Source organism: Montipora capricornis, chromosome 14 (assembly GCF_036669925.1).
Source record: "Montipora capricornis isolate CH-2021 chromosome 14, ASM3666992v2, whole genome shotgun sequence".
Classification (NCBI taxonomy): Eukaryota; Metazoa; Cnidaria; class Anthozoa; order Scleractinia; family Acroporidae; genus Montipora; species Montipora capricornis.
This window is the reverse complement of record NC_090896.1, coordinates 10,327,805-10,390,304: the sequence shown is the minus strand read 5'-3', so window position 1 is coordinate 10,390,304 and position 62,500 is coordinate 10,327,805. Positions and strand designations below refer to the sequence as shown.

Sequence of the window (62,500 nt, the reverse complement as noted above, 5' to 3'; positions counted from 1 at the left end):
CATAAATCCAGACGACACCTCTTAAGATGACTAACGGCAAGAAGCATATCACTAGCACGGAAAGAATAGTAACTGTCAGTTTAAATGCTTTTTTCTCCCGTGCAAATCGTCGTCTTTGTTCTTGCGTAACTTGCATCGCTCCAATCTGTCGTTCATGTCGGCGAGTTTCAACGTATACTGTAACTTGCAAGAAGACAATAATCACCACATTTACTGCGATAAAGGAATTATTTATCACTAGAGACAACGATAAGAGAATGGGAGTAAGGAGATGAATAACTAAGGACAACAGCCACGCCAAAGAAGAAGCAATCATTAGACGGGAAGTGGTAACGAGACTTCGATACTTGAAAGGGTGTTTTATGGCAATGAAGCGTTCACTGCTTAAGAGGGTGATATGGTAGAGCGAAACGTTGAAGAGAAAGCTTATTGTAAGCTTGCTGATGACTTGCAGCGAACACAGCCAATATTGTTTATCAATGAAGCTTGTTATCATTACCAGGATTAAAAGTGGCTGAGCTAGCATCCCTACGACAAAATCAGTGGATGCCAATAAAACGAGGAGAATGTTAGACTTGTGTTCTCTCAGTCGCGATTTCAATTTCACAGTGATTATCACCATTGCGTTTAGGAGGACTGTGGCAGGAAATGACAGGATATTGAAAATTATGGCAGAGATGACACCAGCTTTGAAGACGGAATGAGAGTGTTGATCTCTCCAAGGGAACGCGAAGCACTCAAAATGAGTTAGTGCCTGGCTCTCAGAACTTGAGTTCATATTTCCACTTGTCTTGGCCGTTCTGTATTCCCTTCTGCTGTTTGCTGGAAACTAATTTCGTGTACTTAACAGACGTTTTTTGAAACGAAGTTTTCACCTGGCAGGGTTAATCTTAGGCGCGGCGTTGATTAAAGTTTTCATTTATTTGTTAATTTTGTACCGAAATTGCTATTGTTTAAACATACCTTTCACATGAATGAAATAAATAAAGGATATTACATGGCCGCGCGGGGATACGAATTTTATCTTCGAGTACTGAAACTATCTTTAAACTTTAATACAGATATTGCTGAAATGTCCAGATTTAAAAAAAAACTTGTTTTACTCATTTTCGAAATGACGAAAAAGTGGTAAACAACCGCTAAAACACGCGTGTTGTGTAACATGATATGAAATTTATGAAAAGCAAAATCATGGTAATGTAAAATTTGGCTCAAAAAATGTTATTGTATTAGACAAGAATTATATTGAAGCAGAAAAGTATCTTACAATGAAGAGGAAGCTTGCGTTTTATTGGCTAACCGTGTTCGTTACCATGACGACACCTATATTCTCACATGTGAAAGATAAAAATGATATGTTCACCGCGCGCGGTGAAGATATGATTTTTAGTAAAAGGAGAAATCCTGGTATTTCATCAGTATCTATGTAATAAATGTATTTATTATATGGGAAAACTGGTCCTAGATGAAAAGGAGAATCTTGATTGGTTCTTTGAGCGGTCCGAATTTTGCAATACGGACCGCTAAGATGAACCGGTAGCGACGCAGCGTATTTAGGTTGCCAAAATGTTCTCATTTTCTTTTTCTACTTTTTTCGGAAATAAAAAGAAAAATGCGAGAAATGTTTTTATACAGTCATGTCGCAGTTCCAGTAAGCATTGTATTGTCCAGAACCGTTAACAGAAGCAGGCGAAGAGGCAAGTACCGAAATCAAATCTGAAGAAGGTAAAGGAAACACTAACAAAGCCGGCGGCCGCGTATCAACAATACGTTAAAAGCCTTATTGAACTACATGTAGCTTGTTCGGTCGGTACTGGGAAAAAAATTTATTGGTATCGTTCCTTTTTTACAAGTTTATGGACCTAGCCTAAAAACTTGCAAAACAAAGGATCTCGACCAATATTTTTGTACTACGGACCTCATGTTAGTTCAGTATCGTCTATCTGTATTTTTTCTGTATGTATTTTTCGTCTATCTTTCTTTCATACTTTTCACTTGTCGACATACAATACTCATGCTCCGACTACATTAAGTGTTTTAATTAGCGCATTTATTTATTCTTAATTGATGTTGTTTTTCTAGTTTTCATTTCAGTAATTCTGCTAGATTATTTGGTTGTCCTCACTGGCCGGGGAGCGATTTAATTACTGTAGAATCTACGGTTAATCGCTTAGCGCAGAGTGACAGAGATCGGAAATGGAAAATCATATTAGTTTCTATTACAATACATGAACGAAGCTCTATAGACGCATGGACATGCGTCTCCAAGATAACGTGTGCAAGTGCTTACTTTCTTATACAGCGGCGGCCTATCTTTCTCGTATTTTTGTAATCCGTTTTTCAGGGTCTTAGACAATGGATATACACAGAAAATACAAGGAACAAAATCTATTAAAAAACCAACAAAAAGAAAAAATGATTAAATGGAAGAAAATAACCCATGAAGCGGTGATTTCCAGCTACTCCACGGTGCACATTGATCGATCAATCGCCTTATACATAAAAAGTTTACGTTAGTTACTTGTAATCTCGCAATGTGATTGGCCAATTTGCCGTTCTCTAGACAACGCTACTTGCGTCATGCTCGCGTCAACGTTTCACGTAATTGTGATAGGCAATCAGAAACTCTCATTTTGCTACATGATGAAACCAATCAGATTGCAAGAAAGTTGTAGACAGCGCTTGCTCTATCTTTTGTTGTCACGATCTTGGGCACGCTCTGAAATAAACATTTTCTTGGAAGTTAAATATCAAAAAGTAAGGTGAATTCTACTTTCAACACCATTAAGGAAGCCACAACGGCCGTTAGGGAAACTGCTGCCATTACTAAGAAATGGCTACGTCTCAAAATGTTCAAACATAGAGTCTATCAGATGTGTCCAAGTAATTAGAAGTACACGGTAGATTTCAAGAAACCGTTACGAAGTGTACCCAGTTACTCCTTTCGCCACCTTCAACATCACTCGTGTCTCGGAATACAGACAATTTACGTTACAATATGTCCCCCAAATACTGCTCGTCAAGTAAGGATAAACTGCTGCATTTAGCCTGACCTAAAACTGAATAATGCTATCCTTTACCCTTTGCCATATTGTTAAAAATAGGAAATTGAAACGGACACTATACGAGTTGGATATCAACATTAGGCTTGCATCTAATTGCTCGCATTTCTAGACATAAGTGACTTCTCTAAAGGTTCATTCCACGAGGTCGACGCGAAATTCCCTATATATTCTGACCGAGAACTGAAAATGACAGGAGAGCAAAATATTTCGTGCAGACCACTGACAACTTTTTTTCCCTTTTTTTTATACCTCGTATAATTTGTTGCCATGCATAGGTGAGGAAAACAATTTTATAGATGAGTAAATGCAAGCAACACAGCGTTTGGTAGAAAAAATTGTAATTGTCAATTTAATGTTTTTTTTTTATTTCGTACGACGTGTCCTTTGGTTTCTTGTGTAACTTAATTGCAGTGCTTTTTAAACGTCAAACAAATTAAAATTTGTTTGACGTTTAGTGCAACAATTTAGAATACAATTGACACTGAAGTTAGCGCGATAGAAGAATTATCTAGTACTGTTTAAAACAACAACATGTGAATTGGAAAATGCGTAGGGAAGATATGGACAGCAATCACAAAAAGGTGTTTTATAGCGATAATGCGTGCACCGCTTTTACGAGGACCACATGGTTTAGACAGCTTATGGCAGGCCCTGCTTACCACTCACCATGCCCAGTAGTTTTCACCAAATAACCTTAATATTATAGCCAGGTTAAATACTGCGGACCGGGCTATGAGCCCTACAAAACCGTTTCGTTTTCTCAGTGGCGACTTCGGTTTCAAGTTAGTCACATTGACAATCACCAATGCGTTCAAGACATCAGTGGCAGAAAATAGAAGATATTTAAGATTATGAAAAATATGAGAAAAGACGGAAAGAGATTTATAATTGTATATATTCCACTTAATCATTAAGCACATGCACTAATAAAAATTGTTTGAAAGTGGTTTGCTATGCTTAAATTGCCTCTTTGAAACATATTTTTCACCTGCCAGCATTAATCGTTTGGCCACGGTGTTAAAATTTTGCATTTATTATTGAGAATGAAAGAAACTCGAATCGAATATTTACTTACTATGTTAGCTTGGTTGAAAGTTACGGATGCAGAATCTTGGCTGTTTTCTTTAAAAATAAATTGACCTGCAGTTATAGGCTCCACAGCACAAATCTCCAATTTATTGCAGATTCATTAACAGCTGTGAAAAGTACTTAAGACTATTTAGTACTCATTTGGTGGTAATAGAGTTAAATTAATAGTTTGATAGTTTCCTCCACGTGCAAATAGCCGGAAATGAGAAAAACTTGACGGAATGACAAATATCCCATTTAAACATTGAGCACTCTGAGGATATTTTTATTTTCTTGTCTTGTTTGTTTGAAAGTGGTTTTCTACGCTAACGTTGTTTTTTTTTAAACGTGTTTCCACCTGCCAGCATTCATCTTTTATTGACTGCGTTGTTCAAATTTTGCATTTATTAATAAAGATCTTTTTCCTCAGCCATTAAGACTGAAAGAATACTCGAATTTTCTCTTACTTAAAACCTCAGATGAGATTTAGCATTTCGGGTGCAACTGAATCGCGGGTTTTCGTGGACGGAAAATTGAACTTTCGGTACTTACACTCAATCTCTACAACGCCATTTCCACTAAATTCATTGCAGATTCATGAAAGCCGGGGATTTTGAAGAATAGGTCATTGGAAGTCGCACTTGAGTGTAATGAATAGTTTGATAGTTTCTTCCACGTGTATTTCCTATTTCCGGACCCAAAGACAACTCAGCTTCACTATCGTTTGTTAGGAAGGCCCTGTTTACAAGCAGGTAGGGTAACCCTAGTGGTAGGGTTTCCCTAGCAAGAGGATTACCCCAGCACTCACACATTTCTTTGCTTTTTTCATCGACGTGTTTGCAAGGTAGCTGGGGTTACCCTGGCTTTAGAGTAACCCTATTGGAGTGCTAGGGTTACCCTAGCTCTAGGGTAACCGTAGCTGCCTTGTGAACGCTCTGCTAGGGACAACTTTTTAGCGGTTTCCATTGTCTTTGCGATACTGGCGGTTACCAAGCACGCAAAGTTGTTTCGGGTGCTAGGGTAACCCTACCTGTGAAAATTTGCTTGTAAACCCGGGCTATGTTTGACCCTCCTGTTAGGGTAACCCTAGCAGTAGGGTTGCCCTACCTGCTTGTAAACAGGGCCTAAGTCCTTGTCTTTTGATTAGGTATTCATTTTTGTAAATATTGATTTTACGTTTGTAAGCTTTTTAAGCCGCAAATAGCTTTTCAATCTTTTGCTAATTGCACATGATACTTTACATCTATTATATAATCGTTTTCCTTCAAGCCAACCGTCAATTTTTCTGCTCCCTCTTAATAATTTAATAATTACTGTAGTGAAGTTTGAAAGACGTGCGAATTGTACTGTGAAATACCGAAAAGTCTTACAACTCTGGCACTGCAGTTTGTTCATGGAAAGAATTTGAAGGATTAAAGTGCAAAATTTATTTTGTGAAAGCATGCTTAACAAGTGTATTTTAAATGTATAATATTGACATATCGGTGGCAAGGTCATTTTGCTGCAGATTCACCGTATTTGGAAGCTGTTTTCCAAAGTTATTTTTTAACACATTACATTAGAAAAGGCGTAATCCACAAGTTCAAGTCTAATTTTCACAATACTAGCCTAACACGAGCCGCAGGCGAGTGTTTCCACAGCTTTTTCGAGTTCTCCCAATCTTTCACGAGTGTTTCTGTAACTCGATAGAAACACGGAGTACATTTTTTCTATTTCTTTTATTAAACAACGCGACTAGAAAAAGGAAAACAACTTGTTAACTCTAATTATCAAAATGTAAATTCTCTTTGCCCCGCGCCATCACTACGTCAACAGCTCGTGCTAGCTCTCAGTGTCTCCATCGAGTTATAGAAACACGATTTTTAACCAGTCAGCGCGGGTATTTTCTTAGGACTGTTTTCTAAATGCGTTTGGTTCGGATCATGTTAAGATCGGCGTTTGACTCAAACTTGATTTTCAGCTGTTCAAAATAAGATCATTCGAAATTAATTGGGTCAAACCAGGATGGGCTCCTAGTCAAATGCAATACTTCACATGAAATTAATGAGCTGAGTTCGACTGAGTTGAGTTCCGCTTATGTAAAGTACGGCGTTTGACATGTGCCTTAGAAAGGAAAATGCCGGAAAAAGAGAAATACAACAACTTGATTGGACTTATCGCGGCATGGTATAAATGTGTAGTGTTCCGTACCAAACCTGGATATAACATACAACTGCGTGTTTTCACCTCTGGAAATTTAATTGCCTAAAGGTGATTTATCTCTTTTGTTAAGTGACCGAGATCCGACAAAGGAACATATTTTACAAGCAAAATCCGTTCTCTTTTGGTTCAACGTTCGTTTCGTTTCAAGTGCTGAAAGAACCAGTGAGACGTCTAATACGTCATCGCTCATTAGTCCACTGTCCAATGGCAGTATTGTTACAAAATCTTGCAAAAAAGAGTGGCTTTTCAGGGCCACAGAAGGCACTTATATTTTTATGAAAGAGGCATGCATCTGTAACAACTCTTCGACTTAAATATAGGCCCTTGGAGCGTGCATTTTGCTGCTACGATACAGCTTGAACACAAGCTACAATTATTTTCTGGATAGCTTTCGAAGAATTTATTTGTTTTCGGCAATAAACGTTTTTGTTTTTTACAATTTCAGTGTACTGGCCAAGATTTAAGTTGCGAAATGCAGCATCTATACACATCAGTCTTCATGATCTGTTGCAGTAATTTGGTTGGCTTCAGTTTGCTAGTTTTGTCCATCATCCTTTATGGCTAGCTAAAGTGACATTGCCTTTACACATTTATATAAAGTTTCCATCGTCTTACTGTTAAACGTTAAGTAGTTAGTAAAACTATGTAGCGACAGCATAGTCACATCGTTTAAAACATTTCTTTTTCTCTGAATTGGGCAGCTGCAAAACTTATTCCTGTTTCAAAATGTTCACAAGTCTACAACGCGTCAATTCCAAGAAGGCGGCGCGAAAATGCCCTATTCTAATCGCAAAAATGATGGGATTTATCAACGAGTTTATTAACGTAATTGTTCCAGACCACTGAAAAAGGATATACTTCGTTCCCTTAGATATTGCGTTGCCATAAATCCAGAAGACACCTCTTAAGATGAATAAGGGCAAGAAACATATCACTAGCACTGAAAGAATAGTAACTGTCAGTTTAAATGCTTTTTTCTCCCGTGCAAATCGTCGTCTTTCTTCTTGCGTAACTTGCAGTGCTTCAATCTGTCGTTCATGTCTGCGAGTTTCAACGTATACTGTAACTTGCAAGAAGACAATAATCACCACATTTACTGCGATAAGGGAATTATTTATCACTAGAGACAACAATAAGAGAATGGGAGTAAGGAGATGAATAACTAACGACAACAGCCACGCCAAAGAAGAAGCAATCACTAGACGGGAAGTGGTAACCAGACTTCGATACTTGAAAGGGTGTTTTATGGCAATGAAGCGTTCACTACTTAAGAGGGTGATATGGTTGAGCGAAACGTTGAAGAGAAAGCTTATGGTAAGCCTGCTGATGACTTGCAGCGAACACAGCCAATTTTGTTTATCAATGAAGCTTGTTATCAACACCAGGATTAAAAGTGGCTGAGCTAGCATCCCTACGACAAAATCAGTGGATGCCAATAAAGCGAGGAGAATGTTAGACTTGTGTTCTCTCAGTCGCGATTTCACTTTCACAGTGACTATCACCATTGCGTTTAGGAGAACTGTGGCAGGAAATGACAGGATATTGAAAATTATGGCAGAGATGACACCAGCTTTGAAGACGGAATGAGAGTGTTGATCTTTCCATGGGAACGCGAAGCACTCAAAATGAGTTAGTGCCTGGCTCTCAGAACTGGAGTTCATCTTTCTACTTGTCTTGTCCGTTCTGTCTTCTCTTCTGCTGTTTGCTGAAATTTGATTTCACTTAAAATTACGCTTTTTTTGTTCAAAAGTAGTTTTCACCGGCCAGGATTATTCTTAGTCACAACATTATTCATATTTCTCATGAAATGATAACTTATCAGTCCAATTAATGTTAGTTCGGCTCTGTTAACTTGATTTGTAATTGTTGCACTGAAATTGTCATTTTTGAAAAATACATTTCACCGCCGAATGAAGTAAATTTATGTGTCTTTCGGGTTTCTTTCATTAATCATAATACCTTTCACCTGTGAAGATGCAATATTCATTCTCCGACTACATTACTTAGCGCCATTTATTTATTCTTGCTCTTTAATGTTTTTTTTTTGTTTTTGTTTTTTTTTTTTGCCTACTTGATTATTTGATTGTAATCGCCGACCGGAGGGGACTTAATTACTAAATTACTATAGAATCTACGGTCAATTAGCGCAAAGTGACCGGAGATTGGATTTGGAAGATCGTGTTTAGGCAATAGGATTGGCGTTTATTACAACACGTGAACTCCATAGCCTCATGGACTTTTGGCTTTTTAGGTAACGTAGTTACCACAGCCTTTTTTTTTTGCGATTCTATTTTTTAATCCGTTTTTCTGAGTCTTAGACAATGAATATACACAGCAAAAACCAGGAACAAACCTCTGTTTCGCCCACCAACTAAAAGAAAAATGATTACAGGGAAGGAGATAACTCATGAAGCGGGGATTAGCGGCAACTCCACGGTCCAGTGACATCTATCGATCGTCAATCGCGTTATGCACAAAGTGTCGCTGCAAGCTGTTCCAAAGCTTACGCTTCTCTTGCGCTTTCCCAACTTTCCTCGCGTGTATACCTAACTCGATAGACGCCCTTTACCCCTGCGACAAATAAATTGTAGTTGCTGGAGTTCATCCGCTTGTGGATATCGATAGACCACTATGTTTTAGCAAATCATAAGCCAATGGTTGGAGTTCAAGTTCATGTTTATTTAATGGCAAACACGCTGGGGAAAAGAGGTAATTTATTGCAAAAATAAGAAAGAAAACCAGTGTTCCAGTGTTCGCCGGACATGCGCACTGACAAAGGAATAAGAATATTTGCCGTCAAAAGACTGAAACATTAACCAATCACATGAATTGTTTGCCAGTGAAAACAACGGCAAAGAACAGCACCGCATTTGCAGCAGGATTGTATTTTGTCATTAAATCCTCTTTGTTATGTCAAGAAATGCTGCCAAAGCCAACACCGACACAACTTAAAATAACTTCCTCAAGTCCTAAGCTCCTGGCAGTTACCGAAAGATATGGACGTTTTTCTTCTTCTTTTTTTTTTTTTTTTTTTGTAAATTCATTTTGCTATACTGCATCCATCACAAGAATACAAATTTAGAAGATAAAGAGGAAAGTTCGGGATGAAACCTAAACGAAACCACGGGGCTTATATGAAATTAAATCTGTTTCCTCGCGAAGAACAAGCGCAGAAAAATCGATTATTAATTAGTTCTTATTAACCGAGCGGTAGGTCTGTATGGGAGAATCTTGACCGAGGTCGCCAGTACAGACCGAACGCAGTGAGATGTTTATTATATGGCCAACAAGAACAATTTAATTCGTTTAATGTAACTGGTTTGTACTAACTGACATTTTGCTTGCGAACGGCGATGAGTGGCGATGAGCTGAACTTAATCCTGTCAAAGTTTGCTTTTCATCCTCTCTTTTGTTATCACGCTGTTTGGCACTTCCATAAATAAATATTGGTAGAAGAAAATACTCAATATTTTTGCATTTTAGTTTGCATCTTTTCACCGCAAAACATTACCGGTCTAGATGCCGGTCTAGATGGGAAAATCTAGACCGCGGTCAATATCGATTTTAGCCAATCAAATTCGTGAATTTTGTAGTTCCCAGTCCTCGTAAGACAAAGCCATATAATAAAGGAAAATAGTAAACATAAGGAAGATGAGAATTGCTAAAAGTGAACATAAATTGACCTAAAGCCGGTAATACACGGTTCAACATTTGTTGATCAACAAATGTTGAACAGTGTGTCATGCCATGTTGAATGTTGAAATATGCCATTCAACACGTTGAACGTTGTTGAACGATGTTGAACGAAAATAGAGACCAGGGCCCGGTTCCTCGAAACCCGATTAACTTAATCCAGGATTAGCGTAAACTTTTGTTTCACGTTTTCAACTTTTTGGTGAAAGTTTCTTTTGCTTCTTTTTGTTTTTCAAGATTGACGTCTTCTCATGTAAAGTTCTGCCGAAAATCTGCGTTGAACAGCATTTTGGAGTAGAGAAATAAACTGCTTGGTTAATTTTTAATCTTAGATTAGCGTTAATCGGCTTTCGAGGAACCGGGCCCAGCTCTATTTCGTCCAACACGTCTGTGCAGCATTGTTCAACACTTTGTTGAGCAACAAATGTTGCAAGATGTTGAACCGTGTGTCATTCGCTCAACTGAAATAAATGTATGTATTTTAATTTAAGCAAATAGAGTTCCTTAAAAACAGGATCAGTGTGAGCATCATAATTGGACCTGCTTAAAAAAAAATCTTTATCGCTTGGTTTTGTAGAATTACGTCTAGTCTTGCGGATAGTCTGGGAACGAAACTTTGACCTGGGCCATTTTTTCTATACTTTATTTAAAGAGGGTAGCCATTGTCATAGGCGACAGGTTATGGCCTCCCTGAACGCTCTTCGATAGTTTGTACTTTGAAAAGCATAAATAAAAGGATTTAAAATTGACGACAGAAGGACAAAGATAAGCGAGAACACGTTGACTTCATTAGGAACTAGTGTTCCGCGTATTTCCAATCCTCTAACAACTGAAAACGGTAGGAATGACAAAATGAAGACTGTGGTCACAACGACAGAGAGTTTTATAACCTTCTTTTTCTCGTTTGCTTCTATTTCAAGAGGAATGTTCATCGGGATAATTCTTAATCCGAAATACAGCGTACGTATGATGCGAACATAGCAGTAGAGGATAATCGACAAAGGAAGACCAATGCATATCACTGAGGCACAAGTCCAGAAGTAAGCTCGCCCAATTGCACTCCATGTCCTAATACATCGATGACTAGAGTTGTAATCGTCGAAATAAACCAAAGGAGACGCCAGAGCGAATGATAAAAACCATATGCCGGCGCAAAAATATCGTAAAGTCCGTTTTCCGAACTTGAATCCTGGACGCAGAGGCTTCACGATCCCGTTGTATCGCTCCAGCGCGATGACGGTGAGCGTCAGAATGGAACAAAAGGAAGCCGAGGGAAGATACGAATTCACTTTGCAAAGAATCTTGCCCACTGCCACAGCTGGCAAAGGAAAAGTCCTAGCAGTTGCCACTGAGTATCCCAGCACAGATGCCAACAGATCCGAACCGGCTAAGTTAGCGAGTAAGAAGTTTGTGTTGGTGCGAAGAACTCGTTTTCTCTGAACAACAACAATAACAAGTAGATTGCCAACAATGCCAATAGGTAATGCGACCGCCGTGATGCCAAAGAACATTACAAAAGAAAAAACTGGAATTTCTTGTAATCTTGTTGATGAATTCGTAGCAGTTTGGTTTCCAACGGAAATATTCATCTTCCTTGATTACACTGCCAGTGTAAGGAACCCAAGGCTTCCTTTACAGTTGTCATATTTTAGCTACTATCGAAATTCATAAGCTTCCTGGGTCCAATACTGGTTGCTAAGATCTGTGATTGCTAATATAAATCATTACTGACTTACAAAGTCAATGATATTCGAAACGTATAAAAAGAAATTTTCTGGTCATCTCAAAAGTGGTTAAAAATGATATTTCAAGTGTCCATTTAAGAGCCGCCTTTGTCCGCAGCTTTCTAATTGATTGACAACAACATCTGTAGTAAATCACGAATATTCACAAAATTGCCTTTTGATATGGTAAAAGTTACCCTAGGGACGTTTAATCATTCAATTTTGGTTTTGGCTTAGACTACGACTATTTATTGTTCTGACACGCAAAAAAAAATGAAGCAGGCTCTTTAGCGTTTATACTGAGTACTTATAGTTGTTTGTAGTGATATCCAATAAATTTTACCTTGTAACTACGTCGCCGTAAACAGTTATGAATAGTTTGTGCATTAAAATAGTTGTTTGAAGGAATCACTTTTTCCATTATTTTGAGATTAACCTCAAAAGCGTTCCTTTGATGTTTTTTTTTTTTTAGAGATAGCGTGACAGTTACGTAATGAAACTGACCAGTATGACCTCCAAAGCAATACCACCTGTCGCAAAAGTCACGGATACGTATTCGAAAGAAACCGATATTGGCAATGAGCGTTTTTAGCCATTTGAATAACCCCTTGGTGTGACCAGCATCTAGTTTCTCATTACAATATCATCGCTTTGTCAAACAAAGACGTCATGACCGTAAAAACGAACAATTACTTAAGTCAAAGTTTCCCAAATAGACCTTTTTGCAGATACGGCAGCCATTTTGATTTCTATTGTTTCAAATAGCTATTATGGGAAGCCCAGGGGGCAAATACATATTAATTTGCCCCCTGAGTCCCATAATGTCTTTCGAAACAATGGAAATCAAAATGGTCGCCGTATCTGCAAAAAGGTCTATTGTTCATAGATCCTCCTTAATAATGCCAGAGCAACTGTATGAGGAACAGTAAAGAGAAAATGCATTTTGATTTTTCAGGTGTCTTTTATTCTGTTAACTGTTTATTCCCATAGAAACCAACAAGGGATTACATGAATATATGAATTAGCCAATATCAAAAATGGCATAGTACTCTTTTCTTGTGCCTTTAAAATTTTGCATAAGCATTGTTTCCAGCTTCTCTTGGGACCATTGCATGTAAGTCCCAAGAGAAAATAAAAATGATGCTTATGCAAAATTCTACGGGGACAAACAAAGAGTATTATGATATTTTTGATAGTGGCTAATTCACTACTTGCACATATCCCGTAATACACCTCCTTTACTCTCCATAAATCTGCATAGGCATTGTTTTTGACTTCTCTTGGGACATTTTCATGAGAAATTGCAAACAATAGTTATGCAAACGTTGTTTTTTTTTTTGGGGGGGGGGGGGGCGGGTAATAGAGGTGCATTATGGGATTGTGCAAGTAGTAAATAAACAGTCTTTCCCCTACCCCCTACCCCATCGAAAGAAAGAACTTCACGATGTTCAATAACAATAATAATTATCCGTTATCATGGATCATTCGAGACCCAGACATAGCAGTTCTTGAGAAGGAGATTAGATACCGTAATATTAAAGATGTATCATGCATGCCCTTTTGACACCCGTGGTCAGATATCAGGATCTGAAATGGGAATCAAAGAGGATTTGGAGCTGCAGTGAAGTGATGGTGATTCCCATAGTATTTGGGGCTTTGGGTAAGATCTCCAAGAACTTCAACCATTGGCTAGTTAAGACCAGCCGTAATCTGAACTTTGGAACCCTCCAAAAGGCCTGACTTCTAGGAACGGCTAGGATTTTGATTAATGCACTGAACGTCCAAGGCTTGGTCAGTGCGCAGTTGAATATTACCAGAATTTTAAAGTGCCTTTGAAGTATTTTTTTTGCTTACTTTAAAGACCTTTCAAAATGATGAAGAGTGGTGTTTTCTATTTTGGAATATCTTCTTTTCTTCCAGAGATACAACCTCGTCCCCAGGGTCTCTCTTCTCTTCCTCCTTTGGCCGTTGGAAGAGAGACCCTGGTTGCGGGTGGTCACGTGACCACCCGTGGGTGGTAAAAAAATCTGCTGGAAGGGTGGGGTAACAGGGTTTTTGATTGTCACAGTGACAAATTTACTAAGGCAGGGACAGAGCGGTATGTCGCTTGACTCAGTAGTTGTTGTTGTTATGGAATTGCTTCCTCTGTGGGATAAAAAAATTCAAGTCCCGCTCACAAAGCAGAATTCTTTTTAACATTTCCAATAAGCATCCCGATCCTTTTTGTACGAAGTTTTCCCCGGGCAGCAGCGATGATCAAAACCATCAATTGTTCAACTTCACCTTTCCCCAGATGGTATTTTATCGTCCTCTCGACCAAATGTACTTGAGTACCCACCCACCCTGCGATTTTGGATGGATTGATGGTCACATGACCAGCCCAACCAAGTCTCTCCCTCAATTGAAGGATTATTCTTCATTGTCACTTTCTTCCAAATGAAATATCGTTCATTTTGGACACTGAAAGCTTGATAGGAATCATGGGAAATGAACATATTTCTTTTAAAAGCGGAACCCTAATTTCTGGACTCGCAGGACTCGAACCTGGGAAAATGTAATTAATAACCCCATTCACATAACCACTAGACTACCACATCACTAACTGCGAGGATATCATTTTTAATTAATTCCAAAAGTGCCGCTGTAAACGTGTATTAACACCCGCTAAGAAGCAAGCTTACTCAGTGAAAAATGTCGGTTACCAAACTTCAAGAGAAAGCTAACCATTTTAAAATCAAGCTGTATACTTAACCATTATTCAGCAATGATTTTATATATATACTAATTAGTTTTGGTAAATAATCGGCACATTCTCTAGTCAGTTGATCTTTAGTGGTTAAATGGATAAAAACGGTTCCCTCGAAGTGGGTGCTCCGGGTTCAAATCCTGTTCAGGGGCTGCTGTTACTTTTTTCTTTTTATTTGCTACCACAAGTCCTGGGACAGAGTGGTCAAAATAGAGGATAATACTTCATTTAAGGCAAGGTGACAATGAAGGATAATCCTTCATTTGAGGAAGAGATCCTGTTGACCAGCCGCAACCAGGGTCTCTCTTCCAACGACCAAGGGAGGCAGAGAAGAGAGACCCTGGGAACGAGGTTGCCAGAGGTATTCAAGTTTTTGTTTTAAAATGATGACGACGTCACAAACTGTAAACATCACTGCAAATTAATAAATCACAAAATTAGAATATCTCCGAAATTGGATGGGTGTTGTTCAAACTTTGCGCCGGTAATCTACGTCAGGTAAGGCAAAAAAAAAAAGATACCCTCTACGCTATTGCCATGGCAACCATTGTTGCTGCTGGGTCTATTTAACGCATGATTGATTTTGTAGTTATTGTCGTGATAAGAAATGTTCACTCTCGGTAAGCTTGTGCAGAGATATAAAGCACTATAGGCAGCACATGCTTTCAAGTCTGACCATCTGGCTGCACTTATCTGTTCAAAATCCGAGACATTTGGTTTATGGTAGAGAGAGACTGAAAACGATAATGTTGCCATGGCAACAAATCTGACCTTATCTGATGTACATTACTGGTGCCAAGTTTGAACAATTTGGAGTTTATTACAGGCATGTGTTCAACTGGTAACGTTATCAATTTTTGAACAAAAACTTAAACTCTTGCGCTTCGGCCATCCTACCTTAATTAAGAATGAAATTGAAACAGCGGAGATAAACATTAAATAAAAAACAAATTTTATATTACCGGTAACTTGACGTTTCGTATCCTTCCCTGCATACATTATCAAAAGTAACCGTTACATTTTCAAAGTTCTCTTCTATACGAAATAAAGAGATCTGGGTACTACACTAATATAAGAGTTTTGTAGCAAGCAACCGTGGACAATTTTCCTGTCGGTGTAACTTAATATTTTAAGCAAGAGCCGATACAACGTAGATTTGATATTTTAGTGGTATACACCACTAAGATATCCATTCTACGTTGTATCGTCTCTTGCTTAAAATATTTAGTTTCTCAACTAATATATAAAAAACGATCTTAAAATAGCAAGAAAGCATTGATAGTGGTTGATTGTTACTAATATAGTAACAATGTCTCACTGCTAACGTTCCAATCTATTGAGGGACTCAATTCCTGGATATCCATTTCTCTTTTATTGTAGAGGAGCTCCGGCGACCCGAAGGGCTGCCAATTGCAAGCGGAGCACCATACTCACAGGAAATGGTGGGAACCCATGAGTTGCATTCCTCATGGTAATCATGGCTTCGCGGTATTGCTCGTGGGCGCGATGTTGCCCAATAATTAATAATAGTCTAATAATAATAGAGCAGTTTTCAATTGAGTGTCGTAAAACCAAAACCAAAGTAATTACTTTGGCCGGTCAAAAAGGACGGAGACAATCCAGTAAACCAATCAAAACTCGAAGTAATTACACGTAGCCGACACAAAGCGTGGGAAAGTGTGCACGCGCGAGCCACGATTGATTTTGGTTTCACTTCTGATTGTTGAAAAAATGGCGCGAGAACTTTGAATCAATCACTGAGTGAAGTAATCATAAACCAAAGTAATTCACTAATTACTTTCGACACTCAATTGAAAACCACTCTAATAATAATAATAGTAATAATAATAATAATAATAATAATAATAATAATAATAATCCGTCTGTACTTACCAAGAAGAGAAGGAGGGCGTGGACTAATTAGGACGCCATCAATACTGAAGAAAGAAATATCAATGTCTACATCAGCCAGAGCCAGGAACATTTGTTGAAAGCTGCATGGAAGAGGAAGCTTAAGAATGTCGATGAAATTGAAACACCAAAGGAGTATAAGGAAAGGATGAAGAGGGAAAGTATTGAGGACTGGTCTGGAAAGCAGCTGCGTGGGCATGCAGTTCAAGAGAGAGACAGAGGACCTATCTGGTGTTTCCTGGAATTGGATAAGAACTGGAGAACTGAGCTTGCGCAGACACACTATAAAAAGAGACATGATGTTGTTGGGCGGGTCGTACATTGGCAGTTGTGCAAGGAATATGGAGTTGAGTGCAGTGACAAATAGTATGAGCATTCCCCCAAAAGCATACTAGAGAATGAGGAAGTAAAACTATTGTGGGACTTTACCATCCAAACAGACCGTGAAATCCATCACGGGAGGCCAAACATTGTAATTCAGAAAAAGAAGGCAAAGGAAACAATCATTGTGGACATAGCTGTCCCCGAAGATAGCAACGTACGGCAAAAAGAAACTAAAAAGTATGAAAAGTACCAAGATCTGGCAAGAGAGATTAAAAGGATCTGGAAATCAAGGACAAAAGTGGTGCCAGTGGTAGTAGGTGCATTGGGTTCAGTGTCAAAGAAGGTGGCAAGCTACTTGGAGCAACTAGGAATTAAGGACCGAACAAGAACGATGCAAAAGTCGGCACTCCTCGGATCGGCACATATCCTCAGAAAAGTGCTGGAAGTCACATGGCGGCCGTTTACAGAGTTCATCTCCATGTTATGATCAATTGGCATCTGTTAAAACAAGGTATCCGCTGACCAGTATCACATGACCATATTGAGGGCTCAAGTTAAGTGCTCATCAAGGTCAGCTTTTTTAAGAAGTTGACCGCTAACCAGGTTCTGGTTTCGCTTAAATCGCAGGCTCAAGCCAGGATACAGTGTAGTACTTTTAATCTGCGGGGTTTAATTTTTGCGGATTGTGCGGATGGTAATTAATGGATCCGCAAAAATAAGTTCCAGCAGCGAAAAAACACCAACAAAATTAAAAACCGCAAACATTTACTCCCCTTAATATAATTAAAAATGGCGGTATCGTGTTCCTTGCGCTATCCATAATTTTGCATTAAGCACGAGCAATCTCTCGTGTAGACCAGTCAGAGGCGTTGCGGTGGTCAGGCCCAATCTCATTGGCCATAAATTGGCGGGACCCGTATTCCTGAATTTTGATAACACAGAAAAGCTGATGGGCCAAGATTAACATTATCTGGCTTCACACTGACTCTAAGAATATGCATACGTTCCTACAGCCCTCCCTACTAGATAATCGAAGTTCTGGGATTGTCCTGGAAGGTTACTCAATCGAGCTTCAAAAACTATACTTGCTTTACGTTACTGCCTTGGGTGAAACTTAGTTGTTCTACTCTTCAAATTCTCTTCCGCTCAAACCTTAATGTTGCTAACCTCCTCTAAAGCATTATCTGTTCCATTAGGTACTCACTGGTACGCTACGTATTACGTCGTCCGCTTATTTAATCATTAATTATTAAGGTATCTCGATTCTCGAGAAATGGGAGTTGTATCATTGACCATAAAGGTGAAAAAGGATTGCCCGAGAAAAGTGAGGCACTCCAAAAATGGATTTGTTTTGAAGACGAACAGTCCGCTATTTTAATCAATTCCATAACACAGTTCATTTTTCTTTTTGGGGGGCGGGGGGTATGTGCATGAATACAATGTATATCCAGTTCACTGAAGCGCAGCATGATACAGGCCCAGGAGTAAATAACTTGTGGAAATGTAAACGGGATTTGTTTACCCACGGAACACCTTAATAGCGCTCAGGAGCTGTCAGGGGCTCGTTCAACATGTGTCCATGCATTCCGGATCGAATTGGAATTTGGTATTATTGGTTTCTGAGGAGAGGGGAAAACCAGAGTACCCGGAGAAAAACCTTTCGGAGAGAGGTTCTCAAGGAGAGAACCAACACCTAACTCAACCCACATATGACGCCGGAACCGGGAATGGAACCCGGGCCACATTGGTGGGAGACGAGAACTCTCACCACTGCGCCACTCCTGCTTCCGTATTGTTTTTACTTAAAGAACCGCATTATTCGCCCTTGTCAAGCGGTGGCCATATTGTCCCGGGAGACCAAAAGAGCTTTGTTTTACCACGCTAAGCCTCGCAGTAGAAACCATGGGGATGAGGCTTGGCGTGGTACAACAAAGCTTTTTCGGTCTCCCGGGACAATATGGCCGCCGTGTGACAAGGACGAATGGGATGGGGACAATAGCGTGTGAAACGTGCTGTACATGAGACGTGCTGGTGACAGCTGACAATTCTAATTGTAGGTCATATTACAATTTGTATGCGGCTCGATATTTGAGTAACTTCCATTACGCTCTGCTACACTGCAAGTGTAAGGTTTGTTTGGGATTTAAAGACGTACAGAATAGGTGGTTTGCGAACAGTCTTTACAGACACAGATATCAATGATGTGATATACAATTGCTGGTGGATAAACAAAAGGAGCTAATGACAGATCTTTTGTTTTCGTCCACCAACCGTCGCGGCGATGATGAAATGTGAAAACCAGAGGGCATAAGAACAATGGCAATTTCGTCTGCTGTGAAAGTAACTGCAACTTCGAACCCTGGCTCTCTCTTTTCTAAAGGAAAAAAGGCCTGGGTTCGAGGTTGTAGTGACTCCTATCTGTGTCGTAATTTGCTGATTTCCTAATTGGATGTCGCTGATCTTGCCTTCGGGCACAGCTCGCTGTTGTAACAGAAAAATTCATTTTTTTTTTCAAAAAAAGGAGGGACCAATTTTTCAAATTTAGTTCACGCCTTTTTGAAGTGTGATTTTAGCCACTGGCAGACAACCCCAGGGATTCGAGGCTCCGTGACGTCACGTTATTTGACCCACTTGTTAATTTATACATTTACTGTAATTTATTTGGCGACGCGCCAGTGAGGAGGAGAAAATAAACCGACCGAAGAGTCCTTCAAATCACCCGAGACAGCGCAGAAAATGAAAGGTAAGTTAACTTTATTTATCCGGCTGTCAGTAAAACGAATTTTGGCAAAGTAAGGTTGCGATTTGTTGTTTTCACGGACCATTTTCCTTGATCAGTTGAATGAACCCGAGATCGCCCGTTGCAAATCACAGTAAATGTATGAGATCAACAACCGTGTCAAATATGGAGACGTCACTCGGCCTCGAATCCCTAGGGTTTTGCAGCGTACGTAATAAAGCCGGGAAGATATTTGTGACACGGGGTTGGTCTACTGGTCCATGCTCATAAGTTCCCTGTTAAAGAACCCACACACTATTTGAGAAGAGTAGGGGATGTATAGTTCCTGGTGTTGTGGTTGTCATTCTTTAGTGTATGGATGGGTGGGTATAGCAGGTCCACATCAGCTGAATAGCTGCCAAAACTTCAATCTGCTCAAACGAATAAACAACAAGCGAACATATCCAGTAAGCAAGTACTTTCAAAACGGTATTGCATTGTACTGTATTTTTTAACGAGGGTGAGAACTCACAAAAATGTTGGGTTTGGCCGACGAAAGAGTCGAATATGAGCGTTATTTACAGTGATAGAGAATGACTTTTGTTGATTGAATTAACATAAACTATTTACAAAAAAGGTAATTTACAATTAAAACAGCCTGGATAATCATCATTCGCATCCCCCTTCTAAAAAATAATAAAAAATCAGCGATTCACACGAACCTTATGGCGGTTCTCAGTTCATGAGCAATTTCTAATTTGTAAAAGGTTTGTTAGTTCTATACACTTTTACGTGATGATAGAAAGTTTCACTATTGTAACGCACCGTCCGTCACGCAATCCTCCGTACTGCTTGCTTCTCGGACATGTACGTTAAAATCAACTTAATTTATATTTATTTGTAATTTAAACTGACTTTGCAAGTCCCCTTCCCTTCCTCTGAGTAAATGAAATATGAGTGTGCCTAAAGTATTGGATTATATTTGAAATAAAGTAATACAAGCTTTACGCCATTGCAGAAGTTTTGCTTTCTTTCAAGGGAACTAACCCTAGGTTTCTTGATTGTATTCACCAAATAAATCCAGGGTTGGTTGTTGTTGTTGTTGTTTTTTTTTGCTTTTGTTTACATAGAGTGCTTCCTCCGTCTAACCTCTTTATCTCTTAGTTGAAGACTTGCATTAATTCCATTCCGCTTGCCCATGTCTTCAAATGCGCTATACGAGAAGCTGTTTGGTCGCAGTTGAGGAGCTTCGCTACAAACCTCGTCACAATATTGTTGCGTCAGTGATTTTGCCAGCCATGTTAGATATTTCATTCCCTCTGTGACAGCCCTTACGTGCGATCGCAGACAACCTGGCGCTGATGTCTTCCTACCTGTAATCAATTCTTCTTTAACATCTAGCAGCATATGATAAGTTCCATACAGACTTGAGTCTGTCAGTTCTTTGCTTGGCTTCACAGGAGCTATATCTTTTGAGGTCGCGCATGGACAGTTTCCAACAGGGAGTTTATTCTCCTCCGGTATGTCCACTAATCGTTGAGGAACCAAAACTGTATTACTCATTTCTTCAATCGCATTCAAAAATTCATTCAAAGAATCTGGTAAGTTAGCTAGGGGCTCCATTCTTGACGATGCCAAGATTAACTTGCTAATAAAGCAACTTCAACCTATTGTGACCTCACTTTTGCATGTCCTCCGCCGACAATCGGTTTATTTTGGGAAATTTCCTGTTAATCAAACACCGTCATCCAATCACGCGTGCGTTGATAGACTTCTCCTGTTTCAAAAGCGAATGACTTCTGGATTTATGATGTCAAATTAAAAGCAACTTTGTTACGAACGTGTAGCTTCTTGTCCTTTTGCTTTCATGTGACCCTTGGAATCGGCCTGCAAAAATGGTATGATTAAGACAAAGTTCTTCAGAGCGTAAAAACAACACGTATACTCTTCATGGCTCGCTGTTTACATAGGGGGAGTCAAGTAGTTTGAGACGAAACTTGAAACTTTATTTGGTTGGCGTAAAGGGGTGGATCTGGGGGTTTGTTGGGGGCGGAATTGGATCATAAAAACAAAGCTGTGGGATAAGCTGTGGGATGGATGCTTGCAAAACATCCTGCAACGTAGACAGCCATTTTCGTCCAACAAATCGATCAGCAGGTCCTTCTTTTCATCGCTCCATTTTCTTGACTTCATTTTGTTTCCTTTTCGCTTTACTGTAGGCGATTATGCGATCAGATTTTCCGACGGAAAGACAGAATCCCCTTCAATTCGCCATCTTGAAATAGTGACTGCGTGATGCCGTATCCATGGATACTCAAGATGCATGCTTGTGAAGAATAAAAGAAGTGCTTTACGATGTTTTATCGAATTTTCCACTTCAAACTTTATCCAACATATGTTTAAACACCACCAAACAGGGTGGCCAACGCATTTCCTCGCAAAAAAAACTCCCCGTTTGGACAACTGGATGCTGGACTGCGTGGCGCGTCACATGTTCGATCGAAGAGGTTCATGCCGTGCAAGACTTGTGACCCCATCGAATAGTCTTTGTGGCTTTTTATTGCTATACTTTTACGTTTACGTGCATTAGGGATACGCATGTGATTCCTTCACATGCCAACATGTGAAGTCTACATAAATCGAAAGAAATCTTGTAAATTAGTATCTGGAACTTTGAACTTGAGAATAAGTCAAACCAGCTCACGAAAACAAGCATTGATTGATTTGAGAAATGAGTACTTTCAAGTGTTGTTCCTATCACGCTGAAGACAACAATGTCAAACTTTCTCTTTAGTGCATTCGAGTCCTCAGTCTTTGTATAACTTATATTTACGATGCCGTTCATCTCATCGTGTGCGATGACATTTCTTCCCTCACGCGCTGTGATTCAACATTAGATTTTGTTACAGCCACGGCTCGTGGCTGTAACATCACATCACATCACCGGGTGGCTACACATCACAGTTTGGTAGAGCATTGCACCGGCATCGCAGAGGTCGATAATATAGAGACAATTTCCTTAAATTGTCCAGATATGTGATAGAATCCTTTCTTCCTATATTCTTTTCTTTGACCTTTAAGGCTTTTCAACTCAAGTAGGAAGCGTTTCTCAACCTCATGTCTTAATTCCGGGATTTCTTAAGTGCCAACTCTTAGGGCACTCATGCGTGTTCAGTGGGCAGAACTGATCGAAGGCTAGGAAATTTCGATTATTAATGTTCGTGGTTAGACGATTTTGATGAATCGGAAATTTTCCGAAGTTTTCAATATGGAGTCAGTATATGGAGTTATTGACTCTTGGATATTTTGCCGTGCTACACTGATCTTCCTTCTGCCGCTTCCGGCATTAAGTTGTATTATTATATGGCTAGTGTTTCTGGCAGATATAACACATGCTGTGATTGTTTATATGGTCTCGGGTACCCGAGACAACTCTCCCCCCGAGTTACCCTGGGCGAGATATTTTTCCGTTTACATGAGGTGGGCGAGACAACTCGGGAGGGCGAGACAACTTCTCGGGGAGGCGAGTTGTCTCGCCTCGGCAAGTAGGGTAACCCTGGCAGGCGAGACAACTTTTTCGCATGTAGTTTGGCTCGACTACCCGAGACGAGACAGCAAAGTCTTAAATGCGCACGCATAAAATAAAAGTCAAGGAAGCAACAATTTGGGAGCTTATACATGCTGCTAGCTTTTGCTTTTGAATGAAAAGGTTTTACCCGCCAAAATTCTCACCGCAATCAACGGAAACTCTCGATTCAAAAACATCCTTTTATTTAAACTACATATATTTCCGCTCCGTTAAGATTGTCAGTCTACTTTCTGAACGGGAAAATGCAACTACACTTAATTAAAACGAACTAGAAAGAGAGAAGGGCAAATGATGATACGGTATTTTTTGAAGGTGCGTTTTAAAATATACGCATAATTTAGTAGGATCAAGGGCAACTTTGTCTCGGTCACGCAGTTCTCATATAGACGTTCGGTAAAGCTGTCTCGGGAAGGAGGGCTGTCTCGGGTAACCGAGACCATATAAATAGGCCCTAAGAGCAGCTAAGCGCCAGGGCATTATTCTCCCGTAATGCCCACGGGCCGATTATAGATTATGCAAATTAGTTTTTTCTTATTTGTAGCGGTTCTGTTAGCCATATAATAAACAACTTAATAACCTCGACCGTTCGGCCGTTACAGCAAAATCTCAAACCTCGGGCTAGCTGTTTTGACCTCGCTGTCGCTCGGTCAATACGGTAAGGCCTCAGTTTGAGATTTTGCTGCAACGACCTCACTCTCGGTTATTAAGTAGTTAATATCTAGTCTGATTCTTCTACAAAAATTGTAATTATTATCATACTATACTAAGCCTTCCGGTTGATCTCTTTAATGAAAAAACAAATAGACCCTTGTATATTTTCCCGTTCATTCTGATCTGCGTTTTTTCCTCTTGTCGTTTCCGCCACTAAGTATAAACTGATTCCTCTACAAAAATCGTAACTAGCATCACTCTAAGCCTTCTTGCTGATCTCTCTGATGAACAAAAATATGAGGGATTTAAAAGTTGTGCAAAGCCGAAAGACTGTAAAAGTTGTTTTCCTTATTACACGTAACGACGACAGCGAGGGCTACGATAGCCTGCGCACAGGCTCCCGCTTGGGTTTACGGCGAGTTATCCGAGTGTAGTCTAGGGCGAGTGGTGTTCGCGGGCTGGGGCTACGAGAATTTCATTCAAAACGAAATTTTGAGTTTTCAAATGATCCGCACAAGTCCTTCGGTATAAAAATGAGTACTAAGTTTTCAGGAATGGTGTGGATGTTTGGAGAAAAAAAAGGAAAAAATTATATTATCCGGTTTTCACTTCCTCTAAATAACTTCTAATTTCGTCATATCAAATCGTTGTGTGGATGACATTGACGAAATAATAAAGCAGGCAACGTGAAAAACACACCTACGGGGGGTTGAGGAGCCGTTGTCGGTTTTGTTTTGTTTTGTTTTGTCAGTTTTGTCTTTTTTGTATTCTTTTGCTCTCGTTTTCTTCGATTTCACAGGTGCCGATACTTCCAAGCAAATGTCATACTCATACAAAGACCATGCTTCGCTCGTCGTTTATTTAGGTTTCCGTATACCTTCAGGGGTGTCTCGCGTCCGAGCGATGTAGCGCGTCTGGTTTAAACTGTAAATACCTAAACCCCTACATCAAATTAACGCTTATAGAGCTGGCTATCAAACCATATCAAGAATTTTGAAATTAAATGAATTGTCGGATTTTTACTGACGACCTCTAAATGCGAGCGTCTGAATCCCCTTTTCAAAGCTACAAGGCAAAGCAAATATTGCTTTTCGCTATTTTATTTTGTTCCTCCGTTTCCCAACCCAAAGCGCTAAAAACGTGTCTCTGCGTTCTGCCATACTCAGAGAGAAAAGTTATAGAACGTTTTCGAAATAGTATTAAAAAACGTGAAGTGTTCATGCAAAAATCGCTCTCAGAGAAAAAACATTTTGAAATAAAAAATTCGCAGACAACTTTTTGTTGTTTATATGTTAATCTAGCCACTGTCAAAATTTGGGGGCAATCGGACAAATTCCCTTTGAGGCTTAGCTCTTTAAAGTGTCCGCTTCAAGTGAAAAGATTGATTCGAGAAAGCAGCGCTAAGACTACCCGTAATGACAAGTTGTGAAAACGTGTGAAATCTTTTCTGCCCGAAAACTCGGGTTTTATTTTTCCAGGAATAGCTCCTCTTCAAATGAACTTATAGGGTATGTAGATTTGTCGGATTTCTACGAATTTTGGCCAAAATGATAGTCGGATATTGGTGCACGAAAGTGTGTCGGGCTTTTAAAAAATTCGAAATATTTTTACTTTGACGCGAAACGGAAAATTTCCTATTGGTCAGAGGTTGCCTATTTAACACCGAGTTAGGATTTCGAGTTGTATTTTCGAGTTGAATTTAGAGTTATTTATCGAAAGTGGTTAAGCGTTGTTCTGTACTCTTGTCGACAATGATATTCGTCATCGCAGTGGTCAAGATGTTGTGGACCTCCAAGGGGCAGTAAGTCCACAACAAACGCTGAACCACTTTCGATTTGTTTTTACCACAATATTCAACGACAAAAAAGTGCCTATTTCACAGCGTGACCAAAATCATGACACAAAGAAAGAGCAAGCGTTGTCTTTAACTTTCTCGCAATATGATTGGTTTATTTCCCAAAATGAGCGTTCTTGATTGGCTATTACAGTGCGTGACAAATTAACGCGAGCAAGCGCTGTCTGGACTCTTATCGATAACGGCAAAGTAGCCAATCAAACTGCGAGATTACAAGCAATTATGGTAAAATTGGTTTTTGACTTGGTCAGTGTAAAATGTAGACTGCAGACCAGGGTTAAAATGCAGACTAAGGTTATAATGTCACGGTTGAAAAAGCCCAAACCTTTTAGAAGTGCTAACAGTTAAGCCAAAATATTGTTTTATGCCTAATTAGGGCTATAAGGTTGGTTGGAGACTTCGAGCAAAGGATATTCTTCCCAAAGTAGTCAATTCTTTGAAACCTATTGAGAAGGAATAAACACGAAACCACGAAACCGCAGCCATGAAGTGTACGAAGAAGAAAACATCGACTCGAATGCTTCATGTGGGGAGTTCCTGTCCTCGAACACAAAGTTTTTGCGTCAAGTAGTATGTCACCTGAATCGCCCGAATAACCCGCGTATATATCGTTTTGGAGTAATCAAATCCCGAGACTGCCTTTTTGGACCACTCAAGCCTAGATCTTCCTCGTACGAGATTTTGATTCCACCGGAAACCGGTGCCTTTCTTTTCGCACTTTCATTTGTCGTTCTCTGCTTGATCGCGGGGAAACAAAATGAAGACTTCGCTCGAGATTGAGAAATGATTCGAAGATAGCAACTTTCGTAGTTTCTGGCAAGGACCCTGGAAACAACGTTCTAGGAAAGAACTGCGCTTTCTATTTATGTAACTTGTGTTGTTGTTTTCTATTTCACTGCTGTACTCCGTAAATGAAGCTTTCTTGAAAAAAAAGTCTGTATAATCCATGTTATTGTTTTGTTTGTTTCGTTGGGGTTTTGATTTAGTTCTGCTGTTTAAAAGGCCGATGTTAACCCCAATATAGCAGAAGGGAAGACTGTTGAGGAGGACTGGTCAGCATTTAAGAATTGTTTGCTGAATTCGATCGAGAGGAACATTCCGTCAAAGTATGTCAGCGGTCGTGATAAGTTGCCTTGGTTATCGCCGTATTTACGTCGCCTAGTTCGCCGAAAACACCGCCTTCACGCAAAATTCAAAAGTACAGGCAGTGCGAGGCTTCGCCACAAATGGCGCATGGTGAGAAGGAAATTGAACTCGTGTCTCCGTGTTGCACGTAACAACTACATTCATAGCGTTATCGGGGATGTCAAATCAAATCCCAAGTCGTTTTGGAAATTCATCGCTTCTCACCGTAAGGACAGCCAGTCTATGCCACCTCTTCAATCACAGAATGGCCATCTCGCTGAATCTGACCCTGAGAAGGCTTCGACTCTAAACCAGCAATTTTGTGATAATTTCTCATCTGTGGACACTGTATCAATCCCGCTTTTAAAGCGAAAGTTCTCCAATATGCCTAACATCCAAATCACTGAGGGTGGGGTCTTCAAATTACTTGCTAGCCTTAAGCCATCTAAGGCTGCTGGTCCCGATGGCCTACACCCCATAGTCCTTAAGGAACTGGCACCAGTCATCTCACCAACCTTGGTGTTCATTTTTCAGAAGTCCCTCGACAATGGTTCTTTGCCTATTGACTGGTGCGACGCAAACGTCTGTCCGCTCTTTAAAAAGGGCGACAGATCTCTTGCAATTAATTATCGACCTATCTCGCTGACCAGCATAGTCTGCAAAATTCTCGAACACATCATCTGCTCCAACATCATGGCCCACATAGACGCCAACAATATATTGTCTGATCGCCAACATGCATTCAGGAAATCACACAGTTGTACGACACAGTTATGCCATGTGATTAATGACTGGGTGTTTAATATAGATCGTGGGTTTCAAACGGATGCCTTTATAATTGATTTTGCCAAGGCTTTTTTGACAAAGTGCCGCACGAGAGACTCAAGTCGAAATTGTTTAGCTACGGCATCAGCGGGCGTACCCTTTCATGGATAGACTCCTTCCTCTGTCAACGAAGACAGCGAGTGGTCGTCAATGGGTCTGTTTCTGAATGGTCATGTGTTACATCTGGTGTACCCCAGGGAACAGTCCTAGGGCCCATTCTCTTCAATCTGTTCATTAATGATATCGTGGAGGTTGTAAGCCCAGGTACAGAGATTCGTCTCTTCGCCGATGATTGCATCTGCTACAGGAAAGTGAGCTCCATAGTAGACAGCGAGATCTTGCAGCAAGACATCGATCGGCTGGCTGTGTGGGCTGATACCTGGTTGATGGACTTTCCCCCGTCGAAATGTAAAATCATGTGGGTCTCCACAAAGACACGTAACAACAGCCCGCACCTGTACCACCTCAAGGGTGCGGCCCTTGATTCTGTAAAGGAAGTAAAGTATTTAGGCATAACCATCACTCACAATTTTCGCTGGAATAAGCACGTCGCTGACGTCACCCGCAAGGCCAATCAAATCTTAGGCTTGCTGAGGAGAAACCTGTATTTTTGCGATCAAAATATTAAGGAGGCAGCTTATGTAGGCCTTGTACGACCCATCCTGGAGTACGCCAGCGCCATCTGGGACCCTCCAACTCAAAACCTAATCCAGGAACTCGAGAAAATCCAGCGTCGGGCTGTGCGGTTTGTTACATCAGATTATTTTAATTATGAAGAGGGAACAATTACACGTCACCTATTGAAACTGGGCTGGAAACCCCTAAGAGACCGCAGAGATGCAGCCACCTTATGTCTTTTCAACCAAGGACTTAACAAACTGGAGAACATTCCAACAAAGAATCTATCCCAACCCTCAAGACATGCATAATAAACACTTTAACGTTCCTTTTGCTAAAACCAATATTTTCAAATTTAGTTTCTTGCCTAGAGCAATTAGGCTGTGGAATAGATTACCTTCTTTTGCAGTAAATTCTAATTTAGACATCGCGGCTTTCGAAGTCCTAGTCAAGGAAATGTAATTCTCATGCGCTGTGCATATATATACAAACTTGTAGGTTGCACTTATCATTGAAGTGAAGTGAAGTGAAGTGAAGAACACTTCGGAAAACTTACTTACCCAAAAGCAAGATTCAACCTACTGTATGATGAGCTCAGAGAACTGGAGAAGTGGAGGCCTGGAATGTAAACTGGCCACCTATCTTGTGAGGTTTGTAATGGCATGCAAGCAGAATGAATTTCCATTTTGGTCAATAGCAGGGTGGCACTTTAAGGATAGTTGTATATTCCTTTAATATTAAGAAAAACGTACCCTCTCTGCAACCAGCTCTGTTTAACGAGAAAAATCGTCCGAAACTCGATAGTAAAACGGGTGAAGTTGGATGGATCGATCGGCTTCGTCCAGTGATATTCGCATTGAAATTGCATGCGGTTGCATGAGAGAGAGGAGAGGAAATGTTCTACGACTGTAGTAGGTTTGGATTTGGTGTTAGCGTTATCTAAAGTGCAGAGAAACTAAACGACGTTTAAAAGACCGTTTTAATGAACACCGCCGCACTTTAGATAACGCTAACACCAAATCCGAACCTACTACAGTCACAGAACATCAGTTCCTCTCCTCTCCGCACAACATCTCCAAGGACATGCAATTAATTCCTATCGAAAAAATATTTTCTAACAGAGACTCGATTCGTAAGGCCATTCGTAAAATCAGGAGGTACAATTTTAAAAGGCAGGACAATTGATCCCAACGGTCTTAATATCCGGGAAGAAACGTATTAGATTTCAGTTTATTATTTTAGTGATTTCCGTTATTTTTCCGTGACTCTTAGTATTTTAATTCAAAATTCGTTGTAACTGCTATGTTTTATCACATTTTTCCCAGTATTACGTCAGCATCCATTTACTATATATATATGTACATAGAAGCAATTCAATGTAAAACTCTCATTGTACCTGAAGAAGGCTGGTTTGGCCATGCAGCCGAAATATAGTACACCACTAAAATCAAATCTACGTTGTATCGGCTCTTGCTTAAAATATTTATTTTCTCTACATTAATGGATGGAGGATACCATTTTTGGTTCACTTCAAAGATTGGTATAGGTAAATTTAGGACCTCCGAACACTGAACCAGTTGGTTGTCTTCGTTGATTTGAAACCGAGCTCTGGGCCAAGCAGCCCTCAGTTGCTTCTCCGCCGAGTTGGCCGAGAAAAGCCCTGGGAACGAGGTTGAGAAATATGAAATAATATATTTAAGCACGAAAGTTTGGTTTTATCAAGAGTTTACCATCGTAAAAGGAAATTAATGAGCTAGCAAAACGTCAGCTAGACTGCAAAACAGTCGTTTTCTTCCATTTTCGGAAGGCGCGAGGCGCCGCAAGCGTGATCCTCGCGTGTGAAGCGCGCGAGCCTCACAAGCCCGTCAATTTACCTTTATATATCTACTCTTGTTTCACTCCTCACCTACGCATGCGCAGCACCACAGTTTCTTTACGAACTAATCTCTTCATCGAGTGCAAACACGAGTAATTTTTTTCAAAGGCGAACAAAATGGCACGAGCCCGTAGGGCGAGTGCCATTTGTAATCTTTGAAAAAAATTTCAAGCGCTTATTTATTCCAAATGGGCCACTGTCTAAAATACCATAATTCTATTTGTTTGTGCCTCCAAATTTTGCATAAGCATTGTTTTTGTTTTCTCTTTGGACCATCTAAGTCCCAAGAGAAACCGGAAATAATGCTTATGCAAAATTTGGAGGGACGACTGAAAGAGTATTATGGTATTTTCCAAAGTGGCCTATTGCACTAGAAAAATTATGTGATTACTTATTAATAACATACGCGAAAATTTCGAGAGCAACGTACTCGTATCACGCAATCACACAAAGATTGCGCCATCCAAGGCTCTCATTTGATTGGCCATGTGAGAGTTTGTTTGCTCATTGACCAATCAGAGTGCTTGGTTTTAATATTACATCTTTTTGCACTCTTCTCTGCCCAATGTTACCTGAAAACTGCATTTCTCTTTGCCAGTCAGAATTGAGTAATTTTTTCATGTCTATTATGAAATATGAAAACTTTCCACTAACACAACTGACACTTGTACCGTGAGAGAGAACCTTTCCAACAGGCCTCATTTCTGCCGCTGGTACGAAATACCTAAGGCAAATCGACCTAAGTTAGGCTCATTCGTTGTACTTTTCAAAGCTCTCTTTCCGTTGGAGGGGATGACCAATAGAGTTGAATTGTCTGATGCATGCAGCTTAGTGAAATCGCCACGTAGTGTCACACAAAGCTTGACCTCAACCAGAGCCTGACCAAATCGGTGGTGTAAAATCAGGAGGTACAATTTCTGATTCCGACGCACATGCAACTAGAAGTACTTCATGACTTTCGACCATTTACTTATGCATTATTTGTTGATTTTTACAAGCCTGTCCACAAACCCGATATATCCCTGGGTGAGGAGGTGCGGCGCAGCCCCTCATACCCTGACCCTGTTCAAGACAAAAATCGCTGATTTTCCTACTCTGTTTAAGACAGAATTCCGATTTTTGATACCCTGTTTTAAGACATTTAACCCAGTTTAAGACAAAAAATGATAAATTCGATACCCTGTTCAAGACAAAAATCCCGAAAAACATACCCAGGCTGGCCGCACGTCCCCATTAAGCCCTTATAAGGGAGTATCCCCCTCCCCCTGGACATAAAACACCCAGTTACATACAAATCCACTTCATATACATTATTACTTTCCATGGAACCCCTTCCATGCATGAATGGGCTCTGTCCATTTCATTCTCCCTTCGCTCCCCTCTATTTCATGACTTTGAGTAGCTTTATCAAAACTTTAAGTATAGGAAATCGTATGAACGCGAGTGCATTTCGTGATTTATGGGCACGAGTGATGTTTTGAAAGTTCTCAATTTGCACGAGCCGTAGGCGAGTGCAGTTTGAGAACTTTCAAAACATTACAAGTGACCATAAATCACGAAATGCACGAGCAGGTTCATACGATTTTTTATTTATTTCATTCTCAACAAAATTACTCAAAGGCGCTACTTTGTTCGTGCTCGTATTCTTCCAGTTTTGGGGATAAACACTCAAACCACACTAAACTGCCTAATTTCAAAATTTAAGCTTTGTTGTCCCCACTTCGCAAATATCTGCAGCGGCTCAGTTCATCAAAAGGATTTTCAGCAGCTCCAGGCTCTTCCTCCTTCACCGCAGAGCTCAACACATGCTCACTACTAGTTGTATTTTGGCTGATAGACGTCTGAGATCTAAACGGAACATCAGGATGGCTTTCCTTGACGCTAAGACCCTTCAACAACGTTGGATCAACAGGAAGTGACGAACTCCTTGTCCTTTTTACAGGTGATTTGAGGTTGAAATTGTCATTGTCCGGTCTCTTAGGTGATTCGATTTCCATGACAACAGTAAAATGGCTTGATGAGGGGTCTGTATCCTCGATATCATCCTTAAGCTTGCTATCGTTCTGTTCGCTAGATTTTTCCGGATGATCGATATTATGCCCATTGTTAGTTTTGTTGTGAGAATCTTTATCTTCAACTTCTTTAGCATCTGATGTCTTGAGAGATCGGCGATACAGTTGTGGACTTTTCTTCCGAACGTTTAACAAATTATCCGAACGTGACGACGAAGTTGGAAGGTCATGAATCGACAGCCTGTAACCATTTTTATTCTTCTGCAAGTTCGTTCCTCGTGAACGTTGTTTTAGAGAACTCGTCGGGTTGGATAACGGAGACGCTTCAGTCTGTGGTCCGCTGGTAAAGGCTTCCTTCGACGGCGAGAATGATACATATGCTTTAGGAAATGTTCCTGTGTCTTTCGGGTTTTCGGAGGGAAAGATCGGACGATGGGGAACGGAATGTCGCCGAGTTCGGGCCTCATAACTGATGGGAACTTGTAAATGATCGGAACGGGCGACAGAAATGGTTGGAAGGGAAGCGTTGTTCTCGAATTTCCTTCTCCCTTCTGGGGTTAAGGCTTTTCTACTGCCATTCAACTGTAAGAGTGATGATTCTCCTGTGTGCCCTGTATACGTAGATGTATCGCCTTTCCTTCTCGTGAGACTGTCTTCTTCCTCCGACCTTAGTTGAGCTTGTATTTTGTCCTTTGCCAAGTTTCTCATGGAGTTTCTTGCTTTTTCTTGCATGCTATGTATCTCGGCCAAACGGGTGGCATATTCTTTGTCGAATTTTTGGAACGTTTGTCTCAACTGGTTGCTATCACGTGATACAAGGTCACGAATTCTTTTGTTAAATTCGAACTTGGACACCGTTCTCCTGTTTTGTGCCATAAGTTCCTCTGTTTAGAAGTTTAACAACGTGGCTAATCTCAGAAAAGCAGATTATTCGCAATAATTTATATGCTCTCTGTTTGTGTTCGCGTCTTTCAACCAGAATTATAATTAGCCTCTCCTCGAGCCCTTTTGATTACAATGATCATAAAACTTGTTGTGAAAAAGAGGTCCAAAAATAAACAAATCCGACACTTATGTCACTGAATTTAATTAACTTATTCGGTAATGAGCAGATCTTGGCTGATTCACGTAATCAGCTCAGCAAACACAAATTCCCATAATCAAACAGATCACTCACTTTGAGGTTTCTTAAGAGTAATGTTGGTGACTGTTTTTTTTGCAAAGTAAACACCGCCATCCGCTTTGATTCTCCCCGCTAATTTCTTTGCTGATTCTTTCTTTGCGAAATCTATATACATTTCCCGAGCTAGCGAGTACCGCAACAAAACAATTCATGATAGGGAATGTATGGAATAACATATTGTGAAAATTTCTGTGAGAGAAGAATAAATGAGTCGCCGGTTCCCAGGCCCCTTTCCCCTTATTTGCAAAGACTTTTGGGACCGCCCGGGGGGCAAACAAACTCACTAAAAATTTGAATCCTTCGAATTTAAGAAGTAGTCATGGGTGTGCGTCAACAATGACGGTCGATACAGTGTCGATATTCAGAACGACAGATCAAACAAGTAATGTCTTGAGGTTTTACTCTCCTCGATCCAATAAAGCTTAAGACTTGAAATGGCAGCTTTAGAGAAACAGCTACAAAGAACAAACTTGAAAGTCACCAAAAGCACTAAAGTTTGCTCTAATCATTTCGCCGTTGGATACCGTTGTGATGCTTGCGAAAAGCCTATTTTGTATGTGAAAGGTCAAGTTATCCAGACAAGGGCAACAATGTGAAATCGTATGCTTGAGTGCCGGCTAAAGAAAAGCTAGGAAAGAGTGTCAACACTGAATAATCTGTTCCATGTATACAGAAAACCGATTCAAACCAACCCGCTGCTTGCGGAAACTCCTGAAAAAAATAAAAACCACCTCTTCCGAGCGTCAATAGGGTCGATTCACTGAATTCGTCTGGAATTCAACTCGCGGTTATATCGACCTCAAACCATCAGCTACTTGTGATCAAGAATATACATGTAAAGGCTTATTCTGAAAATGTGACAACCATGAAAACGGAAATGAAACCGTCTTCAACTGTAACTGCCAAAAAGCAAATGGCGTCACAAACAGTCTTTGAAACGAAAATCAAAACTGATCAGAAACTATTCTATTCCTTTCTTCAAACCGATCTATTGCTAATAAACGCTATACACAACTGAAAATAAATTGTTTTGAACCATTATAACAAGAATTGTGATTCCGTGGTCTAGAGTACAGATGCACGGCTGACGCCACTCAAAGGTTTTGCGAAAATGTTAGCCGAATGAGTGAGGAAATAAAGAATTGTGATCTGTTCTGTTAGGAAGCAGATAAAGCACTCAAAAAGTAGGGAAAACACTCGACTACGTCTCGTTTCCCTTGCACTTCCTGCGTGCGGAACAGATCACAATCGAGGTATTTTTTGTATCTGTTAATGGTTTCTTCGTCAATAAATCGCTCAACTGCCATTGTGACAGTTTATATTATCGCACGCGAAGAAATCATTCTGGAAGATATAACGTCATCTTTGACCAATCAGAAAGTGAGCATTTCTCCATGTCACCTTAACTTTAAGAATCTGGTATGGTTCTCATTACTGACACTACACGAGCGTTTCAATCAATCCTTTTTTCGGCGGTGGATGTTTAAAGAAACTGCTCTGACATATTTTAGCCAAGCTTACGCCAAAAAAGGACATTTCCTTAGAGACTATAGAGCGAATTTGGAGTTTGGATGATAATGATGATGATGTTGATGATGATGACGGTGTTGATGATGATGATGACGTTGTTGATGACGTTAATGATGATGATAATGATGATGATATGATGATGTTGATGATGATAATAAAAACTTTACAACATAGTGCGAGAGGATCAGATGCAGTATTTGAATCTTCACTGAAGCAAGAAAAAAAAATTTAATTTAATGCTGGGTAACCCTGCGATGGACTAGCATCCCATCCAGGGTGGAGTAGAAATACTCCTAGTCGCTTCATGCTACAGTAACCGGAGATAAGCGCCGGCCTGATGGGCCTTCTAGGCTCGTAGCAGACTTTACCTTTACCTTACAAAAGGCTAACGAGTAAGATTTGCAAAAAAGGTAGTTGTTTTTGTTATTTTTTGTTTTCAGAAAAAAAAAAAGCGTTTTTACTTTTGTTATTTTTTTGTTTCTTTTCTTCTTTTCATAAATAACAACTTGAAGACTTAGACTTCACTGTGGTGTCACATTAAAACGATTTTTTTTAACGGTATCTTTAAGCCCAGTTTTCATTTGTCAGGAAAATCTCAGATGATCGGGGATTTCGCAGACCGTCCCAGATTTTGCCGACTAATGAAAATCATAAATCGTAGACATCCCCAATAATCTGGGATGGTCGGGAACGAATCGGGAAAATAGGAAGCGTTTCTATTTTCCCGACGTGTTCCGATCATTCCCGACATTTGTACTTTCGGGGACGTCGACGATGGTTTTTAGCTCGTTACCAATCCTCTAAATCACGTGTTTCAATTTTTGGCGCACTTTCCATTTTCCGCCAAAGTCACTATCGGGAGAATATTCTAGAACAAGCGTCTGGCGGTTTTCCGATATGTCGGCAAAATCTGAGACGGTCGGAAAACTGTGAAATTCCCGATCGTCTGGGATTTTCCCGACATATGAAAACTGGGCTTTAGAAAGCAATATAACCCATATCGATAACATGTGTGAATTTCATGTAATTTATGTCGGCGATCCCGAAAACCGTAATATTGGCGCACAATTGTCCCCAAGTAATTGCTAAAATGCAGATTTAAATATGAATGGCCTACTGAGAAATATATTGTTGTTATGCGGCCTTCATAAAACAAAAGAAAAAAAAATGAATTTTTCCAACCAGTAGCAGGTGGCTCATTCAACAGGCGCAAGACATGTTACATCCTCATTACATCGCTAGGCAACGGAAGCAAACACATCAAAGCCAGAAATCTTGCAAGTAACAAAATTACGCTTTCACTTAAATTTTATGCCTTAGATCCGGGGTGATTTTGAGAGCCAGCACATGGAACGTCCTCGAGATATAGATATAAAAAAGATAATCGAATGTTTAACGTGAGATTGTCACATTGTTATTGTTACCCGTGACATATTGATGCTATTGTCAAACAATTCTGATTGAACCAAATGAGCTAAGTTCTCGCTGACAGCAACAAGATTGACCATGTCGTCTGATAAAAACAACAAGGCAGAGAAGCCAGTGGGAGCTGCAGGAAAACGAATTTCTGCTCTAAATGTCCACGAGGGACACATCCTACAACGAAGAATACAAACATATAAAAAGATTCACGACAAGGAAATTGCTGAGGTCTTCAACAAAGTCGAAGAAATCCGGGAATCTATGAGAGCTCTCTCTACGGATCCTTTGTACGGAACGCACGCCTTGGCGCGTGAAGTCAATGCTCCTGGAAGCAAATCTAGAGCCCCGGCCTTGGATCAGAGACAAGATTCCAAACTAAAACGTACTTTGGGTTTTCCAGAGAAGATAGGTGAATCAGATAACGGTGGTGTTTCAGCGAAAAACATATCATTTCCACCGCTTCAAGGTGAACGCGATGCTGCAGCCATAGATCTTGTTGTCAAATCAGGCGGGAGAGGGTTAATCAAAGATGCAAGAAAGTCGAAGTCCCTTGATTCTCATGATTATCACGAAGACAATGAAGTCGAAAAAGAAAAAAGCGACATGAGAGGACAAAGACATAGAAAGCTCGAAAGGTGCAAAACTGCTCCAGTAACAAGGCTGCAGCCATTGTGGAAAACAACACCAGAAATGTTGACGAAGAAAATCTATCTACCACCAAGCTCAAATCGATTAAACTTCAAAGAATCGTTTAAAAGAGCACATAATTCGCCGCGTTTTGGAAACAACGGTCCGTGGAGGAACTCGCCAGAGGTACATCGCACTCAGACAGGTGCAGTTTCGTTGCTTCATCAACGTACAGCAAGTCTTGATTCCTGCGAAGATACGGTCAACGCGAAGTCAGCATCGCAATCTGGATCTGAATCCAAGAGTGCTCTTCTGGTTAACCGTGGTCTTACCAGCGCTAAAGATGATTTAAAACAACATGGCTATGTGAAACGACTCGAAAGGAGGTCATCTAGTAGCGAAATTTCAAAGTCTTTTCAAAATTCCAAACAATATCCTCCTAATTCGGATAAAGGGAGTGATGAACCTGAGCAAAAAAGCATCAGCGACTTAAAAAATTGTCGTTATTTGAGGTTCACAAGCCAAACACAGGAAAGCAATCAAATTTAAGAGCTTCCTACATTAACTGGAAAAAAATATGGTATGCACACCGTGTTAAATAAGTTTAAATAAACAGGAAAAAATTAGCGTAATATATTTTATGGATCACCCACCCAGCTTTGTCGGACCGAATGAAATTAATCAGTTAGTCATTTTATCTAAGGAGACCATATTACGAAATAATCCATGCTTTCAATGCAACTGAAACTACGTAGCCAAAAAATATGTAAAACAAAACATTCAGGTTCTACTGAATACTAATTGAAGCTCATTTGTTTGTTCAGTGTTTCATGAAGGCACGTACCAAAGACTTTTCCTTAGCAGGATATATATATATATATATATACATATATGCAACAATTCAATTTTACTATCAAGCTAAAAACAAATCCGGGATGTTTATATCACTCAAAATTCTCGACGAGTTAAAACATAATAGGATGGAAAACACATATTAAAGTCATTCATCGTAACAAAGGAGCGGTAATATTGCGCTTTACGTAGCCTTATTTAAAACTTAATAGCGAATATCATTATATGGACAGGAGTGTTTTACCGGAAACTAAAACATTTGTACATCCGGGAACCGAGTGACGTATTTTTTGTATGTAACAGGAGTCGTCATAAGTTGCATTGAGCAATGGTTGTCGCGATTCCCGCCTTTTTTGTTGGTATTAAAACCGTATATTTGTATATTAAGCCTGTTTTTAAATCTCTACCATGTATATTAAAGTGTCATGGATTGTGGTAAAAAAAATGGAATGCGATGTCAAACAAAATAATGGCCAAATTTTCTTCAAAACGGCTATTTTAGCTCACCGTTCTTAAGTGTTAAAGTTTGGTTACGCGTAGCAAAGATTAAAATGAGTGCCAATTTGAAAGCATCGGGCCGACGTTTTCAAGTACTCCCTTGCATCTTCGATAAATTCAGTGTGGCTCATTTTTCTTTTAAAATTTGATCGATTTTTATCTGACTGCGGTGATCCAGAAGCAATTTAAGAATGGAAGTCACTGAAAATCGGTTTAGCAAGTTTATGGTCAAAATAAAAGGGATAATTCCCATGATTCTACCCCTTTAATTGTCCATAAAATAAAAAGAAAATTACACTTTAGCTCGAAGATATGAATTTTATGTTTGAGTGGCAAGAACAATATCCTACTAGTAGGCGCAGCGAACGAGTGAGATACTGTTCTTGCCACGAAAGCATAAAATTCGTATCTTCTCGTCACCGTGTAATATCCTTGGAATAACGTGCAACTCTTTCCCTTAGAACAAAGCTGAGGATTTTAGTACATCAATTTTGTGCCCAAAGATGGACAAAAATAAGATCGATGCTGCACGCGAGGGAAAATGCACGAAGTACGGTACATCCAAATAAGGAAACGCGTGAACCCCAAAAACCCCAGCTCTGAACCAGATGTAAACGCTTCAAGAACATGACCTTCTGCCTCTATTTACGCCAAAAAATCAACATACCATAATTACGCTGACGACCACTCCCCCTGGGGATTTCAGGGCAAAATGAAGCACATCAAGAACAGAATAACTTTCACCATAGTTAGTAGAGGTCTAACTTGCCGGAGACGAACCAGTTGGGGACTTGCATTTGAACCAGGTACTACAGGGAATATATTGGTTTCCTTCGACTGCTTCAAAGTGAAGGAATATAGTCTTTTCATTTTCAAGTCATTCATCGTAATAAAGGAGCAGTAAAATTGCGTTCTACGTAACCTTATTTAAAACTTAATAGCGAATATTATTATATGGACCGGAATGTTGGTGAGTCGAGAATAAATTTAACGTGAGATTGTCACATTGTTATTGTTACCCGTGACATATTGTTCCTATTGTTAAACAAATCTAATTGAGCCAAATGAGCTAAGTTCTCTAATCGTGAAAAGATACTTGGAAGTATAAATGTGTTGGTGCCGAGACAAGTTAAAGCCGTAGGAAAGCAGCCAACTTCCGGTTGCCGTCCGTGGCGAAAAGAGGCTTGCAGCTACGTAGGCTACAACCCTGAGGATCCAGGCCTCCACTACTTTACTAAACAACTCATGGCAATTCTCACATTGTATGTGTACGTCTATGACCCCTGAAACAGCCTCCACCAACGAGTACAATCTGGTGTTAATAAAATTTGTTGGTGTCACTCTTTTAAAAGGTACAAAGCTTATAAGAATTGACGTTGATATCACACTTTCGCCCCTGCAAACAGGCTACTAAGCAGATCGTCAGGTGTTACCCGGAAGATCAGTGTAAGTGTCGCTCTCGGGAGGGAATGGAATAGTGCTGCTAAGCAAACAAAGCGAAGGTAGGAACGACTCGAAAAGTAATAAATTTCTCTTTGGTAAGACAAATGAGGCTGCTTGTCTCGTGAACGATTACCTGATAGCAGAGGTCTCTTTCCTTTTGCGTTCGCTGGTGTTGTTTATTCGTCTGTGGCACAGTGACGTGCCCTGACCTGTGTTTTAGACCCGCCGGCTGGCGTGTTAGGTTTTGGGTGGCAAAGTTGTCAAATACGAACTGAAAATTGCTTGGTATCGTCACATAAAATGTGGCAAATTCCAGGCAACCTCGCCTTGTTTCAGCTTTATCTCTGCTAATGCCAATTGTCAACAGTTATTTATTATGCTATCTACACGATCAAATTATTGTATTTTCACATGCATAAAAACTGCTCTTGTGACCCGGCTTTAGACCCGATAAAACACGACCTACAAGTTTATCGAACGACTTCAGAAATATTCCACGAAAAGCGTGTCTCTCTGGAGTCTGAAACGTTCAAATTGTGAGTGGAGAACATTAGCAAACAGGAAAAACAAGGTGTGCATTATAATATTAGGGGCTGTTTACATGAGAAAAAGTCGCACCGACGCGAGTTTCACACCAGAGTGACTTCTTGATACTGCGTTTACATGATGACGGGGTGAATTCGCATCGTGTTTACCTCAAAGGACACCACATATCGATAAAATACGATAGTGATATGGCGTCTATCACGAAAAGTACGCATGTGCTACCCGTTCCAGCCCACCGGGAGCCCGATTTTCCCGACAAATGAAAACTAGGCTTAAGAGAGGGAACCGGAGCGGACTCGCGCTGGAGCGAAAGTCGCCCTGGTATCATGTAAACATCCCCTCCCAAATTTGAAGTTTTAAGTTCTGATTTTAAAAAGACACCTGTTTATTTTAACTGGAATTTTCTTATTATTGGTCCGCCATTACTAACTTTAAAATCTTGAGACAGCTGGGTCGAGGAGAAAATGACGTCGAAGACTCACTACTTTAAGAATGAAACGCGTGTGTACGCGGCTGAATTAATATGCAGCACGGGATTTTCGGGCTTTCAGACTTTTAAACCGATGTTTAGCATCAAGAGATTATAATCTCTTGTTAGCATATATAATAAATTGCGTTTACACGCTGAAATTTTAAGCTAGTGAGTAAATTACGTCATTTTCTCTAGATCCAACCCTCTGAGGTCCAATTGGTCAGTTTTGAACGTGAGCAATGCAATGGCGGACCGTGAAATACAAATTTACACTCAAAATAAACAGCCTTTGGATAAAACCAGAAACCCATAAGGGTTGAAACGTGTCACGGCCCCTTCTGTGCTGGGAGACAAGCTTCTGAATATTCAATTTGCTAAGTACCATATTTGGAACAACAAGAGAGAAACATTCAACCAATCAGTTCGCAAGAACACCGTGACGCATACCACCAATGTTCTCGCGCGAAATTAACTGGAGCGAGGGGTTTCCAAATATGGTACTTAGCACTGAATATTTGGAAGCTGTGAACGCGCGTTACACGTTTCAACCCTTATGGGTTTCTGATAAAACTCAAAGCTCAAAATTTTGCCAGTTAGGTATTAAGCGAACACGCTTTCAAAATCAGAAGAAAAAAAGGAAATGATTTTTTTTATCATAGTTCCACTTTAAAGAATGGAAATTAATCGTAAGCAGCTACAAAAGAGAGAAAAATTGCACTGAACAACCTATTTAGAAAGATGCACTTATGAAATGAATTTGCAGCCATTGAAGAAGTTGCATATTTAGCATTAGAAGTTTAGGTTACCGTTGTTCAACTATACGCACGTTGACAACTCGTCCAAATGGAGAGATAATTGCACCTCCTCTGTGAAAAAAATCTAAACGTTTTTTTTTTCGTTAAAGTAAACTATGTTCTTAGCATTTTGACAAACAAGCGTGGTCTTACTTTTCACAAATACGTAAAGAGTATGCGAAAATTTAACCCCACTTAAATGAGCGGAAAAGCTGCCTGTCGTTGACGCCTATGGGTTTAAACTTCAGTAGCCGTTCAGTCAGCAGATACCCAAATATCACCTCGATATTTTCGCAGTGTACTTACCTCCCCTTTAAGCAATTTTCTTACAAATAAAGTTTTGTATTGGTCCCTCCCAAACGTTGTCGTTCGAACAAGAAGTTTACACGTACACGATGAATACTAATTAACCACTGATTTACTATGCAGCGTGCCCCGGCTGCCTGAAATTTCCCACGTGCGCATAAAAGTTAACATAGAACGAAACAAAAAATATACTTAATGAGCAAAAGCAGTGACTCGGCATGCCCTGCAAGTGCGTTTTTCATTTTGTTACAATTCTTTGCCCTTCTCGTTCTCACAACAACGAGGTTTTATCAAGGACACGAGCACCCGACTATATATTATCAGAAACCCATAAGGGATGAAACGTGTGCCGCGCGTCCACAGCTTCCAAATATTCCGAGCGAACTAATTGGTTGAATGTTTCCGTCATAAGTACCATATTTGGAAACGCCTCGCTCTTGTTGTTCCAAATATGGTTCTTAGCAAATTGAATATTCAGAAGCTTGTTTCCCAGCACACAAGGTGCTGTTACACGTTTCACCTTTTATGGGTTTCTGATATTATCAATTTTCTCCCCAAACATACATATCGTTCGTTCCAATTTTATTCCTGAAAGTTTCTTACAAGGCAGTACTCTGAATTCTTTCCTCGAAATTTGCACTGGGGTAGGTGTCTAGTAACACCATAGCCAGATGCAATCACCTGAGTGTCGATTTTCTTAAAGGAGCAAACCGGGGAAACCCAAAGAAAAACCCTCGAGTCAGACTGAGATCGATTAAAACTCAGCCCATATACAACTGCAGAGAGGGAAGGCGAAGATGATAGCCACAACACCAGCATGACTGTCCAAGGCGTACGGCACCGGGTATTCTAGAACGACCACTCATGCAAATGACAGCCACATTCAACAGGACTTAAAGTGGAAGTTTTAGCACCGAACACGCAGGGGAATGGCAGGTGAAGGGGGGGGGGGGGGGGGGGGGGGGGGTCCTGGGTTGCCCGTGGCCCCTCTTTGTGACAGTCGACAACATAATACAAACCATATCTGCTAGACTGGAACAAAGTAATTTATGTCACCTCGAACTTAGTTTTTATCTTTGCAGCTATTTTGTAGGCGTGTCCTCCCCCTCGCACTCACTGCTCATCCGAAAAACAGCGTAGATGTCGACCTGACAAACCAGTAAGTACTCTGGGTTTGAGAGAGTGTGACGTGTGACCCTCCCCCCACCCTCCTTGAAAAATCCTAGCTACGCCGCTGCGACGGCTACGGCATCTGCAGCGTCACAAAACAAGGTTCAAAGAAGATAAATAATCTTGACACAATTGCGGAACCTTCGCACTCTTCCGTACAATAACGTGGATAAGACACTTTATTTTGATAACAACGTGAGCAAACAACTAAATTGAATCATTCATTTTTCTATCTTCACTTTAAAACCGTTCAAACTGATCCAATTGCGGGATAGCGCGCCCGCACGATAGCGCTTTAAGTTTGTGTGCTGCAGTTGCTTTATATTAACTCTCTAACTTCGGTGAAAAAACGGGAAACCAGTGGTTTTCCTTTGGGAAACCCGTACGCCTAATGATTGATTAACACAGTTCGCCCAAAGGTTGATTAACGCAGTTAACCGATGATTGATTAACACAGCTCGCCCAATGAATGATTAACACAGTTCGCCTGACATTTATTAACACAATTCGCTTAATAACTAATTAACACAGTTCGCCTAATCATTGGTTAACGCCTTTCGCCTAAAACCTGATTCACACAGTTCACCTTCACATAAATATTTTGGTTTTATCAAAAGCTGACGTTTCGAGCGTTAGCCCTTCGTCTGAAGAAGGGCTAAAGCTCGAAACGTCAGCTTTTAGAATCTCTGAACGGTGGCCAATTTACATTATCAACTTCGTTGATAAAACCAAATTTTTGTATACTACTTCCCCACCGACGCAGCACCAAAGAAGAAACTACCCCCTTCATCTTTACATAGTTCACGCAATGATTGATCAACACAGTTCACATAATGACTCGGATTAACGCAGTTCGCCTAATGATTGATTAACAAAGTGGATAAACATAACCAAGCAGTTAATGTTGGTCGTCATGTTAAGCAGCCTGGTAGTTCCTTCAAATAGCAGATTTTGGCCTTCTCTCAATCCATTCTGAGATTTTTGGCTCATCTCGGACTTTTTCATACAGCGCAGTTAACCGCGGAAAATTCTTTAAGGCGTCTGGTATCGTACGGTCGTCTTTTGCGGAGTAATTGTTGAAAAAAGTGAAGAAATATATATCTGCGTAGCTGAGCTGTAAACAAAAAGAACACAAATGATTTTCCATGTATATTGATTTTTCAAATTGAAAAAATTCGTGTGATAAAAACCCAAGTGCTAAATTTTAAGCTGTCACTATTCTCTGGCTATTCAGGAGGAAACTGTTTCTTTTGGATTTCAAGAATCCCCATTACTCCTGTTTGCAACTTAACGATACGTTCTCAGACACCTGGACCGAAGAGCAAAATGGAATCCTAGCTTCAATGGTAAAAAGCCCTCGTGCATATAAAGTTTGTTAAACGGGAAAAACACTGCGAATGAAATAAGCTGCGTATATTATGTTTTGGTTTAATTTTGCTTTTGGTTTGAATTTTTTTAAAACCGGTTCATTTTTTTTCAAAGCAGTTTATATTTTTTTTAAATGTTTTTTTTTTTAATCAAATGTCTAAAAGAGGGATTTTCCTTTTTTTTTAATATGGGGGTACGGTGTAGTTAAAAAAAAAAACAGGGGTTTGGTTTTTAGGGGGTTTAACAAAGAACTAGACAGCCGTTTCCTCCCTTCCACTTGTATAAGGATCGATCTATGCCGAAACAATTAACAAAATGGAATAACAGATGATACCTCGAAGGAAATGGGTTTACAGTTACGGCAAACTCTTCGCAGGAAACAACAAGAAAGTTGTTGCAAAACGGAACTGTCTCAAGTCTTGTCTTTGCTCGTACTCGAGCACATCAGCGGTTTTCACGGAAATTCTCTCAAGACCCTTCCTTCCTTCTTCATCTTCTTCTTCTTCTTGGGCGGACGTAAATAGTCCGTTTATAAGTATTATTAATCTTATCTATCCTTTTATTCACGTCCCATTGACATCAGGTCATCCATTTACTTAGCTCTCCACGCAAGCGCTCAAGAAAAACAGTTTCAACTGACAAGCATAGCTAATCGACCTTAAACTGAAACGTTAATTCTCAGGAAAAAATTATTAGCCAAACAAAATTCAATGACGCAGAGCACATCCAAACTGACCTTATTTCCCACACAGTAAACTTCACACTTCTCATTTTTCTCCAGAATTTTCTCCAAGTATTGAGCCGACATCGGCACCGTCTCAGAGAAAAATTTGTCCATTAGATCTTTCTGTAAATGGAAAAAGACCAAAATATCACCAATTAGGGTTGAATGACAACGTCATGGGTAATTTTTTGTTTTGGGAATGCCAATCTCTGCAACTGCTTGAGTTTTTCACTTTAATTCTATGATCAGTACAAAAAGATATATTCAATACCCTGAAAATTCATCTTGCTAGCGTTGAACTAAAACCAAGTAATTTCTCTGACCAAGTTGTAACATTACGAAAAATCATGTAAAGGGAGCCACGTGGTCCAGTAATGTAAGCCCCCTTCTCAACTCTAGCTCACTTTAACCGGCCGTTCACTCCCAAGATCAAAAAATTCATTCTCCTGACTAGTACCGTAGCTTTCTTTGTTTGTTAATAATGAGAATTTGGTGTTTATCAAGGAAATATCCCCCAACTTATAATAATCTTCATTTTCAATCACTGTCTACTTGACAGTATGTTAAAATTGTGAGGAGGATTACTATGAAAAGACCCAATCGGTGGCCTCCTGCCAATTGGGAGTCTTTACCATACTATATTTTCATGGATCCTAGATTCCATCGAAATCTGTGGATTCTGGATTCCATACAATGGATTTCGGATTCCAAGCACTCGATTCCAGATTCCAAAGCCTCACATTTGCTGGATCCTGGATTGCGAATTCCTTCGCATTGGGCGAAAAGAGAATTGGCTGGGGGGAAGGAAAGTGGGAATGTCATTCCAAAGATATGAAATCATGCTTCATCACAAGCAACAGTTCCTCTTGGGAATTACTCACCCGGACAACTAAACTCAACTAACTCTACTATTTAGCTATTTAGAAGGATTGAATCTACCCAACTGTTTCACATAACTGGAAAGTTATGTTAAGGGCGTTTTTACACGGGCTTTTTTGTTGCCATGGTAACCTATTGCGTCACATCGATGAGCGCATCTTGGTAAAGTGCCCCTGTGACCAAGAAAGCAATTCTTATTTTACTTTCGATTTCAAAACACTATGTTAACTAAACACTAAGCGACCAAAGGTTTAAGAATTGATTTCAAAAAGACATCTGTCCAGGTCCAATCGATCAGTTTTGAACGAGAATAATGGTGGACCACGAAATCCAAAACTTACACTCAAAGTAAACGGCCCTTTGGATAAAAGTCACAGCTCAAACTTTTGCCAGTCGGGTGTTAAGCTAACACACTCTCCAAATCTGAAGAAAAATGGAAGTGATTTTTATTTATTTATTTTTTTAATCACAGGGACACTTTAAAGCAACTATTGATGTTTCATTTAGTACCGGCATAAAATTGACGTTACGTGAAACTGTGTTGTAGAGTTAATTCTTCTAATAATAATAAGACACTCTCCTCAAATTGTTGAAACGGTTTGAGCCAGTTTGAGTCAAAAATCACGTACGTTTTCTTCTGGGTTGGGATTCAAAAGCGTTCGAATGAATCCGTTTTCCAATGCATACACTTCTTCAGCAAACGCGTCTGCTTTGGCTAGCTGAATTTCATCCTCGGGGGACAAGCCTGTCAGAGAAAGAAAGAAACTATTCTATGAAACATTGAATTTTGGAAATTGCTACCAGATGTACTTCAGTATAGTATAACGAGAGGAAAGCCCCGAAGATTCCGTTCAGGCTTGAACGCGATTTTGATCCCATGACCTAACTGTTCAATGTTAATTAAATGTTAGAGCGAGTTTCAACTGAGTGTCGTAAAGCCAAAACCAAAGCAATTACTTTTGCCAATCAAAAAGGACGGAGACAATCCAGTAAACCAATCAAGATTCGAAGTAATTACACGTAGCCGACACAAAGCGCTGGAAAATGTGCACGCGCAAGCCACGATTGCTTTTGGTTTCATTTCTGGTTGGTTGAAAAAATGGCGGGAGAACTTTCAACCAATCACTGAGTGTAGTAAATGCAAAACTAAAGCAATTCGCAATTATTTTCGACACTCAATTGAAAACCGCTCTACTCAAAATAAAAGCAAATAACATAAACTATGAAACCATGAAAATGGCAGTTTGATTTCTTTTTTTCTTTTCATTTCGTTTTATACGCTCGCCTTTTGCTGTAATTGATTTCTTATTCACGTATCACCAAGGAGACCTCTCAGCATAAGCCCTATGGTTTTTTAGAGGTCTCCTCGCCGCTAACTGTATATTTTAAAGTTTATATTATTTATAATTGAGTCATATCAGGAGCCCATCTGGAGCGTGCAACTTCCATACAGCGTCTATGAAACGGCGTTTTCGCAAGTAGGTTTATTTTTAGACTAGCCCTTCCCGCGAATTAGGTCAAAAAACAACGGCAGTTCCTGTTCGGTGACCTTATGACGTCAGCTTAATTTCTTGTAATTGGTCATCGGGCTCCTGTGGGAGTCTCATTCCCGGGAAATTCAATCTAAAAATAAATCGGTCTGTGAAAACGCCGTTACACGAACACAGTAGAGTTGTAGGCTCCGGGTCATGGGTTCCTGAAGAGCCACCTGGAATGTGCCGGAATAAGGCACATTTATCCCTGGAATAGAGTTATTACGCCTTCCAGGAACCAACCCTTGGTAAAAATACTGTTCTTATCACCGTTTCTTAACGCATTTAGCAGAGAAACTCTCGCAAAAGTACGACAAACCTTACAAGTTTGTTATTACATGGCTCAGAATACTCTTTTCCTTTGAAATTTTAAGATCAGTGCTTGGAAGTGTCAGGGGTTTAAGGACACCTCTTCACAAGATAGTAACTTTACAGGCCGATACACTCTAGGCGACCAGTCGCAGCGACAGGTCTCTGGGATAAGTCGCTCTTTGTGTACTGTTTGCAAAACAAGTCCCTGTTGGATGCACACTCAGCTCGTATAAGGAGGAATGTAGACTAGTTTTCTAATTCAATATGGCGGACAATATGAAGCCCTCTCATTGGTTCATTTATATTTTGTCGCAGCGACTTGTTGTCGGAAGTGTACACACGGTGCGACAAAGGTGCTTTCGCTAATTGTGTCGCTGCGGTCAGTCGCACAAATTCAAACTGATTTGAATTCGTGCAGCTGATCGCAGCGAAAATGATTTTCACAAAATTAACCGTGTCACAAGAGGCGAATTTTTCCGGCAACTTGTCCCCGCGACGTGTCGCAGCGACTTATCGCCTAGTGTGTCCAGGCATTACAGACGACTGCTGCGTAAATGTTAATACAGCGGCATGAACGAAAAGTGATGTGGGCGATGCCTTTTCTATATTACATGGTGGGTCATAATAATTGCTAATGAGTTTTACAAACCATGTCTTTTCGCCACAAAACGCAGAATTGCCATTGATTGGCTCAATGTCACGCCATCGACTTCAAGAATAGGTAGCGTACCAAACGGAAATTTTCCACCTGAAAGAGAGGAACGATCCAATTAAGGATCTTCCGACCCTGTCGTCTCATGCTATTGGCTTCTGAAAGCTTTCACGTTACCATAAAAAGTCAGACGGTTTTGACATGACGTCATGGTCGCCATGTTGGTGTCCCCAAACAATGAATCATATCCAATCCACCAGGAATTGAACCCTACTATTATGCAAACATTTTATTTTGTTTTCGTTGAAAAGCATGGCTGTTGATCACGTGAGTGAAATCCAAGAATAGGTGAACATCGGGAGCGATGGACTGTTGGCAAACATGGCTTTCCCGTTACGTCATCTCCTCCATGTTGGTGGACGAAAACAAAATGACTTACGCCCCGTACAAACGGACGCAAGTTGGCCGGTAACTTCTTTTGTTCGCCAACCAGCACTTGTACATTACATTATTCTCACCTCAGTTGAAAACCACCTATAAAGTTGCCTGCAAAGGCATCCCAAGGAGGCGTGACTAATGCAGTCATGCCGGGACCCAGGGGAATAAAAAAACAATGTCGTTGGCACCCCGGTGGGGCGCAGTTTGCTGAGCGTTTGGCTCCAAAGGTCAACCATCCAACATTGCTCGCTGATATGTTGATCAATTTAAGCGAAACCTGAAGAAGGTATCCAGCATATCGGATTCCCACAGGGCAATCACGTAAAGCAGTTGTAAATAATCGTTAGTTGCTGTCCTTCAGTAGCATATTGATAGTAATGATTTCAAGTTCGAGTGAGGCCTAACGCTACTGTGAAGTTTTTTATACCCAATTGTTCCATCAGAGATCAACCCTGGTCAGAGTTTTCTTCTGTCCTTGTGTGGGCCCAATTCCAATACTAGGGTTGATCTATGATGGAACAATTGGGTATAAAAACTTCACGGTAGTGTTAGGCCTCACTCATATCATATCATATATCTTTCTTTACCCTCGGATTTTACAGTAACTTGGTGTACCAAATATCTTAGAGCAATTTACCCTCCCAACCATGATATACTACAGAGGACAGACCACAACACCGGGAACTCCATGCCCTACTCTTTGCGAATAGTGTGTGGGTTCTTTTACGTCCCACAGGATTATGAACGTTGAAGGGTTATGAGACGAGGCCTTCCGGCTTATCGTCCTTATCCGAGAAACTTGAAATCGTTACAGTTGTAAATAGTTTTAGTTTTCAACTTTTAAAGCTGCTACTACTACTTCTAGTACTCTCCCAACCATCTTCCTAAAGCCAGTCTGGTTGGTTTGGGGGTATTTGACTCAATCTGGTGGGCTCCTGAGAATTTAGTGTGCAGTTTTGGGATTTTATAATACCGTTGACAACGCAGGAATCGAAATCGCGTCGAATCTGCAGAAAAACACACAGGAAGGAAACGACCCACAATGGGTCTTCGGGTTGCAAGGCAAGCCCCCTATCCACTTAGACCAGAGTTAATAGGCCAATTCGGAAAATACCATAATATTCTTTGTTTGTCCTCCCAAATTTTGCATAAGCGTTGTTTTCTCGTGGGAGCCTTGTAACTCCCAAAAGAAACTGCAACAATGCTTATGCAAAATTTGGGGGAACAAACAATGAGTATTATGGTATTTTCCGAAGTGGCCTATTAACTCTGCTTAGACTTACACAATCTCAAACCCAGAGCTCTTGAAAGAAGTGCTCTGGGGAACCCTGAAACAAAGTGTCTTCTCATTGGTTTTCGTGAAGAACAATCAAAAACGTCTTTAACCGGAGCATTCATGTTAGCACGAGGAGTGAGCAGGCGCCGTAAGGTTCAAATAACCAATTTTTAGCTATAAGAACCCTACGGCGCATGTTCTCCTACATAGAGTTTCCCAGAGCCTTGGGTCGATCCAAGGCTCTGGTGACGAGAATGAGACTTACAGTACTACTGCGATCAAAAACCACTTCTCGTTAATCTTCACCTTTCGAAAGTTCTTGTGCTGAATACTCGAAATTTACGCAATCGTTTCAAGAGAAATAGCATTCATTTTGGCGGCATTTTTTTTCATTTAATTGTCCGCCATTACTGGGTGTGGTTCTGTGAGATAAGCCCTCGGAGAACTCGATCGAGGAGAAAATGGAGTCATGTACTCACTGGTTTAAAAATGAAGTGTGTGAATTGGTATGCAGAACCGCAATATCTGAAAAGTGCTGCATACTAACTAAGCCGCATTCACACGCTTCGTTTTTCAGCAAGTGACTCAGTAAGTGACGTTACTTTCTCCTCGATCCAGATCGCTGAAAGCTTATCGGTTGAAACCGCAACGAGTAATGGCGGACCGTTAAATGAAAACAGTGGAGTGAAAATAAACAGTCTTCCCCTTGAAGTTACTACAAAAAATTTCGCCCGTTGAGCATTCGACGCAAGTACTTTCGACGTATGAAGAAAAACGAGAAATGATTTATTCCACCGTAGAAGCACTTTTAAGACTTCGTGATGTTAATCACGAAATTTAAAGCAAAGGAAACAATGCAACGTGTATAACAAAGACAAAGCCATCTTGAGACAAGAAAATTTTTTCACCAGCGTAGATAGTAGGAAAGGCGATTTGTTTTAGGTCCTCGTATTCTCGTATTTGTTTCTAGGACTGAGGGGGAGGGGTTGAGCGTGCGGCCTTCTCTGCCACCAAAGTCAGTGCTGCCACAGCGCAGGCTGTGTGAGCACGGATCATGATCCCGGAATCTCCAAGCCGCTTGCCTTCCCTATCAGCTTCCTGCGCTCTCGCGCGTTCGTTTGCCGGTCTAGTTCGAGTTTGCGCAAGCCTTCTAAGGAGCCATCCCCGCTATTCACGGGTTCACGAAATCATTATTTACAATTCTTATATCTCAGTGAAATGACAAAGTGATTTTACTTACTGTTCTTTGTTTGAGACCATTCGCCTGTAGCTCGATTTTCCCAACTGATCCTCACATCTTCATATTTGACTCCGGCGTATTCAAAGGCAATCCGTATTGCCTCAGCTCGACCTTTTAAGTCGAAATATGTCAGCTTATAACGGGAAGCCATTGCTTGTGATGCACGTGTTCTCAGTTCAAACTTAGTCGAGTGTATCCATTGCTCGTTGCCTTTTATACACTCTCGACTTAATGAAATGATCAACTACGTGCCATGACTCAGCGATTGTAAATAACGAAGTTATGGTAATGTGTCTGGGAGATCAATATAATAAGGAATTTTTTTTGCATATTTGCACTTGGCCTTTAATGCTGCAATATCTCTACGAAACAGAAACGTTAGAGAAACAAAGCGCAAATTAACTTTTTTCTTTGTGTTTAAGGCTGATTTCCAGCTACAACATACGTCTTCATAAATGTCTCACAGCTGCTGCAGGCAACACGAAACGAACTGCGTTTGTAGAGAAACTAGACCTTGCCAAACACTTTGTTATTCAAATGTAGTTATCACTGGAGCAGATTAAGGCCGTACTCATTAGTTTGTTTCCATAACCAATGAAACACTGGTAAGTTCATTTGAATGCTCTAAATTGACGTCAACAATATATTGTACCCGTAACCATAATTAACGTTTACTTGACATGAAACTACCCAACCAGAACCCATACGACTCGTAAACCTGTCATAAAGGCATATCAAATCACTTCACTCTTTTTTTTTTTAGCTTCCTCCGCTCTGTAAGACATGCATGACAAACACAGGTTGTTCGAGGTGCATGCAATACTCGTTTATTCTGGCTGGATTAGTTTAATTTCAGTTGTTCAAGATAGTGGTTCAAACATATGAGCCATCCTTAAAGGGGCTAGGTCACGCAATTTTAAGCAATTTCAGCACTGATCGAATGGTCATAGAATTAACTAAAATATCAAAATGACTGTTCGAAACTATAGAAGAACTCTAATAAAACACAGAAAAGCTAAGAAAGTAAATAGATGGATAAAAATGGAGAGGATTAAAATGGATTGAAATTGAGTAAATTTGAAAAACGTCGGCCCACCTTTTTTCAAATTTATATCAGTCTATATCAAAATGTCATTTACACACCTGGAAAATCATTCTCAGTTGTTTTGTGGCCGTGATTTTGCAAATGAAAGACTCTTGCTCTGTCAATTTGACGTTTAGAGCTCATAATTAACAAAATTAAACAAAATTACCTAAAATAGCGTGACCTAGCCCCTTTAACAGAATCCCTTGTAAATCATAAATTATCATCATAATGATTTGGTGACGTCACTATTAACGATTCATGCAATTGCAAAAGCATGGTACTTTGTCCACAGTAATTTTAAGACCGTCTTGAATTCGAGCGCACATTCTATCGCTTAATTAATGGTCCAATGCTTACGGAGCCTCTCTATCAGTCAGAGGTGTCAGGCTGCTGTGACCTACCATTCACTGAAATCAGATTTCCTGAAGTCATGAAATCACCTGATCAAACATGACTCGTCATACTAAGTCATGATGAATCATCCGAAGAGAGTTAAATTTGGTGCGGTCTTGATCATTTGAGTTTTATAATTTTACAATGTTATGATAAGTCAGCACAAAATCAGTGCGATAAACCATGACATAATATTTCAAACTGAACTCACCCACGTTGTCTTCTGTCAATTGAAATTAGGTACTAAATTCTTTCACTGTCAGAAGATGTCCAACATCGCGGTGATCTATTGCGAGTTACCCATTAAGCCCCTATAGTTTATACCATCGAAGTCCGCTATGCTATTTTTTCTTGTATTTAGATCAAAAAGAAAGAAAAAGAAAAAAAGAAGGAATACAAAAAAATTTCGCCATCTCACCGGTACCGCCAAAGTTGTTAGAATCCAACTGCGCAGTATTTTGTATGAAATCAGTTCATATCCATATGAAACAAACAACTGTACGTTACAAAGTGTTTTCACTCATGTGATCAGTAACTTTGTTTTTCCTCCGAAACAAAAGATAGCGTTTGCATGATTATGGAGCTCAATTCCCGAACAATTAGTTAAGGACACCAACATGGCCCTCATTCCTTTGTTTAGGGAGACCAACATGGCCGCCGTGACGTCACGTGAAACCACTCTATAGACCAAATCGGCTAACTCAAAGTTGTACCAGAAACCCAGAAGGGTTGAAACGTGTAACGGCCCCTTGTGTGCTGGGAAACAAGCTTCTGAATATTCAATTTGCTAAGTACCATATTTGGAACAACAAGAGCGAGGGGTTTCCAAATATGGTACTTGACAATGAAACATTCAACCAATCAGTTCGCACTAAATATTCGGAAGCTGTGGACGCGCGTTACACGTTTCAACCCTTATGGGTTTCTGGTTGTACTCAATTCAAATCCCGCGGGGTTAAGATTCTTTGTGTATTTTACTTGCATTATAATGTGGCATTTACGTTTAAATGATATGGAAATCCCTGGAACAAAACGTTCTACTTCTAAAGGGTTTGAATTGGGTACAAGATTGAGCTCACCGATTCGGTGAATTGAGCAGTCTGTGTTCCCATAGACCTTCTCGGCTAACTTAGTAGTGTGGTTACACACACCTTGGCTTTGGGGCCTTCCGGAGGGTAAGTGGCTTGGGTTTGGTTCAGCTCAGGTTTCATGTTACCCTTGGGGATGCAGTTACACAGTAAAGGACTCCCCTCAAAGTAAAATATAATTAGATATGAGTTTACTGCCCTGCAAATTATAAAAAGAGATACAGAAAGATTATAATTTAATCAACTTCATAACTGACACTGACTGGTCTTTGCAATACAACATTGTTGAAAGGGCGGCTACACGCTTCAACACTGATTTGTTGTATGTTGGAAAAAATGTTTGATCGAAATCAAAACATTCTTCCAACCAAAAATATTGAACAAACGTCATCAAACATGCATGCTACACATTCTAACATTGTTGATCCAACAAATGTTTTATAACAATGTTTGAACGTGTAGCCGGAGCTTTATAATTAGGGAATAAAACGTTTTTTTCCAGTTATTTCATATCAACATATCACATATCACATATTGGCCCATATCACTCAATGTCCAAACTAAAGATTTTGCCCGTCGAACTTCTCATTCAGTGTGAGGCTGGACGGGCAAAGACAATGCAAAGACAAAGCCTCTATTTCCCACGGACTCCAAAATGGCCGCCGAGTGATAAAGGTGAATTATCATGCAAAGACAATACACAACGAATCTTAATCCCGGGAGATTTGAATCAAGTTGGGTCAGAAACCCATAAGGGTTGAAACGTGTAACGTGCGTTCACAGCTTCCGAATATTCAGTGCGAACTGATTGGTTGAATGTTGCAGTGCTGAGTACCATATTTGGAAACCCCTCGCTCTTGTTGTTCCAAATATGGTACTTAGCAAATTGAATATTCAGAAGCTTATGGGTTTCTGGTTGGGTACAATAGCTGTGGTTATACTTTGCCCTTTTAAACATCCATAAATAGCGTTTTCCCACGGGCAAGGACGTTCTTGTGTGTATTAAACCGCTTTCCCTAGACCGAGACTGCCCTAGGGTTTCTTTAGAAACTAGAAATTTGTTAACTTCGTTAAGGTCTCGGTAAAGTAAAATGAGGCCGCCGCGGATAAAAAAAAAAAATTGTCGCGCCGCTAGTTTTCGAATAGGGTCACACTATATATCATATTAAAGCGAATAGATTGGATTATTTGAATAAAGGTTTAGTTTTTTGGTATTTAATATTACATTTTAGTTTTGATGCCTCAAACTCAGAACGACCGAGTCTGCTGCAGAAGCTCCTGCCCCTTCACTTTATTGCGAAAACAACCGCACTTTGATGCATATTGGTCACAGATAAATGCACTCTAATACCGTGTGAGGAATTTTTGGCATGTTAAAGTGCGCCTGTGACCAAAAAATCAATTCATATTTTTCTTTGGATTTCAAAATTATGTTAACAAAACACTAAGTGACCCACGTTTTAAGCCTTGATTTCAAAAAGACACCTCTTTATTTTAACGGTAATTTTGCTATTTAATGGTCCGCCATTACTAACATTATGTTCTTGAGAGAGCTGGATCGAGCAGAAAATGACGTCAAAGGCTCACTAGTTTAAGAATGCAATATGTGTGTACGCCGCAGAATTAATATGCAGCACGGGGGTTTTGGGCTTTCAGACTTTTAAACTCGCGCTTTGCATATATAATAAGCTGTGTTCACACGCTGAAATTTTAAGCTAGTGAGCCTCTGACGTCACTTTTCCCTGGATCCAGCCGTCTGAGGTCCAATCGGTCAGTTTTGGACGTTAGTAATGGCGGACCGTGAAATTCAAAACTTACACTCAAAGTATAAACGGCCTTTGGATAAAAATCAAAGCTCAAAATTTTGCCACTCAGGTGTTAAGCAAACACACTTTCAAAATCTGAAGGAAAAAAGGAAGTGGTTTTTTTTTATCACAGGGGCACTGTAAGAATAGTCCATTTTACAGTTGTGTGCTTAGTTACCTGGCCTGTGAATGAAAGTGAGGCTGGAGTTTACCTTGTTTTGACAGAAACCTCACTGCCTTTCTTATGTAAATTCTTACTAATTAGCATGACAACAACATCATTAACATAACAAAAGGCGGCAGGTCTGTATCATAACATGGTCAACACCAGCCTCACTTTCATTTAAAGGCCAGGTAACTAAGCACACAACTGTAAAGAGGTGTATTGAAGGAAATATCACGCACCAAAGTCGAAACTTTTATTTCATTTGAACAGAAGAAGTGCCATAAAATCAGTCTCCGGAGACAAATGAAAAATTCCTCACACGATATTTGGGGTAGTACAATCATCTATCAGAACTGAAAATTTGGAAGCGATATGTTAAAACCCGTCGGGACAGGAGGTCCGAGAAGTTGTAATTTCGGCGTCAAAATAAAGCCCTAGCAAATCGAGATTGAAGATTTCGCGTGCAGTTCACGGTCTGCTTAATAACTCCGCCCCCTATTTGAAAGCCCGTTTGGGCACGTGCTAAGCTGTCAATTGATACTCAATCCTTTCACGCGTGCTGACATGTACGCCAATCATTTTTCGCAAGCAGATTATGGCGGGAAACAAAAGAAAAAGCGATTTTAAAATTAATTTCTCAGATGTTTTCTCTTTGGGGTAATATAATTCACAGCCCACCGATTCAAGATTTGCAATTAAACAAGAAATTTGAGCGCCGCGCGAATAAGGCCCATTATGACACATCTGCTACACTTGTGTCATGGGTTGGGAACATTAAAATAAATATTCACGGGTACATTTCTGCAAAGAGGAACAAAATTACGGGCGAGAGCAATTTGTAGTCTGAAAAAATTGCATTCCTCTTAGCCAATCAGAATGGATAATTTTTTCATGTATGTTATTTAAGGTGAAAGTTTTAATAATGTGAGTAACATTAAAGAAAAAGTGCACAGTTAAGTTGCCCCTTAAAATAAAATGCACGCGAAAAAGTTTAAAGCCTACTTGATATTTAATCACCTGCTACATCATTGTTCATCTTTCCTTTTTACAACTCGCAAATATCGACAATTTTTCACTTCTTCAATGGCTTCTGCCAGCGATTTATTTTCAAAACGTTTATTGCGACCAATAACTTGAGTCGATCGCTTGTAATCGGCGATAAGGGACTGGGCTTTTTTCGCTGTTTTATCCGAGTCTTCAAATTTGCGAAGCAAAGCTGCGGATAAAGAATTCGATGACGAAAAACCGATTCCATGATCGGAACTCTCTGTTTTAAGATCAATCAAGCTGGTTTCTTCTAAAACAAACTGAGATGACGTAACGTTCAGAGGCATTGAGCTCGAAGAACGACCCACGCTTCTTGAAGGAGCTGGTGATGAGAGCGCTCTATCACGTTTACCACCGTCTGCAGTTGGAGATAAACATGATCGAGACCTTCCCGGTGTGCTTACATTGGACGTTGACGATGAAGAAACTGCGGTATCAACTCTTGAAGCGCAAGATTTTGGTCTTGTTTGTGATATCCGTGTTCGCACATGGCTTATTGCAGGAAATATCGGTTTGTCTGAGATAAGTTCCTTCTTTCTATGACGTGCGTATAACATTTTCGGTAGCGTGACATTGGAAACTGCGACATGTTCTCCCACACTTTCAGTATGCGTTCTAGATGAAGTTTTAAATGGCTGAGGTTCTTGACTGCGGATCATCGTCTTTCAGATGGTGTCAGGGATATGTCAGTCAAAGATTTGTTGAATCCGATCTCAAGACACTGCCCTGATACGTGTTTATGCTTTCTCGCTCCAACGGCACTGTTCAAACTTTTCCCCTCTCCGTTTTTGGACGAATTGAATAATCGACAAGAGAACGACTATATTTGATAGTTTTTTGGACGTTGCACCTGTTCTTCACACGTTAAAGACATCGATATCTACATAATTGTCACTACCTACTTCCTATGACTGCAATGGATTTATTCATTGTTACTTTTTCGCAGTTAATTTCAATTGTTATTTCGGTCTTCTTGTTCTCTATTCCTTCTCTCCCTTATTCAATAAAGAATAAAAGCAATGGTTCCACCTTTAAAAATTACATTATCAGAAAATTTCAGGCGGCTTTTAAATTAAAATCTTAAGGGTCAACACCTTGATTATATAGAGATGACATGTCGCCCTTCTCAAAACATCTTATCCGCCTTGCCTCATGAAAAATATCGCTTTTGTTGGGAAGGCATTAAACCAAAAACGATCCCAACACCTCTTGTATACGTTAAAGAAACAGCTCTTAACTCTACCGAGAAAATTTCCCAACCGCTTAAAGGATTTTTGCTTTCGCCTCCAGCGAGTCCATAGGTCTGCTTTGTGGGTGCTAATTACGTACAGTGAATATTTGCACAAGAAGCAAAACCCAACAATAAAATAGACATCCTTGTTATCAGTGTTATTGACACAATCTGGCCATTCTCTGGGGGGTGGACCTTGCAATAAGAGTCCTCAAGAGAAAGGAAAATCGACATTATTTGTTTTTAATTTAGTAGTTGTTTCGAAACATTCTGTGTTATATGGCGACATACAACGGCATAAAACTCCTTCTTGCCAAAATCAACCCTTTGAGCGGCTAAATTGTCCCGTACAGTTACTACAATACTTTGATCAATTTAGGGGTCTATGACTAGGAGCGCATACGTACAACTTTATTGTATTTCTGAAACGGCGTTTTTACAGACCGAGATATTTTTAGATTGACCAGACATTTCCAGCTAATCACAAGTCTTGCATGAGAAATTCTATTATCCATGTGATTGAGAATGGTCTCTCGTACAAGCCCAATCTCGACCCCAGAGCTCTTCTCTTGACTGAGGGAGAGAAGAGCTCTGGGGAACCCTGAAACAAAGTGTCTTCTCATTGGTTTTCGTGAAGAACAATCAAAAGCGTCTCTAATTGGTGCATTCATGTTAGCACGAGGAGTGAGCAGGCGCCGTAAGATTCAAATAGCCAATTTTTGGCTATAACAATCCTACGACGCATGTTCTCCTACATAGAGTTTCCTAGAGCCTTGGGTCGATCCGAGGCTCTGGTGACGAGAATGGTACAAGCCAAGTCGTATGTGAGAAGCTTGATCTGTTGAAATGCAGTTATATAGAACTGCAATGGGGACAAATTCCTTGGGACAGTAGAGGAAATTAAAAAAAAAAAAAAAGTTACAACATCGTTTACAAAAATCGAGCGAGAAAGTCTTATTTCGCCATAAGTAGGTGTTCCCTGTCCCTCCCCTTCAGGTTCGTACACTTTTTCAGACCGAAAATTCAAGGACTTTAAAGGGCGAAAATTTGAAATTTCTAGGACCTCTGTTTTATTTATTCGAATAATTTACCCATGGAAACAGTCTGACACTACATTTCTTGCTCATTTTCCGTAAAGCACGTGCGTGAAAATAATGCAAAGGCACTGGTAACCATTCTCGACCAAACAGCTCGTCGCATTTGTATGGCATGACTTGAGTTGCTGATTATTTTCACTGAAGTTTTCAAAGATTAAAAATGCGTGTCAGAAACATGAATGTTAAGGGCTTTCAAGGACCAGAAATGAAGAGCAGAGATTTTCAAGGACTTTCAAGGCCTTGAAAATGTACTTTCAAAATTCAAGGGTTTTCAAGGGTTTTCAAACCCTGCGCTTCCTCCCTCCTACAATAGGGAGTTTTAAGAAACCACAACGGTCACGGAAATGAAAAGTTTGAGCTGTTCTAAGTATTTCATGATTATTCCATCTTGGTTATATTATACAATATGGGCGAAGTGTCCTAAACCTACACTGGTACGGACGGATTTGAAGTAAAGAGGGAGGCTAAAAGATTCACTGTTGTCAAAACCTTAAATTTGGTTATTTCACGTAGTAGTTTTGACGACTACGGGAGAGAAATGTTCAAAAATACGTGCCGCACGTGCATTTTGGTTATTTTAACCAATACTATTACTGCTTTTTTGCGTTTGCAGTTGCCTTAGCCGTCGTCGTTTCCTAAACTCCCTAATGTTGTTGAAAGGAAACAGTTGTACAGGAAGTTTGGGACGTACGGCACACAAAATTCAACATTGTTTGGGGGAAGGAGGCGGTAGTGCCATATATTTATCTTCATGGCGCAAAATGTCCTAAGAGTTTAGACCTTCATTGATCTATTGGAGTTGTCAATTGTAACGACGACGATCCAACTCTTTTGAGCGCCTAAAATGTCCCTTATGTACTGCCACACTTTGGTCAACTTTAATGATGATGACGACTATACAACAACCCTTATTGAACAGTCCCGAAGTCACGGAACTAAGCTTATCGGTGGGTATTAGGTAATTCCCTGTGCATCAGAAGAAAGGAATGGACTATCAACCCCTGAGCTTGACCTCCCAAACGTAAAGTGGCTGTGCCAAGGCAGTGCTGTTAATTTTTAATGTGTAGTTTTATCAAATACTCGCCCCTATTCACTGTGCACGGGAGACGCGCTTGGCCTCATGGTTAGTGCGCTCCGCTCCGGATCGAGTGGTGTTGTGTTGTGTTGTGTTCTTGGGAAAGATACTTTACTCTCACGGTGCCTCTCTCCAACCAGGTGTACAAATGGGTACCGGCGAATCCAATGCTGGGGGTAACCCTGCGATGAACTGGCATCCCATCCAGGAGGGAGTAGAAATACTCCTAGTCGCTTCATGCTACAGAAACCTGAGATACGCGCGTAGCAGACTTTACCTTTACAATTCGCTGTGCACCCTATTTTTAACCCAGAAGTTAATTTTAAACAACAAAACTCAACATTTCGTGACAAAGATTGTCTATCCAGCATACACAATTTAAGCTACAAACAACAACGATAAACTTTGCAAAAACTGGGATTTTTGAAAACTGTTAGGCCGAACAGTTTTCAAAAATCCCAATACAATTATTTCCAAAATTGCCCCCATTTTAGTATTCTTTCGTTTGCTTGCAAATTAGCCGTTGTTGCCTCGTTCAAGGTTAAATATTCTTTTGAATCTTAAGTTTAAGAAGGTAAAGGTAAGGTAAAGGTACATGTTATTTAACATCAGAAGTTCCTTTACTCTCTAGAGAGTATTCTCCCAGGAAGCCAATGGTGCGCGCATTATACCCCCCTGTTTTCCATCAGTGCTCCGTTTTAAGGGTATTTAAAGCTACTTAGGCTACACTGAAAGGAAAGAAGTCGAAACAAGGATGTGAGATCCGGGGATCGAACTCGGGACCTTATGCACCAAGGCCGCCCACTAACCAACTGTGCCACCCTTGCTTGAACGAGGCAACAAGGGCTACACTGAAACCAAACAATCTAATACTGAAATGGCTGCCACATTGGAATAAGGTTTATTGCAAGCCATTTTAGTCTTCTTCAGTTTTGCCCATCCATCTTTCCTTTTGAATTTGCTATTTTATTGAATCCTTCCTTTAATCTCTTGAGTAGTTATTTTTACGTTTCGTTTGATATGATTCGCCAGTTCCCGGCCGCTGAATTTGGCTAAATTTCATGACGCAACCACTTTAAACAACCAACAAAAATTGATTTCTTGGCAAGAGTGTATGGTACACGTATTCTAGGGTCTGGACGCCGATAACACAACGCCTCTTGTGATTGGTTCATCCTATACCGTCTGATAAACTCGGAGGTGGTAAACAGTTGCCTAATTTTGATTTCAAAGGTGAGCAAAACGGCATTGACAATTAACATGGTCAGGAACCCCGAAAAATAATATAAAATACACGTAGTGCCAATTGTTGAAAAATATCGTTGCTGTTTATGTAACATCATCGTCAGCTTGATCCTTTATTTTGCTTAATAAGATTAAGTCCTTCAGCAGTTTCTAAGGCTCTTTCTGCGCATGCTCGGATCATAGACATTTCAGGATCCTCGTCTTTGGAAAAAACCATCAAAATCTCGAGAACTTCGCTTTCAATGATCTGTCATAGAAGAAAAGGAAACATCATGGTAGAAGGCTAAAAAAACACTTGTCGGTCGCTCGGTCGATTAATCGGTTATTGTTCGGCTAGGTTAGTTCGTTAATCAGTTATATTTTCGGTTTCCAAAATCGCCACGAATTTACTACTGCTTAGTTTATTCGACAGTCCTTCGTTCGTCTGAGAGCTTGACCTGTATGTGTCTTTAGTAAGTTGATGGTTAGGACAGGGCGGCTGCTTGATCATAAGCTTAAAAATCCAATCACAATAGGCCTTTTTCGAAATATCAAATATTCAGCTTGATAGTGAGGACAAATACAAAAGAAACACGTTGCAATGAATGTGAAAGATATTTACCTATCATCCACTTTCCTTTGTCTTTGTCCTCACTGCCTCATTATCAAGCTGAATTTTAATATATCGAAAAAGGCCTATTTCTGAGCGTAATCAGAGGTGCAACAAAGAAAATGTGTTTTGCTCCCATGTCTAGTGTTCTGGCGTACTTCGCATCGGCTGGATTAATTATTTGCTTCGCACTGATTGGCTCATTTGATTGCCTTTACGTGTTGTGATTGGTTCATGGCACCAAGTTGGAGACCGCTCCACGGATCAAATAAGGAGCTTCAATAGACCCTATGCAAAAATGGCTGCCTTTAAATTATTCTTTTGTTCATATTCAAAATAGCCCAACTAACCTCGTTTTTGAGACAAAAATTCTAAAGAATTTGTTATCCCGAATGAGGTTAGTTGGGCTA

General features: G+C 40.1%; 5 protein-coding genes across 5 annotated transcripts in view; 1 reads left to right on the top strand and 4 right to left on the bottom strand.

Moving 5' to 3' along the window:
- Positions 1–10,693: 10,693 nt before the first annotated feature.
- LOC138031358 (somatostatin receptor type 4-like) lies at positions 10,694–11,637 on the bottom strand. Its single transcript, XM_068879063.1, has one exon. It carries the CDS (start codon positions 11,615–11,617, stop codon positions 10,694–10,696), a length of 924 nt encoding a protein of 307 aa, XP_068735164.1. The 5' UTR covers positions 11,618–11,637.
- Positions 11,638–29,408: 17,771 nt separating this feature from the next.
- Positions 29,409–33,072, bottom strand: LOC138032346 (uncharacterized). Its single transcript, XM_068880005.1, has one exon. It carries the CDS (start codon positions 32,877–32,879, stop codon positions 31,692–31,694), a length of 1,188 nt encoding a protein of 395 aa, XP_068736106.1. The 5' UTR covers positions 32,880–33,072; the 3' UTR covers positions 29,409–31,691.
- Positions 33,073–35,703: 2,631 nt separating this feature from the next.
- LOC138032324 (uncharacterized) lies at positions 35,704–38,615 on the top strand. Its single transcript, XM_068879983.1, has one exon. The coding sequence runs from the start codon at positions 36,223–36,225 to the stop codon at positions 37,312–37,314; it is 1,092 nt and encodes a 363-aa protein (XP_068736084.1). The 5' UTR covers positions 35,704–36,222; the 3' UTR covers positions 37,315–38,615.
- Positions 38,616–43,316: 4,701 nt separating this feature from the next.
- LOC138032929 (hematopoietic prostaglandin D synthase-like) lies at positions 43,317–51,526 on the bottom strand. The gene is made up of 5 exons (XM_068880654.1): positions 51,268–51,526; positions 48,311–48,409; positions 46,447–46,562; positions 44,951–45,061; positions 43,317–43,960 (listed from the first exon to the last, which is right to left on the bottom strand). The coding sequence occupies exons 1-5, from the start codon at positions 51,416–51,418 to the stop codon at positions 43,784–43,786; spliced, it is 654 nt and encodes a 217-aa protein (XP_068736755.1). The 5' UTR covers positions 51,419–51,526; the 3' UTR covers positions 43,317–43,783.
- A 9,675-nt stretch (positions 51,527–61,201) lies between these two features.
- Positions 61,202–62,500, bottom strand: part of LOC138032389 (protein unc-45 homolog B-like) — a 53,622-nt gene continuing 52,323 nt past the window's right edge. Inside the window, exon 34 of the mRNA XM_068880058.1 lies at positions 61,202–61,748. Within this exon, the coding sequence (XP_068736159.1) occupies positions 61,602–61,748 (147 nt within the window). The 3' untranslated portion in view covers positions 61,202–61,601. The remainder of the gene's footprint in view (positions 61,749–62,500) is intronic.

Excerpts from the sequence above, each read along its gene's own strand:
- LOC138031358 (XM_068879063.1), bottom strand. The coding sequence starts at position 11,617 with ATGAATATTTCCGTTGGAAACCAAACTGCTACGAATTCATCAACAAGA.
- LOC138032346 (XM_068880005.1), bottom strand. The coding sequence starts at position 32,879 with ATGGCACAAAACAGGAGAACGGTGTCCAAGTTCGAATTTAACAAAAGA.
- LOC138032324 (XM_068879983.1), top strand. The coding sequence starts at position 36,223 with ATGTCGTCTGATAAAAACAACAAGGCAGAGAAGCCAGTGGGAGCTGCA.
- LOC138032929 (XM_068880654.1), bottom strand. The coding sequence starts at position 51,418 with ATGGCTTCCCGTTATAAGCTGACATATTTCGACTTAAAAGGTCGAGCT. Across the intron at positions 45,062-46,446 it reads ATCCCAACCCAGAAGAAAAC|AAAGATCTAATGGACAAATT; the intron begins GTACGTGATTTT and ends TTCCATTTACAG. Across the intron at positions 43,961-44,950 it reads TTTACTGTGTGGGAAATAAG|CTCAGCTACGCAGATATATA; the intron begins GTCAGTTTGGAT and ends TTTTGTTTACAG.